Genomic DNA, 72,089 nt, shown 5'->3' on the forward strand with positions numbered 1-72,089 from the left:
AAGGACAAGCAATATTTGAAAACAACCTATGGAGATTGAATTTCCAGACAGAGACGTTCTTACTATCTCTACCAAACAATGGACCCTATACTATGATGGATCCTATACTCAACATGGCTCAGGTGCTGGCATTCTGTTCATCACTCCTGAAGGGGACACCATACCAAGATCATATCGGCTTATGTTTCCATGCACAAATAACATTGCTGAATAGGAGGCACTGGTTATAGGCATCAAAATGGTCGTAGAATGGAAAATCACAGAATTAAAAGTCTATGGAGATTCACAACTAGTCATCAATCAAATCAACAATGACTATCAGATAAAGGACGACAAGCTGCTACCATACAAGCGAATGGTGGATGATTTTAAGCAAGATTTTGTACACATCACCTTTGAGAAAATACCAAGGTTGGATAATAGAGCAGCTGATGCAATGTCTACTATCGCTTCACTACTACAAATTCTAGAGCAACAGAATCATTACGAGTTTCTGGTAGAGCAATTGTTCTCCCTAGCCTATGACCATTCTGATTCCCATGTTATCTATGCCTTGACCGGTTCGGACTCTCCATTATATGGACCAATATATGACTCTCTTAAGAGAAATATCCTACCCTTTGACCTATCCCAAAACCAAAAATGTAACTTTATCTGACAAGCTGCCCGTTATACTCTTACTGCTGTTACTTTGTACCGTCGAGGTCTAGATGGTACTCTTCTTCGTTTCCTCGATCGTAATGAATCTGACTCTGCTTTACAAGAGCTTCATGAAGGTATCTATGGCACAAGTTCAAGTGGTCCTACTCTTGCTAAAAAGCTTCTAAGAATGGGATATTACTGGCCAACAATGGAAAAGGACTCTTATCACTTTGCAAAGAAATGTCCTAAATGACAAATCCATGGCAATCTTATACATGCACCAACATAGGAACTGCAACCATTCACAACATCCTGGCCCTTTTTCCAGTGGGGACTAGACTTGGTCGGCAAAATTCATCCTTCATCTTCAAATGGACACAAGTTCATTATAACTGCAACAAAATACTTTACCAAGTGGATTGAAGCGATCCCCATGACCATAGTACTTTTATCCTTAATTATCTGATCTGCAGATATGGCATTCCAAGCTCCATCATCATAGATAATGGATGACCTTTCAAGAACCAAGATGTGCAAGAACTATGTGAACAATTCAAAACCCAACATTGTTTTTCTACACCTTACTACCCATAGGGAAATGGTTAAGCAGAAGCATCCAACAAGACAATATTGAAAATCCTAAAGAAAATAGTGAATGATGTTGGCAAAGATTGGCATGTACAACTCAATCTAGCACTTTGGGCATACAGAACTAGCATCTGTATAGCAACGGGATCTACACCATATTCATTAGTATATGGATCCGAAGCAATTTTACCCCTAGAGGTAGAAATTCCATATCTCAGAGTCTCTTTAAAAGGCCTAATTCTAGATGAAGAGTATCGAGTTAACCAACTGCAAGAGCTCGAGCTTCTAGATGAAAGACGTCAACGTGCCTACACTCATCTCAAAGCATATCAGCAATGTATGTGCAGAAGCTACAACCACAAGGTCATTCCCAGAATTTTTAAAATTGGTGACCTAGTACTCAAGGAAAATCCTAGGAATCAGCAGGATTGGGAAAAGAAAGGGAAATTTGAACCTAATTGGTTAGGTCCCTATGTCATCATATCAGCCTATGGATCAGGCACCTATTAGCTAACAACTTCATCGGGAGATGTGCTCGACAAACCAACTAACAACATCCATCTGAAGAAATACTACACTTGAGTAATCTAATGTGCGAAAAAGTCAAAAAATTAAAAAATCGGGAAAAGGCAAATAAAAAGGTACAATAAAAGCAACTGGTGAAAACCTGGCAAATAGGTGCTATTGTGAGAGGACAACTCCTCTATCTATATCCATACCATTATATCCACAGTAAAGCACTATCGGCCATCGCCCGACATTTTTATCATAATATCCATCCAGGACATACTTAGCGTAGTTACTATCCTAGTTTATCATCATATCCTTTCATCGCATCTCACCATGGCTTGGTAATCCTTGTACATATCCGCATTAAGAGGAACACCCAGCTAGGGGCAGTTTTAATCAGAACTTGCATCACGCTCAAGCTGTCAAAAACTTGTCACAAACTTAGAACATCATATCCAGCAAACAAAACTCAGCAATCACAAACACCACACATTGATCACTTAACGAGATTCACAAAATATGATGGATGATTTTCTGAAGTATCAAATGTTGCATCTTGCATAAAGTTTTGACTATTCTTGCACTTAAACTTTTTGAACTATTGGATCTTCTACATTCTCTCAACAATGCATCAAGCTAGAGAAAGTCGTGGGGACCCCAATATTTTTTTAGTTTTCTGTCTGTGAGGCAATCATTTGTACTGTGTAAATACTTGTCTCGAGACGTGATTCACAGCAAATCACTGAAGACATGATTCCACTTTACACATATAAATGGTTTAATCTTGTCTGTTTATACACAATCCGCACTCAGGTTGTTCTGGTTCAATTATACCTTATTACCTTGATACTTGTGCTATCTTGCAAATGTTAGCATTTGGCATTATAACAGACAATGGGAGATTGTTGGCTTTTCAATAAGGATATTGAGAAGGTTGTTGATGATTATGAATATAACTGATTAAGGATGTTTACTGTCTTGATATTATTATTTTGTCAGTGATGTCAAGAAATTGATTTTCTAATTCAGTATGATGTTGCCATATCTTGAGAAGTATGATTTAAAGAGTATAAAGATGTCGGTAAAAGACACAGAAAGAATATGATGAATAAGGGGATGAATAAGGTATTCAATGGGCAACTATTACCGAGTCAGACAATGATGAGATCATGATGTTTAGATTGTTTTAACATCATACATATGTTGTAAATTGTAAGGTTAATACTATACTATGTTACCGAGCAAAGAACCTAGTCGGTAAACCCTAAGGTTATCGCTATCGGTTAATGAAGGTAGAATTTCTATCAAGTGAAGTATAGTATTCACCGAGTTATTACCGAGTTGTAACCGAGCTATAATAGAATACATTAAATGGTTACATGCGTTATTTAATGAAGGAAGCTGATGAGCTGGAACTGATTAGATGATTGGTATGTTGTGCATGAAGTTTGTTAATGAATCTATGGCAAAGGAAAATCGGCATGAAGATCTACAGCTCAGATTGAACCGCAATACCCTAGCACAAGTTCCAAGAAATGTATGCAAGTTCCAAGGTGGGGTAAAATGTTTTCAAATTGAAGGATACATTGAACATGGTCAAAGTTTGAAGATCTGATGGCTATGATTGATCATGGGAAATGTGATCAAGGAGATTAAGCGGTTGGCTAATTGTTTATAAATAGGGAACTATTGATAAACAATGCATGTGGGCAAATGTATGCACATGGATGCTACATAGTGATTACGGAGCACAGAAGCTTGAAGACCTGTTTGAATAACAGAGTATAGAAACCCAGCAGATGGACAAGATTAGTTCTATGTCTAGATTGTATTGAGAAAATAAGAATCTGCTTTAGCATTTTAGATGTGAAGTTGCAGATAGATTTTTATTACTGTTATTTTGTGAAGTGACAGAAAATCTCTTAACCGAGTGGACTTAATAGTCTTATTTGTAAAACCCTCTAGCAAGGTGACATTCTGATTGAGTGTTTGAAATCCTTTAACAAGGTCACTCCTAACAAGGTGAAGATCCTAACAGATCTGAGGGAAATCCCTTAACCGGGTCACATCTAGCAATGTGGTTTGTAATCTTTAATAGGATTTGCTTTTAACCGAGCATACTCTAGAAGAGTATATTTCTTAGTGGGTCCGAAATCCCACAGTGGTTTTTCCCTATTTGGGTTTCCACGTTTAAATTTGGTATTATGAGGTTTATGATGTTTATATTTTTTTGAGTTTGCATGTTTAGCAGTTTTGGTTATATTACTGAAGTATATGTTACCGAGGTTGAATCAGATGTTTTTATGGAAGATTAAGTTTGTATGATTCACCCCCCCCCCCCCTCTCATCTTGTTGGCTATTGGATTTGTATTTACATTAAGTATCAAAACTATCAATTGGTATCAGAGCTTTGGACTCCGGAAGAAAAGTTTAAAGGTACTTGAGGCAAAGATCTAAAGATTTATAAGAGGGATGCACCAAAGCTGAACAAGTCAAGTTTCTCTCCATGGCAGAAAAGGATGAAGCTGCACCTATCAGGAGTTGGAGAATATGTTGTATATTATCTGGAGAATGATTTCATCACACCGAGCACCTATCCATTGACAATGGAAGAGATAAAGGCAAAGCAAGAACATATCCAAGCAATGATTGAAATAACATCTGCATTGATCGACTCAGAGTTTAATGATCTAGAAGGCTGCAATGATGCAAAGGCTATGTGGGATAAGCTCATATTAGTATATGGAGGAGATGAACATGTTCAAAGAGAAAAAGTAGATAGTCTAAGAGGACAACTTGAATCTATGAGGATGAATGAAGGTGAGAACATAACTCAGTACAATACAAGACTAAAGGAGATTGTCAATCAAATCAAAGGAGCAAGTGGAACTATTGAAGAAAATGATATAACAAGTAAGTTGTTAAGAACCCTTCTACCGGCTTATGCAATCTGAGTCTCTGCAATCAATGAATTGAGGTCTGTACCTAATATGCCAGTTTCTTTAGATGCTACTATTGGTAAGCTACATGCATTTGAGTTAAGTAACTTTGATAACAGTGGATCTTCGGTAAATAAAGTTGAATCTGCATTTAGTTCTTTTCATCTTGATGAATCTAATGATTACAATGAAAGAAAGTACAAGTACTCTGAGGGAGATCATAGTGGAGCAAGTGAAAGATTTTGTAAGAACATGGAAGAAGTACACAAACTGTATGAGGAAATCAGAAAGCAGGAAGAGTTTGAAGCACTATTAGCTAGAAGGTTATTGAGAGGCAAAGGTAAGTATAAAGGAAAATTACCTCTGAAATGTTTCAATTGTGATAAGATAGGACATATGGCTTCTAACTGTCCTGACAAAGATTCTACTGAAAAGAGAGATTACCGAGATGACAGACAGAAAGACAATCATTACAGAGGACACCGAGACTTCAAAAGAAGAGATAGAAAGACATGTTTAATAGCTGATGAGGAATCCAATGATGATAAATCAGATGAAACTGATATAGAGGAAGTATTTTATGTGGCTATCAAAGATGGTTCAGATGAAGAAAGGTATGAAGAAAAAGCCCTAATATCTCACATAAACACTAATGATTCTTGGATCATAGATAGTGGATGCTCACATCATATGACAGGTGATAAACTCAAGTTTGTTATGTTAGAAGATTATGATGGAGGCTATGTTAGATTCAATAATGATGCACCATGTCCAGTGAAAGGTAAAGGATCTATAACACTTCTTGACAATGCAAGATGCAATGATGTTTATTGGTTTGAAGGTTTGAAATACAATTTGTTGAGTGTAGCACAACTAAACAATACAGGTTACTGAATAGAATTTCAGAAAGGAATTGTCAAAGTTCATGACAAGAATGGAAAGTTAGCTACTACTGGGACACAAACAAAAGGTAACACATTTCACCTTGACTCAACTTGGAACAAGTGTCTGTATGCAAAGATAGATGATACCTAGTTATGGCATAAAAGGTTTTGTCATGTAAATTTTGATAATCTGATCAAAATAAGTAAGAAGCACCGAGTAAGAGGTCTACCGAGTCTTGAAAACCCTGAGAATGCTATGTGCCGAGGATGCCAGATGGGTAAGATGACAAGATCAATCTTTACAAGTAAGTCTTACACTTCTAAGGGAATTTTAGATCTTGTGCACACTGATCTTTGTGGTCCTATGAAAGTTCAAAGTTATTATGGTGATAAATATTTCATATTATTTGTGGATGACTATTCAAGGACGATGTCAGTTATGTTTTTAAAAGAAAAATCAGAAGCTTTTCAAATATTTAAATGGTACAAGGCAAGAGTTGAAAATGAAACAAGAAGACAACTGAAATGTCTTAGATCAAATAGAGGAGGAGAGTTCACATCTGATGAGTTCAACTTATTCTGCAATGATCATGGTATTAAAAGACAAGTCTTTGCACCGAAAACTCCACAGTAGAATGGAATAGTTGAGAGAAGAAACAGATCTATTGTGGATTGTGCTAGAACCCTGATGATTGAAAATAAAGTTCCACAAACATTTTGGAGAGAAGCAATAAGCACAACAGTTTACACCTTGAACCGAGTACAACTGAAGAAAGGTACTTTGAAGACACCATATGAAATCTGGTATAATAAGAAACCTAATGTAAGTTATTTTAAAATATTTGGAAGTAGATGCTATGTACAAAAAGATGATAGAAATGGCAAGTTTGATCAGAAAAGTGAAGAAGGAACATTTCTAGGTTATTCTTCTAGAAGCAAAGCATTTAAATGTCCGATCAAATCATCTAACAAAATAGTAGAAAGTGCAAATGTGAAAATTGATGAATTTGCAGAAAGAAATGATGAAGGAAATTCCAAAGAACCAGAAGATTATGATGAATTTGTCTATGTTCAACCGACAAGTTTTACCGATAAAATTGTTGAAGAAAATGAAGAGAATATCCAGTTACCGAGTGATGAAGAAGATCATACAGAACCTACTGAGCCTGTATTAGCCAAGTATGTCAGAAGACATCATGCACCAAGTTAGATTATAGGAGATAAGGATGATCCAGTGATGACAAGGAACAAATTGAGACAGAACACATGTCTGATATCTAAATTTGAACCGAGAATAGTGAAAGAGGCATTTAACAGTGAAGATTGGATAAATGCTATGACATAAGAGATTGATCAAATCAAGAAGAATGACACATGGACACTAATCCCAAGACCAAAGGACAAAAATGTAATCGGTACAAAGTGGATTTTCAGAAACAAGCTAAATGAAAAAGGTGAGGTCATTCGAAATAAAGCAAGACTAGTTTGCAAAGGTTATGCTCAAGAAGAAGGAATTGATTATGGTGAAACTTTTGCACCTGTGGCTAGACTTGAAGGAGTAAGAACATTGTTGGCATATGCTGCTTTAAAAAACTTCAAGGTATATCAAATGGATGTCAAATCTGCATTTCTGAATGGAATATTAGAAGAAGAAGTTTTTATTAAACAACCTGAAGGATTTGTTGAAGACAATAATAAAGATCAGGTATGTAAATTGAATAAAGCATTATATGGTCTGAAACAAGCACCTAGAGCATGTTATGAAAGATTGCACTCTTATTTGATTAATATTGGTTTTATAAGGACAAGTGAGAATAGCAATATGTACATGAAGAATGATGAAAATGGAATACTGATCTCAGCCATATTTGTTGATGATATTATATTTTGTGGAAATGACTCTCTATGTAAGAACTTTGGAAATGAAATGAGCAAAGAATTTGAGATGTCATTAATCGGTGAGATAAAGTATTTTATAGGTTTACAGATACTACAAATGAAAAATGAGATTTTCATTACTCAATCCAAGTACATAAAGGAAATCTTGAAGAAATTTGGAATGGAGGATTCAAAACCAGTAAGTACTCCTATGACTACCAACTGTAAACTATCAAAGAATGATGAATCTACATCTGTTGATGAGACACTTTACTGATCCATGATTGGAAAGCTACAATATGTTGTTCACAGTAGACTAGACATAGCACATGCAGTAGGTATAGTTGCAAGATTCTCTGCAGATCCTAAGGAAACACACATGACAACAATCAAAAGAATTTTTAGATACTTGAAAGGCACAGAGGATTATGGCTTAGTATATCAGAAAGGAAATGATTTTGATTTAAAAGTTTATACTGATGCTGATTGGGCAGGCAACATTGATGACAAAAAAAGCACAAGTGGAGGAGATTTCTTCTTAGGAGAAATACTAGTGAGTTGGCTTAGCAAGAAACAAGGATGTGTTTCACAGTCAACAGCAGAAGTTGAATATGTTGTTGCAGCATTGAATTGTACCAACATAGCATGGATCAAACAACTGTTGGAAGGTATAAATGAGAAATTTACCAAGCCAATAACTATATTATGTGATAATACCAGTGCCATTAACATTTCAAAGAATCCTGTTATGCACTCTAAGACAAAGCACATCTCTATCAAATATCATTATCTTAGAGAAGAAGCTCAAGAGAAGAAAGTGGTGTTGGAGTATGCTAGCACAAAGGAACAAATAGCAGATATCTTTACCAAGCCACTACCAAGGGACACTTTTGAATATCTCAGAAGTAAGTTAGGGGTCCTACCCCTATCTTCTACTCACTGACCGAGTTCAGTGAAAGCATCAATTCAATGACTCTATCGAATATCTTTTTAGAGTTGATGTTGATTTACACACTTTAGGATGTTTTCTTAAGGTGTACAGGAAATAATGCAGGATACAATACAGGGAAGAGGGATTGAAGACAAAATGCTCTGACTGAGACTCAGTTGATACACAACAATAGGAAATCACTTCATACAGGAAGAAATTATGTTTTAGTTCTTTACTTTTTGGCATTGTTGTCAAAGGGGGAGAAGACTAATATAAGGGGGAGAAGACTGATTGAAAAGACTGAAACTGATGATTAAAAAAAGGAGGGAGAAGACTGAAGAAAATAGGAGAAGTCTAATGTATGGGGGAGAAGTCTGTTGATAGCAAGAGAGCATTTCAGCATTTCAGAATCACAGCAATCCGAATCTTTTTAAGGTCAAATCAATTGGTTTTGCCATCAATGCCAAAGGGGGAGATTGCTAGCATTTGGCATTATAACAGACAATGGGAGATTGTTGGCATTTCAATAAGGATATTGAGAAGGTTGTTGATGATTATGGATATAACTGATTAAGGATGTTTACTTTCTTGATATTATTATTTTGTCATTGATGTCAAGAAATTGATTTTTTAATTCAGTATGATGTTGCCATATCTTGAGAAGTATGATTTAAAGAGTATAAAGATGTCGGTAAAAGACACAAAAAGAATATGATGAATAAGGGGATGAATAAGGTATTCAATGGGCAACTATTACCGAGTCAGACAATGATGAGATCATGATGTTTAGATTGTTTTAACATCATAAATATGTTGTAAATTGTAAGGTTAATACTATACTATGTTACTGAGCAAAGAACCTAGTCGGTAAACCCTAAGGTTATCGCTATCGATTAAAGAAGGCAGAATGTCTACCGAGTGAAGTTTAGTATTCACCGAGTTATTACCGAGTTGTAACCAAGTTGTAACAGAATACATTAAATGGTTACATGCGTTATTTAATGAAGGAAGTTGATGAGCTGGAACTGATTAGATGATTGGTATGCCATGCATGAAGTTTGTTAATAAATCTATGGCAAAGGAAAATCGACATGAAGATCTACAGCTCAGATTGAACCACAATACCCTAACACAAGTTCCAAGAAATGTATGCAAGTTCCAAGGTGGGGTAAAATGTTTTCAGATCGAAGGATACATTGAACCTGGTCAAAGTTTGAAGATCTGATGGCTATGATTGATCATGGGAAATGTGATCAAGGAGATTAAGCGGTTAGCTAATTGTTTATAAATAGGGAACTATTGATAAACAATGCATGCGAGCAAATGTATTCACAGGGATGCTACATAGTGATTACGGAGCACAGAAGCTTGAAGACCTATTTGAATAACAGAGTATAGAAGCCCATCAGATGGACAAGATTAGTTCTATGTCTAGATTGTATTGATCAAATAAGAATCTGCTTTAGCATTTTAGATGTGAAGTTGTAGATAGATTTTTATTATTGTTATTTTGTGAAGTGATAGAAAATCTCTTAATCGAGTGGACTTAATAGTCTTATTTGTAAAACCCTCTAGCAAGGTGACATTCTCATTGAGTGTTTGAAATCCTTTAACAAGGTCACTTCTAACAAGGTGAAGATCCTAACAGATTTGAGGGAAATCCCTTAACCGGGTCACATCTAGCAATGTGGTTTGTAATCTTTAACAAGATTTGCTTTTAACCGAGCATACTCTAGAAGAATATATTTCTTAGTGGGTCCGAAATCCCACAGTGGCTTTTCCCTATTTGGGTTTCCACGTTAAATCTGGTATTATGAGGTTTATGATGTTTATATGCTTTTGAGTTTGCATGTTTAGCAGTTTTGGTTATATTACTGAAGTATATGTTACCGAGGTTGAATCTGATGTTTTTATGGAAGATTAAGTTTGTATGATTCATCCCCCCCTCTCATCTTGTTGGCTATTGGATCTGTACTTACATTAAGTATCAGAACTATCAGCAAAATCAAAAATCATGTAAGTTTTTCTCATGTCATTATGGTTCAATTATGCCATTATGCTTGTACAAATTTTCAACATATCCCAAAACAAATCAATGCTCAATGATGATAACTATCAAGAAAGCAAACAACATGTGGCTATACAGGGATGACGAATGCAGAATGAGGATGCTCAAATCAATTAGTTGCATATCATTTTACAATTAGTTGCATATCATTTTACAATTAGTTGCATATCAAATCAATTAGTTGCATATCATTTTACAAGTAGTTGCATATCATTTTACAATTATTTGCATATCAAATTAATTAGTTGCATATCATTATCACACATCTCATTTTCAAGCTACATCTCATAGCATATCATTATCATACATCTCATTTTCAAGATACATCTCACAGCATATCATTATCATACATCTCATTTTCAAGATACATCTCACAACATCATGCATTATCACATCATATTCATCACATATCACATCACATACATCCATCTAAGCATTGTATCATCATAAAATAATCACAAGCATATAGAAAGCATCATCCATAACACATCACATGAGGATCAAAGAAAATGGTGTCATATCTATATCTCAAAGAATGATCAATGTACAAAATATGTCATGTTTGTGCCAATACAACAAAATGATCAAAATACAATAGAGACAACATCTCTCGGGTATGACTATCTCCTGAGGGAGACGGTCTCGCTGTAGATGTCCCAGCACCTAGATCTCCAGGTGGATCATGTCTAGGAGGCCCTATCACGCCTCTGCTCTCTATCCTCGACCCAGTCTCTCGAGATCGACTAGATCTTGACGCTGTAAAACTCTACACTCAACACTCCTTGGGAACCACATCCTCATAATGGCGTCGGTAATACTTCACCTCCTTGGCTCTCAAAGCTAGCTCTCTCAAGGTGTCTCTCATCAGGCCATGTGTTGCAACTCTTTGCAAAATCACTGCGAGCTCCTCTGCTCGACCCTGATGCTCTATCTCAGTATCACGTTCTGTGGTCAACTGAGTAATCCGACGCTGATGCGCCAACAACTATGTCTGCAACTACTGCATGGATAACTCCAGAGATCTAATCTACCCATCCTCCAGATGCGTCGGAATCTGCATCTGCAGGGGTACCCATGTCCCTCTGCCTGCTCTCGGTGCTGGTGGAGGTAGCACATCTGACCTCCTCCTCTGGGCCGGTCGTCTGACGTCATCATACCCTCCCACTGCCACTATCACCTCCCCAACCCTCTCCTCACCCCTAGCTCAAATAGCCAAACCTCTTCTCCCTCTATCCATCGCAACCCACCGCACTGCTCTCTCCACCCCTATCCCTCTATCACCACCATCTCTACCCCTATCTCCTCTCCTCCCCCGATCTAATCTCCCCCTATCCCCTCACTGACCTCAGCCTCCTCCTCCACCATCTCTGCCATCGTCTCCTCCTCCATCACCACCTCCCTCATCTACCTCCTCACCCACCTCTCCCCGTCTCCCTAGCCTCTCAGGTTGATCATCCTCATCATCATCGAAAGCAGGAATCATCTCCACTGGATCCGATATCCTGGCCACTGCACGCGCTACAAAAAGTCCTACAAACTCATCAGTCATCCCTACATCCACTATCTCAAGGGCATAATCCCAAATCTGGTCATCTAAATGAAAGAACTCCTCCACGATTGCCGCACTATCAATCGTAGGTCCCCAATCCGGAATGTCCTGTCTCCGTCGAGCATATAGGCATGCTCCTTGTGGAATCCCCTGCTGTCAACCATACTGCCGCAACACCCGGCTATGTAGAAACCTCTCAATAACAAAGGGCGTCCACCCTATCAGATACCTGGACATGTAAACATAAGGCATCTCCATCCCATCCTCTGCCCATACCTCATAACCTGTATATGGTCGCCAGACGACCGTATCAATATCATCCAACACTCTCCTCTAGTGCTCTAGCTTGCCCAACTTACGCTGGACAATTATCCCTCGATATCTATATGCGTACACACACCCAACAGGCCTATCTCTATCTACCAATGGCCTCGCTGCGGGAATATGCTCCCATGCCCATACCTGTAGCAGTGTCACTCTAGCTGATAAACTGCTATAGCCCAGGTATACTACCTAATGCAAATCCCTGTATAAGTGGGCCAGCATAGCCGACCTCCATGCAAAGCGGCGACCCTGCGTCACCATGTCCTTCAGAACTAACCCCCATCCCACTGCTAGTCCCTTCGACCTACGGTCGGGACATAAGAAACCACCTATAAAACCTACTAGCACTGATGATAGGGGAGTGTAATCCAAATCTAGGAACTCTTGCCAGGGGATCTCATATCCGCAAACTGTGTCATCCTACAGAATCCGACACAGTGCCTCTTTACCTGCCTCTGTACCACCCTCCTCAGTTTGCTCATAGGGTAATATCGCCCCTACCATAGGAATCCGCAGAATCTGGTAGCAATCCTCAGGCGGGACTGTGATCTCGCCTATCGCCAAATGAAAGGTGTTCGTATCACTGTGCCACCTCTCAGCTAATGTTGTCAATAAACCCCGATTCACGATAAACCGAGGCATCTCTAACAATGAGGACATACCACACCTCTCAATAATATCTCTGTCCGCCTATGTCAATCGTGGTATTAATGACCACGGTCTCGAAAATCGCTCTCGCGATTGAACCACTCCAATGTGCTCTTGTCATGCAGCAAAACAAGTCCAATATCAGTTTCCTCATCAAAACATAGATATCAAAATCAAATTCATATCAAAACTTGAAACTCTGAAAATCTAATCAAGTTCCACATCATATCAATCCATTTTCATATCAACTCATTATCAGCTTGTAACACAACTCAAGTTTCACAATCATATCAGCTTATAACACAAATCAAGTTTCACATTCATTGCAGCTTGTAAAACAACTCAAGTTTCGCATCCATATCAACTTGTAACACAACTCAAGTTCCACAATCATTGCAGCTTGTAAAACAACTCAATTTCAACATATATATCAACTTGAAACAATTCCTATCAAATCAAGTTCATATCCACCATCCCTATCAAAAACCACATCATATCAAATCAGCATCAAATCAATATTAACTTGAAACATTGCAAATCAAATCAAGTTATATCAAAGCTCCTATTGGATAAACTTATCAAAACAAAGACAACAGACACGCAGACTGACAATTTGCACCCATCACGACAGAACTGGCATCAACCTACAAACTTTCTTCATCAAAAAATCCCCCTTTACCAAAAATTTTCCCCATGCGCTAAACAAACTTGTCTACTCCCTAAACTGCTTACTATGTGCTACCCTATCCTCTCAAAGTGCTAAAACTACCCTATGCGCTAGCCAGCACCTACGCGCTATCCTATCCTATTTCTGTGCCACCTAACCTACCCCAAGTGCTAAAACTACCCTATGCGCTATCCTACTTGGCTCTTGCGCTATAACCCTTCCCCACTACGCTAGGGTATAACTACGCGCTACCTAAGCCTACCAATGCGACACCCTAGAAACCCTATGCGCTAGGTATCTCCTACGCGCTACACATTTTTCCCTCTACGCTACCCTATCATCCCAGTGCGCTAAACTTATCTTAAGTGCTACCCTAATTTACCGCTGTGCTACCCTAAAATTTTCGGATGCCACCTATTTTATTAAAACCTATGCGCTACGAAACTTATTGTATGCGCTGCGCTTTGACCCTGACGCGCTAAACTAGCAAATCTGCGTGACAAAATTGAAAACATGATAAAAAATGACAAAATAAAAAATCCAAAAGGGGTCAAAAAGGTTGACTTACTGGTGGTCCATATGCGACAGGCCTCCGATACCTCCGAACGCACTCAAATCGATGAAAAGCATAAGGAACCGACATGTTGACTTCTCTCCAAAAATCACTTTCTCCAAGGTCAACAAGCACAAATGAGACAAAAGAGATCACTTTTTCCCTTTATATAGGGTAAATCAAAATTAGGGTTACATGGAGGGATGTGTAAATTGCTCGCGGTGTCTCCTACAACCCTACCAAATGTCAATATCGGGAGATGAATCAAATTACCGCATTCAACATAGACAAAATTTTACAATGCAATGAAATTTATCAAATTTATCTAAATCAAATCAAATTTTCAAAATTTTTGATTCAACTCCAGAGGGGGCATTATCAAAATCATTTATTAAATCTGGGGCACGACATGAAAATCTCAAATCGACATAAAAATTGATCATAACTAAATCATGACGACACATAATTTTCTTTGAATCAAAATGAGCACACACACCACTTCAAAGATGGGCAAAATGTAGATGTATAAAAATTACCGTATTCCTAAATGAATATTTAATGTTCATTTAATTCCCATTCCTCTATTTAGTTAAATTTAATTTAACTAAATCGCCCACATTCTTCTATTCAATTAAATAAATTATTCAATTTATTTAGTTAAATTCACTAAAGCCCTTTGCATCATTTAATTAAATAAATCATTTTATTTAATTAAATCTCTTCTTCTTACTTTTAATTAAATTTATATTTAATTAATAGTTTATCCCAAATTGAATAAATCTAATTTATTCAATTTCCCAAATTGCAACCAAATTAAAATAAAGCAATGTATTTTAATTAATTCTATTTTCCCTCACCCACTTGCATTTTCCTACATCTCCCACTTGCATCCTAAACCCTATTCCTAATTTCTTCTAGAATCCATCTAATCCTAATCAATTAACCCAAACCCATTCATTATCCCCTTTCCCTAAAATTGAGGAGGTCACTTCTCAAATTTGGAGTAAAGTCTTCAAAAGGCATTAAAGCCTTTATCCATTCAACAAGCTAACTTGTTGAATACCCCCAAATTTGGAAGGACTCTTACAAATTTGTCCCCAAAGTCTTCAAACCATTAATGGTTAACTAACCCTTAGTGGCATGGTTAGAGACTTTTTGACTAACTTAACCTCCATCTAACCCAAGGGTCTCATCAAGCATTCATTGCTTTGACCATGGTTATCCCTTTAACCTTTGCACAAGAGTTTACCCCTTGGATAAAAGCTTTATCCATTGGATAACCCTAACCTAACCTTAACCCTTACCTCCTAAGGTAACCATAAGGTCTTCTCAAGCATTTAATGCTTCTTTCATCTCCTCTCAACCAGTTTTATGTTGAAAATTGTCACCATTTCATTGGTGAAAATTGTAAACATGGATTGATAACTTTCAATCCCGACCCTTGATTAACTCCTTCAATCTTGACCATCCATTGCCCTATTTTCACTATAAATAGAGCTCTCATTCCTCCATTTTAAGGATCCATACAAGCTTTTAGTGTCTCATTTATGCTCAAATTTATCAATACATCTAGCTTCTCTTTGTAATAGGAATTAATCTAATAAGCATTTTAGACTATTTCCTTTATCATTAGCTTAAATCATTAACTAGTATATCATGTTTGGATAGTATTGCTACTAATCTTGTCATCTTATAATCTAGTTTATTGCATTTGTAGGATCATGCATGGATAGGATGCATTTCATAATTTAAATCAATCATAAGCATCCCTTGTTCTTGCATTCGTCATCCCTAAGCCACTTTGCTCAGTGATTCGAGAGCAAAGGCATTGGCTTGAGGGACCTTGTGAGATAGAGAACCATGGAACCAACCTTGGGAAGTTGAGTCATTCCTCATGACTCCATAACTTGCACCAAGAAGTCCCGTGGGTGTGTGAACAAGCCTCTTTGGGACCGCGTTTTTGCATTTTGAGTTTCATCGCCCCGCTTTCCCCGCACACACATACCGCTTCACTTTTTTACATATACTGGTTCACTACATCATATCAATTTTTTTGCTAGTTGCTTACTTCAATATACCAGTTCACTCTGCAACATATTGACATCAATGACAACATACAATATCATCATGTCATCAAACTCTACACATTTGCCAACAATCTCCCCCTTTGGCATTGATGGCAATATACAACGATATCTCATACCACTTCACATCTTCTCCCCCAATACTGCAGATATCTTCTCCGCTTCACATCTTCTCCTCCTTTGACAACAATGCCAAAGTGGAGGCATAGACATCTATCTTCCACTATGCTGCTCCCCCTAAGGAGTAGCATCCTTCAACACACCATTCCTGAAAAAGATATATCAATGTAAGACTTGATTGATGTGGAGCACACAACTTTAGTTTACCTCTTGAAGGGGCAACACCCCTAATTCACCTCTTAGATAGGTAAATGTAGCCTTCGGTAGAGGCTTGGTGAATATGTCTGCTAACTACTCCTTACTGGAAACGTGCTCCAATACAACCTCTTTGTTATGAACCTTTTCTCTCAAGAAATGATATTTGAGCTCAAAGTGCTTGGTTCTAGAATGTAAAACCGGATTCTTGGAGATGTTAATTTCACTTGTATTGTCACAGATATACTTACCGGTTTAGATATAGGAACTTTGAAGCCTTTTAATACATGCTTCATCCAAATTGTCTGAGTGCAATTCATAAAAGCTGCAACATACTCTGCTTCTGCTGTAGACTGAGAGATACAACTCTGCTTTTTACTCATCCATGAGACTAGTCTACCATCAAGAAAGAATGCACCACCGGTTGTGCTCTTCTGGTCGTCCACATTACCAGCCCAATCAACATCTGTAAATACTTTCAAGTTGAAATCATTATTGTATGGATACCACAATCCATAGTCAATAGTTCCCTTCAGATATCTCAGAATCCGCTTGACTGCTACCAAGTGGGAATCTCTTGGGGTTTTCTGGAACCATGCAGTAATGCCCACTGCATGTGCAATGTCTGGTCTTCTATGTACTACATAGTGCAACTTACCAATCATTGATTGGTATTCCTTCTCATTTACCAATGCTGAGTCATCCTCTTTTGATAATTTACAACTAGTCACCATTGGTGTACTAACCAGTTTGATGTCTTCCATGCCAAAGGTCTTCAATACTTCTTTGACATACTTGGACTGAGTGATAAAGATTTCATCTTTCATTTGTTGAATCTGTAGTCCAATGAAGAACTTAATCTCCCCTATGAGTGACATCTCAAATTTCTTCTTCATCTCATTTGCAAAGTCATGACTCATCTTGTCATCTCCACCAAAGATTATGTCATCAACAAATACTTCATAGATCAGAATCTGATCTCCTTCTGATTTCAAGTAGATATTGCTATCTTCACTTGTTCTTTCAAATCCAATTTTCACAAGATGGGAGTGCAGGCATTCATACCATGCTCTAGGTGCCTGCTTTAGTTTATACAAGGCTTTATGTAGCCTACACACCATGTCACTATCTTTTGACAGGGAAAACCCATCTGGTTGCTCTATATACACCTCCTCTTCAAGTATTCCATTCAGGAATGCAGATTTTACATCCATTTGATATACTTTGAATCCCTTAAAAGCTGCATATGCAAGAAGCATATGAACTCCTTCCAATCTAGCAACAGGAGCAAAGGTTTCTCCATAGTCTTCTCCTTCTTCTTGGGCATATCTTTTACACACCAGTCTAGCTTTGTTTCTAACCACTGAGCCATCTTCATTCAGCTTATTTCTGAAAACCCATTTGGTGCCAATGACATTTTTATGCTCCGGTCTGGGTACGAAAGACCAAGTACCATTCTTTTCTATATGGTCAAGTTCCTCTTCCATTGCCTAGATCCAGCCTTCATCTTTATGTGCCTCTTTAAATGATTTAGGCTCAAATTCAGAGATCATACAAGAGTTTTCTCTAACCTTTCTTCTTGTAATAATTCCTGCATCCTTATCTCCTATGATCTGCTTTGGATCATGATTCAACTTAACATATCTAGGGATGATCTTGACAGATTCCTCTTGCTTTTATTCTTCATCCCCGTCTTCATCAGCATCTACCGGTAAAGGAGCACAATTACTGATACTGGGCTGTTTTGCAACCGGCTCCCAGAAGGTTACTACCGATTCATCTCCTACTTTCTCACTGTCGGTTTCCTTAGGTTTCTCAGAGGTTTCATCAACTCTAACATTGATGCTTTCAACAATTCTCTGAGTCCCACTGTTAAAACATTTGAGAGCTTTACTCTTGGTGGAATACCCTAGGAATATTCCCTCATCACATTTAACATCAAACTTGCTCTGATGTTCACTCCTCTTGATATAACATTTGCTACCAAACACTCTGAAGTAGCTCACCACTGGTGTCTTACCGGTCCAATACTCATAAGGTGTTTTATCCTTGCCCTTTTTGACGAGTACCTAGTTCATTGTGTAGACTGTAGTGGTCACCGCTTCTCTCCAAAAGGTGTGAGCAACTTTTCCTTGGATCAACATAGTTCTAGCTGCTTCAACCATAGTCTGGTTGTTCCTCTCTACTAGGCCATTCTGCTATGGAGTCCGGGGGGCAGACAGTTGCCTCTTGATGCCAGTTTCTTCACAGTATTTGTTGAATTCACCGGAAGTGAATTCTCCTCCTTGATCAATTCTAAGGCATATGATTCTCTTACCACTTTCTCTTTCTACCAGTGCTCTGAAGGCTTTGAATTTTCCAAAGGCTTCAGACTTGTCCTTCAAGAATGTGACCCACATCATTCTTGAGCAATCATCAGTAAGAATCATAAAATACCTATCTCCCTGTACACTCCTAGTTTTCATAGGACCACACAAATCAGTATGCACAAGATCAAGTAAATTGTCTGCAGTGAAAGATTTACCTTTGAAGGTTGAGGAAGACCTTTTCCCCAATTGACACTCTCTACACAAAGGATTTTCCGGTTTGCTCAGCACAGGCAATCCTCTAACTGCCTTGATCTTACTGGCTTTCACAATGTTGTCAAAATTTGCATGGCAGAGTCTCCTATGCCATATCCAACTAACATCAAACTTAGCCATAAGACATGTATTGATATTTGCATTCAGCTGAAATAGGTTACCTTTGATCTGCATACCAGTGGCCATCAGTTCACCATTCTTTCTTTTGATTTTACACACTTCATTTTTGAATTCCAGAGTGAGTCCATTATCATTCAGCTGAGCAACACTCAAAAGGTTGTGTCTGAGACCTTCTACCCAGTACACATTATCAACACTTCTTTTTCCATTCAGAGAGATGGACCCTCTGCCTTTTACCATACATGGTGCTTCATTACCAAAACGAACCACACGACCATCATACTCTTCCAGAGATAGAAACTTACTCCGGTCACCAATCATATGGTGAGAACAACCACTGTCAATAATCCACTCATTGGAATTATCAAAGCGGGAGACAAGAGCCTTCTTGTCTGACACATCTTCCTTAACTGCTACAAACACAATGTCTTCACTTTCTTCATCTTCTGATTCCTCATCAGTGACACCTTCATCAATTGCTACAAAAAAATTTCTCTGGTTTCCTCCTTTGAACTTCTTGAACTTTTCCGGCTTGTCCTTATTATCACAATTAGGATAGTTTACAACAATGTGTCCTATCCTATTGCAAGAAAAGCATTTCAAAGGGAGCTTACCTCTGTATTTACCGGTTCCCTTAAGAAGTCTCTTGGTAAGAAGAGCTTCAAATTCCATTAGGATCTCCTCATCGTCCATTTATCTACTTTGTCTTGGTTCACCATTGGTACTAGCTTCTTTTCCCTTTCTAGATGGTGCAACAGATGCTCTAAAGGTTGATTCAATCTTTTGAATACTGCCATCATGATTATTTAGCTCATATGCGGTCAACTTTGCAATGATGTAGTCCAGGGATACCTTTGTCTTGTCTACAGACCTCAACTCCTGAATAGCAGCAACCCTTATTGCATAGACTGGTAATAAGGATCTCAAAACTTTTCTAACAACAATGGAATCTTCTATTTTACCACCTGCACTCTTGATATCTCCTACAATCATTTTGATTCTTATTCCATATTGTTGAATGGTCTCTCCTTCAACCATCTGCATGTCTTCAAACTTTCCCCTAAGGCTTTCTTCCTTAGCTTGTTTTACATGCTCATCATCATCATAGATATTCTCAAGCGCATCCCATACTTCTTTGGGATTCTCTTTATCCTGAACATCAATAAACTCAATGTCAGATAAACTGCTAATTAGGGCTTCCATGACTTGCCCATTCTCTTGAATCTTTTTCTTTTGATCATCAGTGAGAGTACCGGTAGGGATTACATAAGCATTCTCAACATAGCTCCAGTGTTGAGCACCCATGCTTCTGATGTATATCTTCATTCTGTCCTTCCATATTTTAAAGTTATCTTTGTTGAACTTTTGACCTTCCCTATTCATCATTAGACAAGGATCTTTCCCTCAAGCGGTTAAGCTTACAACATAGAGGACCTGGAGGACGCTCGGATACCAATTGATGAAACAATGATGAATAGTTAGTACCAAACCGGTACTGAGAGGGGGGGGGGGTGGATCAGTACAGACAAAATCACTTTTCTTTGAACCGGTTTGACTGAAAACACTATACTTTACCGGCAAGCAATATCACCGGTCTAAACCAGATTACTACTGGTTAAACACAATGAGAATGTGAAAGACATAAATCGGTAACACTTAGCTTTCCACACAATCTAACATCTTATTTCCACTTCACCCTTACGCATATACAAGTACTCTACCATCAGAATTATAATAACTTGCTAGTTCAACATGATTTACCACTTGACATAAAATAACAAAGCATCACATGAAAAGGCATCACACATGACACACATATTTTTCATGTGGAAACCCAACTGGGAAAAACCACGGTGGGGATGAATACCCACAAGTTGTTCTTTGAACCCTTTTGAAGTCCGCTCTGTTAGGAGCCTAGTCCGGTTAAAGACTATTAAAATAGGTTTTGTTAGGAACCAATCCTGCTAGGGATCACCCGGTTAAGAGATGGCTAGAATACCTGGTTAAGGGTTAAACCCTGTTAAAGGTTACCTTGTTAGAGGATTTTAAGAACTCAATGATTCTGAGTCACCCTGTTAAAGGATTTACAGCAAGCCAGTTAAAGCTACCCTGTTAAGGGATTTTCCAACTGTTGAAGTGGTTATCAACAGGTATTACAATGATCTAGTAACAACACTCAATGCCAATGGAGATCCACTTTAGTTCCTTCCTTCTGTAGTCACACTCTACAGGTATCTATTCTCTTATCTGGTCTGGCAAGAATCGCGTATCTCGGCACTTAGATACACACATAACATTTGCCAACAACCTCAACATGAAAAACAACATCGACCTTATAGGAAGTAGATAGGTCGGTAGCATAAACCCTAAACCCTAAACATTTTAGGTTAAGCAATTCAGTCGGTTCAATCCTAACCGCTGAGCACATTGCATTGAATACAATGGTCTTGAACAGATCTCAAGACATTCTCCAATGTTCGTTCTTCACCACTTCTTGAAGGCTGATAACCCACCACGCGTTCTCCACCGTTTACAAAAACTTCGCACATTCCCGAGGTAGATATGATCAATCTCCTTCATGCAAGATCCTTCATGCACACAAGGTTGACATGGCAACACAATCTATTCTTCATTATAATGCTAATGCATCACACGATGTCATCGGTTGAATCGCACAAGAATGGAACACTTCAACTGGAAACCCTGAAGCTGAGACTATCAACCAATAATCATACCATATGAAACCTTGATACAAAACATTCCATATACCGATTCACATTCCAACATACCGGTTCACTTGGACAAACATACCGCTTCACTTTTTTACATATACTGGTTCACTACATCATACTGGTTCTCTTGCCGGTTGCTTACTTCAATATACCAGTTCACTCTGCAGCATATTGACATCAATGACAACATACAATATCATCATGTCATCAAACTCTGCACATATGTCAACATCTCCTAGTCCCCAATCAGAGCCAATATTACCCCTATATTTTTGTTCATGCTTAAAGCCCCGTAATCAACTAAAAACCATATATTGCTAATGTTTTAATGTTGAAAGTGTTGGTCACCTTTGTTCAAACTTTCAAGGACCCTCATGGACATCCCCTACCTGCTAGTCACAAAGAAATCATTATTTTTCAAATTTTGTGAAAGATGACACAAAATCCTTTTGTAGAGATAATTTGAACCTTTTTTTTTCTCCAAAATGATCAGTTTCTATGGCCAAAATCCATGTCGGCTGGGAGATTTTAAAGCTTTTATTTTTGGGTTACCCATATGCTCAAATAATTAAATCCCAAGTCTTATGTGTCCTATGCAAAAATGATTTCTGGGTTATGCTCTACTTGGCTTATTTATTCTACAATTAAAATTTCACAAGAAAAAAAGCTCTTACTAAAAAGTTGTGCAGGTTTTTCTATGGAGGCCCAAAGAAATAATGTCATGCCTTAGGTTTAACATTGAACCATTGAACCAATTTCAGAGGTTCAAGGTTCGCGTTCAAGGTTCAAGTTCAAAGTTCAAAGTTCAAGATTGATCATGCATGAGAATGTCAAGGAAAATGATTGAAGGAGTCAAAGATGGGGCAGGATGTATTTTATCTTCTTTGAAAATTTCAGGGAACTATGTTTTAGGTGGCATGTGTTTTGAATGGAGAAGGATAGAGGTTTGTTGAAGGGGAATACATGACTATCCCAGAAAAAAATGGCTTTATATGGGATCAATATCTCAAAATGTAACCGTTGGAGTTTTCTCATTTTTGGATATGTTGTTGAGGCATGTTTCCCAGGATTCCACCAGAGTGATTGGCAAAATATTATCGAGTTCAAAAGTTATTGATCTCTAAGTACGGGTTTATAAAAAACTTTGAGAAAAATATTATTATGAGAAGCTCACGGTGGGGACTCTTTTGAAATGGAGCCCAGATAATAATTTATCCCGGAGATATAAAAACAAATGTCCACCTGTCAACACATAATTAGATGTGTTTAATTTAAATTTTCTACAAATATTTCCTAGAAAGGAATGGAGGATAAAAGATTTTAAGCTAAAAAAAAGAAGAGTTATCAGGAAGAAGATAAAAGATAAAAGATAACAGAAAAGATTAATTAATAATCTATTCAAGATTCAGTTATGAAAAAAAGAGGAAGATTATTTAAGGAAAGTTTCTCCAGAAAAGAAGGGAGGGGGGGAGTTTCTACTTTTCTATCTCCAGCAGTCCATTGGCTACAAAAAGAAAGATTATTTTCAGATTTCATTGTAATAGGGATAGGGGGAAAGAATTGATTTTTAATTCTGCATAGCTTGATTTTGGGTGCAGGGATAGAGTGATCAGTTGGTCACCTTTATTTATGTATTTGGAGTAAGGAGAAATATATTTTCAGATCTGTTGGTATGGACATTTATTCTTCTAATTGAGATTGATCTGTTGATCACTTCAGTCATATTCCTTGTATTGTTTTGTTCTATCTTGTCAAGTATATGTGTGTATTGCAAAATCTGTAGGTTTTGTACATTCATATATGTAGAATGAAATGTTAAATTTCCCTTTGTTCCTGTAAATGTGGGAAGATCAAATAGATGGTCAGTGTGTTATTTCTTTGTTTCTTTCTCTGTTATTTAAATATTGAATCGCATTCATGCCATGTTGATGGATGAGTGTTAACATGCCTTCATGTCTTCTGGTTAAAAACATATTCAACATTTTAATTCATTGTAAATCTTTTAAAGAGGGAGCTTTACCTTTCAATTCAGAGGAAGATTATCAATTCAATGATAATCTATCCAACTGTTAGTTCTCTTTGTCCTTTATCCTGGGCATTTGGAGTTAGTATGTGTATTTATTTTTGAGGGACAAATTTGCTCACTAGCATTGTGTCAATAGATGCAAGGACCCAATTGTAACATCTTTGATTCATCCTTGTTTGTTGGTGCTAAATTTGTAAAATAGATGATGATCAAGAAATTAGTCTATGAAATAAAAATATACACTAAAAATACAAATGATCATAGATTAAAATAATATTCTAGAGTTAGATTTCAACAAGAGAAATATAAATCCTCCAAAAGATAAAATAGATGTTAGGAGTGCCCAAAAGTTATCAAATGCATGAAATGAAAAATACAAGCTAGGAGAGTAAGTATATATAGAAAATATGAGGAGGAAGTGGCAAATGCAACTAATTGAAAATAAAATACATAGATTTTTGATAAAAAATGGAGTTACTAGCAAAAGAAATTAAAGGTCAAAACCTTAACATAATTGAAACATAGAAAAACTTACATGGTTAGAAAGATAATAGAAAGATCAACATTACTATGTTTTTTTTAACTTAAAATTGAAACATGTGTAAACCTAATGGAGAGAACGCTCAAGATTTTGTCATTTTTTTACAATCTGAAAAAAACACGTCTTTAGGCATTGAAATTTTAGTCCAACCCTTTGGTTTGGATGCCCAAGGAAAATCCAACCCTAAGGTTCAAAAGAGCCCAAGGTAGACAATAACATGAGCATGCTATAATGCACACTCATGTTATAACACATTTACATTATAATGTTCTCGTATTATTATTTACCTTGGGCATTCCCATAATGTGAGAACATTAGAACACTAGTACATTTTTTGGAAAGAAAAATGATCTCTCTCTCACATTTTCTATGTCCCACTCTCTACCCAGTCCCCCCTCTCTCTCTTTATCGAGCTCTTTAGATATTTATCTCTATTTAAATCTATCTCCTTACCTCTCTCTCCCTCCCTCCTCCCCTCTCCATTTCTCTCTATCCTACCTCTCTCTTCTCCTCTTTACCTCTCCATCCTCCTCTCTCTCCTTCCCTCTACTTCCTCTATATTCTCTCACCCTCTCACTCTACCTACCTTTATCACTACCACTCTACCTCTCTCTCTTTCCATCCCTTCCTCCTCTCCCTCGTCTACCTTTCCCTTCATCTCTTATTCCCTCTCTACTACTCTTTTTCTCAACTCTCTCTATCTCCCTATCCCTTTAGACATCTCTCTCTCTCTCTCTCTCTCTCTCTCTCTCTCTCTCTCTCTCTCTCTCTCTCTCTCTCTCTCTGTCTCTCTCTCTCTCTCTCTCTCTCTCTCTCTAGTATCTATTCATCTATCCCTCCCACCCTACCTCTCTCCAGCTCTCCCTCCCCCTCCCTCCCTTCCTCCCTATCTACTTGTATCTCTCCCCTCTCCCTTCGTCCCTCCCAACCTACTTCTCTCTCCATCCCTTTGTCCCTCATTTCTCACTACTCATTATCTCATGTCTCCCTCTCTCTCTACCCACCTCTCCCTCCTACCTCCTCTCTCTATCTCTTTTTTACCTTATTGAAATTGTTTAAACAAGTCATAATGTGAGTGCATTATGGCTAAGTAGAGGCCAAACCTAGGCTTGCTAACTACCAAGCCATAACCCAAGCTTGTGTTATATACTTTATGGAACCAAAATGTGGGGTGACAACTTTTTGGTCCGCCCATCTTTTTGTAGCTACCCTCTAAGTATAATTTATATTATTTTATGGTGTTTACCACCAAAGGGCCATATCTTTATGACATTGGTTGCTATTTTATTTTATTTATTAAAATCTTCCATACTTTTCCATATAATTTTTAATTATTATGATAACATATACCTCACATGTTCCTAAGATAAATTTTTAATGATAATTGAATGGTCTTCCATGACTACCAAACTCACACCATATGATCTTTTTCATGATGATTATCTTTATTTCTAACATGTTATCATAATATATAATGCTCCCTTGTGTTTGGGATGCTTCCTATGATTAACATGATTATCTTTAGCATTTGGATCACATGTATTACTAATTCCAATATTTTTCTATGCCCAAGATTGAGCAGTCAATTCAAGAGAACAAGTAGTTAAGGAATTTTTAAAATTTATATCACTTTCCTTTTTTATGATTGTATGTGCATTTTCTTTCTCCTCAATTGTTTGTGTTTACTTTAACATGCATCCTACCAGTAGTTTACATGCATACTCATTCTTTTTCCCCTTATATTTTAGGTTAACTTTGATTAGAGTAGCTTTCATGTAATAACAAACATATAAATGACATGTTTTCAATTAAGAGTAGCCACATAACCTAAGCCTTATATGTTCTTATCTATACTTGTTTTTGAGGATTGTTCCTAACCTTTACTTTATCCCTTTTCTATCCCGAGTTAGATTTATAGTTGCATAAGTAATTTCAATCACTTCCATACTTGTGAAAATGCCCCTTTACTTTTAAATTCAAATTCTTATCTAGGGTTGACTTCACCCTTCCTTGTGACCATTATGTGTTGAGTCCAAGCATGGAAATGTTTCATTTTGCCTTTGGTGGTTTATTTAGATTCCAATAACCTTACTTCATTATATCCATTTTGATCTGATTATCATGGCATATCTAGATCCCTTACATTTTCTAGAGGTATTGTTTACTACTTGTATGCATTATTGAGAGAATTTATCAAGGAATCTCCATTTTACAAGCATCTAGAGAATCTTGCATGTTTGAGAGTGATAACCTCAATAATTTATCTAGTTGTTAAAATTAGTATCTTTATATAGTTCGACACATGGGAAACAATTATCCCTTCCACAAGCAAAGCCATTGCACATTAGGACCAATTTTAATGCTAGAAAAAGTTGAGAACATCAAGATGAGTTGAAAGAAACATTTTGAAAGTCTCTTGGGATTCAAAGTACACATTCTTGAGTAAGATTGAATTCCATAATTACATATCAAATCTATAATTACAAAAATGATAAAAAACCAATAAACAAAAAAATCATTATTATAATTTAAAAATTGTTTGATCTTTAACTAATATTTCTAAACTATTTACAAATCATATTCTATCTTCTATCATAATCTTATTAATTTTTTAATTTTTAAAATATTTATTCCTTATAAATTTATTACCTTTTGAAAATGTCCCTTTTTAATCTATAATAAATTTTGAATATTAATATTATTTATTCACCTCCAATTTCTAAAAGAAACATTTTACTATCCCTTTCAATTTTAAAAGGTTTGTTTCCTTCTCAAATATAAAATACCAATAGTACAAAAATATAAAATTATATAACATGGAAAAAGTCACATTTGTTAATTGTCTAGGTTGAAACCAAAAAGCATAAAAAGACTAAATTAAAGTTAAAAATATATATATAAAAAGACTTCACTTAAAAATGAGAACACATTTCAAAGAGACAAAACAACTACAAAACTAACACATGCATAAAGATATTCAGATAATGAAAACAACCCAAGTGCTTGAACCAGTTTGGTTGAATGTTTTTAGATATTCACAACTTTAAAAATAAAACTGAAAAGCCTGCATTAAACCTAATCATTTGGGCCCAGTGATTGCATGCTTAAAGAATCTTCCTAACCGTCACACACCACTAATAAATCTTAGCTTAAACAATAGATCCTTTGGCCCACCAAAAGTGTGAACTTGGTTAGCCACAATAATTAAAGAATCCTCTTTTACATTGTCCATCCTATGATTTGATCATTATTCACCCATTGCTACCGTAGAGAGACCCAACAAAACAAAATCATTATCTTTTAGGAAAAACATGTAATGTGGATTTTTGATTAAAATTTGATTTTGATTTGGTTCATATACATGCAAGCATACATATTGTTCTATATGAATTCAAGCATATATTATTACAAAAATAGGTATCCACTTTCTGGAACGCATCAATTTATAAGTTACATTCATACACTGGGTTCATTCAATAGCGCGTTGTTTAGTGGTAGTGTTGTTGTTGTGACCACCAAGGTTCAAACTCCCATTGGACGATTGTGATTGCAGTCTTGTGCCTTCGTTGATCCAATGTTCTTGTAGGTTTGAGCCTTAGCATTGTTAATTAGGGATGAGTTCCCCCATTTGTGGCCGCACTAGTTCATAACTTTAGGTCAAAAGCGTCTCATGCGTTTGAACCTTAGCATTGTTAATTAGGGATGAGTTCCCCCATTTGTGGCCTCACCAATTCATAACTTTGGGTCAAAAGCGTCTCACGGGTTCGAACCTTAGCATTGCTAATTGGGGATGAGTTCCCTTGTTTGTGGCCTCATTGGTTCATAACTCCAGGCCAAAAGCGTCTCATGGGTTTGAGCCTCAACATTGGCGTCTCACAGGTTTGAACCTTAGCACTGTTAATTGGGGATGACTTCCCTAGTTTGAGACCTCATTGGTTCATAAGAGTCAAAAGCGTCTCATGGGTTTGAGCCTCAGCATTGGCATCTCGCAGGTTAGAACCTTAACAATGTTAATTGGGGATGAGTTCCCCCCTTTGTGACCTCATTGGCTCATAACTCCAGGTCAAAAGTGTCTCTTCGGTTTGAGCCTCAACATTGTTAATTTGGGATGAGTTCCCCCATTTCTATTAATTGGGGATGAGTTCCCCTATTTGTGATCTCATGATTCATAACTCCAGGTAAAAAGTGTCTCATGGGTTTGAACCTTAGCATTGTTAATTGGGGATGAGTTCTTCCATTTCTGACCTCATTGGTTCATAACTCTGGGTCAAAAGCATCTTGGGGGTTTGAGCCTTAACATTGTTAATTTGGGATGAGCTTCCCCATTTCTAACCTCACCATTTCATAGCTCTGGGTCAAAAGTGTCTAGTGGGTTTGGACCTTAGCATTGATAATTGGGGATGAGTTCCCTTGTTTGCGAACTCATTGGTTCATAACTCCAAATCAAAAACATCTTGAGGGTTTGAGCCTCAACATTGTTAATTTGGTATGAGCTCCCCTATTTCTGACCTCACGAATTCATAATTACAGGTCAAAAGCATCTCATAGGTTTGAGCCTCAACATTGTTAATTGGGGATGAGTTCCCCCATTTGTGACCTCACCAGTTCATAACTTCGAGTCAAAAGCATCTCACGGATTTTAGCCTCGACATTGTTAATTGGGGATGAGTTCCACTATTTGTAACCTCGCCAGTTCAAAACTCTGGGTCAAAAGCATCTCGTTGGTTTGAACCTGAGCATTGTTAATCAAGGATGAATTCTCCCGTTTATGATCTCGCCTGTAATTTCATGTGGTACAAATCACTGGTTAGTTAAAATGTTTACCCGACACTTATGCATTGATACATCCTAAGAACTGGATAACTGTTTCCCACATTCTAAACACACATTTGACTGTATTTATGAATCAATTAAAATTGAGAATATAACATGACTAGTAGTTGTAGTAGTAAATATCTTTGTTAGTCTTGCCTACAGTTACTCTTGGACCTACAATCACAGTCGTTTAAGAATCTCCATTCCATCAATTCAGTGTATATCCCCACAATCTTCACCAGTTTCCGTCCATGTGGAAGAATTTTGAACAAAGAAGGCACCAAAGTCACGGTCAAGAAAGAACCACAAAGCGATCTTTTCTGGGTCTGCGAATCTTATTGCTTAGCACTGACGTGAGTGTTTTTGTTTACCAGATTATACTAACAAAATTAAACATTTACGTGTTGACTTGTGATATTTATAAGTCTTGCCGTCTGCTGCACTGCTGATTGCACTTCACAGGCAGGTTCCTCCACGCTGACTTAGATGGGTTGTATATTGACCCATGAAAGCTCACATTTTGTATGTTTTCTGGTGTGGGAAGGAGCCCGGATGGTGCTGATGAGAAGGAAATTTAGGGCATAGTCATTTTGACTATGACTTCTAATTACAATTTGGATCATAATTCAATACTCGAGTTCATAATTCAATGCTCAAATTTATGAATTACCTACTTCTAGACATTTTGGAGAGCCTGTTCCAAGTTTGAGGATAGGGGAATGGTGGCATTTTAATATACAGCTGTACTTTTGAAAGGGCAGGGCCTTAATGTTCATGAGCTTGAAAGATTGACTTTTGATGAACAAGATGAGAGGAGGAGAAATAGTGCATTGAGTTGAAAATTCTTCTGATTTTGGTCAGCGTGATTTGGAAGTTCGGAGCTATTGCAGCTTGCTGTAAAGAAAGGGGTCGGAAAATGTGTGATGGGTATCAGACTGGATCTATTATAAATCAGAGGCAGAATTGGGTTTTGAGTATTGTGCAAGACTTCTTGTCTTTATGGGGTTTCTTGGGATGAAGGGATTTAGTATGTAGTTTGTTTAATGGTTTTAAAGGGGGTGTGAGAGGCAGAGGAGACTGATATACTGAGGGAGTTTTCATTAGGCTGCAAGAGAATGCTCTGCTGGTTGTTGGTATGCCATTCATATCTCTAGTTGCAACGCAAATTGTCTATGAAAATTTGAGGGGAAATCTTGATTGGTAAGGAGGAGGATTCTATTGAGGTGAGTAGACTGTAACTCTATAACTGTGACTTGTTTGAATTGAAGTAGGCAAAGAGGAATGGCCTTGAAGTGCAGTTTGCTTCCACTTTCTGTAATTTTCTTCCATGTTTTTCTAGTGAGTTCTCTTCATGCTTTTAAGATTGTGCATGAAGATGGGTCTTTTAGAGGCCTTGATCATGATGTTCAAGTTCTTCTTGAATTGAAGAGAACACTGGCTGTGGACTCGTCACTCTGGGACACATCAGAGTCTCCATGTGAATGGTTTGGTGTGGACTGTGATGAGATCATTACAAATGATGGTGTGGGGATGGAGACAAGGGTGGTGGGTCTGGAATTGGATTCGAGACAGTTGAAAGGAAGCTTATCTCCTGCAATTGGAAGCCTGTCTGAGCTGAAAAAGCTTTCTTTTGCTAACAATTTGCTGGTTGGAAAGATCCCAAAAGAGATTGCTTCTTGTCTGAAGTTGGAAGTTGTGGACCTGAGTGGAAACAAGCTTTCTGGACCAATTTCTTCTGAATTCTGCAATCTCAGGAGCCTCAAGGTATTGCGTCTATCTGAAAACACTCTCTCTGGCGAGATTTCATTCCTTAGTTTGAGAACTAGAAATAGTCCTAATGGCTTATCAGAAGGCCCTTTTCCATTTCTTGAGTATCTCAATTTGGCCAACAATCATCTCACAGGTATGATTCCTTATGATATAGCCAGGATTTCGACCTTAGAATCTATTTTTCTCAGTGGTAACATGCTTGTAGGACCCATTCCTCATAGTTTGGGTTATTTACCTTCTTTAGAGGTCCTAGACCTCCACAACAATTTTCTCCATGGAAAGATCCCGAAAACATTAGCCAACAATTCCAGCAAATTGCGTTCTTTAGATGTATCAGGAAATTTCCTAGTGGGGAGAATTTCTCCCTCCTTTGGAAAGCTAGGAACTCTGAGGTATCTAAATGTTTCCAACAACAATTTGGAAGGTCCCATTCCATGGGGAGCTTGGTTCAAGTATGGAGCTGATCCAAGTGCTTTCTCTGGTAATATCAGGCTCTGTGGCCGGCCACTGAAAGCTTGCCCAAAAACAGCAGCCTCTGATTTGTCTTCTTCAACATCATCATCATCATCTTCTTCACAGCTCTCGGAACAGGATCAACGAGAAAAACAGCAATCAGAAAGCATTCTTTCAAGTCTTTTAAAGAGGTTGTTGCCTGAAACTTCACTCTCTCCAAAAACTAGGTTTGTGTTAGAAAATCCGACGGCCTTAGCTTCAGCTTCATCTGCACCTGCACCTGCACCTGCAAGGCATAACAACCCAGGTAATCGTACAATGGCCCCGACACCAACAGTAGTAAAGCCTAAGAAGAAGAAGAAGCAGTCAGCTAAAAAGTGGGCTTTGGGTATGGCCTTAGGCCTAGTAACAGGAGCGATCTCTGCAATCATGTGTTCATTTCTGTATAGAATGCTCTTGTACTATATCCGTGGAAGACCCAAGCATCAGGGTGCTACGATTTACAGTTCTCTTATTAAAAAAGCTGAGGATTTAGCCTTCTTGGAGACAGAAGAAGGTCTCAGATCAGCAGAGCTCATAGGAAAAGGGGGTTCAGGTGAAGTTTACAGGACGCACCTTCAAGATGGCAGGGAAATTGCCATCAAGAAAATTGCTCAACCATCTCCGAATCCCACAGACGTATCAGATGAAGACACTAAGCTTCTGGACAGAAGAAGACGGCAAATTCGTGCAGAATTGGAGACTTTAGGTCATATCAGGCACAGAAACCTCGTTACTCTTCTAGCCTATATTGCAAGGCCCGATTGCCATCTATTGATCTATGAGTATATGAAAAATGGTAGTCTCCATCAAGCCTTATCAAAGGTTGCAGAAGGCACACTAGAGTTAACATGGCCTGTTCGTCACAAGATTGCGATGGGAATTGCTGCAGGTCTCCAGTACTTGCACTTCCACAGCACACCGAAGATCATTCACCGTGATCTAAAGCCTGGAAACATCCTCCTCGACGAGGACTTTGAGGCTCATGTTGCAGATTTTGGCCTTGCCAAGGCACTCCCTGAAGCAGCCACACATGCCACTAGCTCAAATGTAGCAGGAACAGTTGGATACATTGCTCCTGAATATCATCAGACCTTAAAGTTCACAGACAAATGTGATGTATATAGTTTTGGGGTTGTCCTTGCTGTTTTGGTTACAGGCAAAAATCCCTATGATGATTTCTTCCAAACAATCCCACAGGCGAGTATTCCAAAGTGGTTAAGGAATGTGGTGGCATCGGAATCAGCATCTGGTGCCATAGATCCACAGATCAGAGGCCAGGGGTACGATGATGAGATCTTCCTTGTCATGAAGGTTGCTTGCTTTTGCACTGATGATGATCCCAACAAGCGGCCTAATAGCAGAGAGGTCCTCACTATGCTTTCACAGATCAGTGCATAAGCATCTTCATCACGGTCAAAGACTCTGCTTTGGTCTTTTGGTCAAGGACCTATACCTACCAGTATGAAGTTGTGATTTGCAATCCAGATCACCATATCAGTATAATTGTCATGATCACACTCCTGTGACTCATACGTTTAGCTTATGTTATTGTTGTTGAACCCCAATATCCTATGTCTTCTAGCTTTTTAAGTGCCTGCTATGGCAGGGATACTCTTGTTTAATTATGCATACCTATGGATGCTTTGTCAAGTCCAGTATCTTTTCTTGTGCTATAAAGCAAGGCATGAGTAAGTTTATTACCACTGCTTTTGTATTGTCCTTAAATACACAGGTCTTATGTATGCATCTTTCTCTAAATAGTAAAATATACAGCTCTCATATACATGTTTTTCTCTGTGGATACAGATCTCATGTATACTGTTGCATTTGTTTCTGTGAAGATAAAAAATTTGAGTCACAAGATAGGCAGTACGAAATGAGTGTAAGTTCTTCAGAGAAATCCTATTGATTACAGCAGCAGAAACCAGAGAAAAGAACAGAACTTTCTTTAACTTAAATCTTTTATGCTAGTAAGCATCTAACTCCTCCCATGGAGAACATCTTGTTATCAGTTTTGTTATGTTGAGTTCCATTTTTACCAATTCTTGATGTCTTTACACACTAACAGGTCTATAGCTATCAGTAACTGTGTAGCTGCTTGTAGGAATGAATGTTATGGAAATTGGATATCTTTTATGGTAGAAAGTTTTGGATACCTTCTTGAATTCAAGAATAATCTTCCATGGTAGAAATGAATGAAATTCATGATGAATAATTTTTTATGGTAGAAATGAATGGAATTCAAGATTGAAAAATCTTTTATAGTAGAAATCTAAGTCACAAAGTTCGAATTCGACAGCCATGAAATTCGGATGAAATTCGACAAGGGAAAAATTCGAAAAAAAATTGGATAAAATTCGCCTTCTATAATTTTGTTTATTTTTAAATATATGTATACTTTTAATAAATAATCATAATAGCGACCCTTGTTGGAGAAAATCTGAGGGCGACCCAGCAGTTGCAGACACCCATGACCCAATAGATACAAAGCATATACAAAGAATACCCACGACCAGCTGAGTTGTGTTTAGAGGCGGATAGCAGTTCTTTATGGAGGAAATTTGATTAAATTCGATTTTTTTTATAGAAGTTTGAAATTCGATTAAATTCGAACCTCATTCATGAAAATCGCCGTATCCTGTGACTTAGGTAGAAACGAATGGAATTCAAGATGAAAAATCTTCAATGGTAGAAAGTTTTGTACATAACTAGGTCTGAGTAAAACAATGGAGTTTTGCAAGCCCTGTAACTGGTTCATGAAGATTATTAAGAAATCTCTATTTTTCAGGCCTCAGTATGTATATATAGGCCAGAGAAATACCGAAAAGTTGGAAGTAGTTTGAGATGAAGCCAGCTCCTTCAATTAAATACCCCCTCAATCAGATCTATATTAATATGTGCTGGGACAGTAAATGAAATAGGAAGCTAGAATGTCGATAATAGAGATTCTACTTTATGGCATGATTCTAATTAAACATCTGAGGATCTGTTCTGCAAATCAAGACTATTTGGGACTAGGCTGTGCCTGCGGTTTAATCTGGGGACACTTTGTCTCTGTGGTTCTGTCCCCCAAAAATATTCTTTAGTTTTGTTGACCTTTTGTACTTTTACGAGGAATGATGAATGAGGTGTTGGGAAGGGACTGGGCTAATCTCCAGACAAAACAGTATTCTGTACAGTTTCTAAAATCTTCAAAACTCAAGGATTTTCATGAAATTTTCAGTAGCTAAATATTCATAATCTGCATCCTTATTGCTGTAAACCCACAAAAAATCTGACGAAAAAACACTGTGATTTGCAAATCTGGGAGTTTTTTTTACAGTGCCATTTGTGTGGAGATGAGCTGGAAATGCTGATTTGAACTCAGTGTCATTTAGGTGCTTACAATATGATTATGTCATTATATCAAGTGTTCTTTGATGATTGAGAAGCACCTTTGGAATTGTTTGTATGTGATAGGAAGTATGAAACTTTCTTAATGGTGAGTTAAATTTTTTTATGTTTCATGGTGATTGAAGTTATCTAAGATAAGATATGGAAATTCATGAAATTACTTTATAATGAGCTCTAAATTGATTTATTTTAATCAAAACTTTATATGATGATAAATGTTTTAGAGATTATCCTTATATTCAAAATCTTTGACCTTTAATTTGAGATATTTAGTGCAAGCTAATAGATAATTTGAAAGGGTTGGTTTTAAAAAATAGGAAAAACTTTATGAATTGGGATAATAGGTTGATAGATGGAATTCTATCTATGAGAGAATTCTACATGCATGGTCTAGTTTGTTGGAGTTGATAGTGAACCCCACAACTCTTAGAAATCATATTCACTAAAAGGCTTATCGCATGTGAAGAGAAAAAACTTGATTGTGCTATGCAACTTTAAGAAAAATGAGTTGATCTATAAAAAGCATGATATATATGTATGTATTGATTGATTGAATAAAACTTAATGATTACAAATGAATGCTTATAAAAGTGTAAAGATAAAACTCTAGGTGAGGATTAGATTAGATCATGACAAGTGTCATCATCCTATTCTATGAGACGACTTATAAATAGTTCAATCTAAATATAGAAAAGCACTCATAAGTTTAGCTTAAGTGTAATAAAGTAATAAGGGATCTAAGAAACTAATGACTGATTAATTGATTGTAGGAGTTGATTGGTGACACCTCAACACCTCGAAGAACCTTGCAAGACCAAAATAACTTCCACAAGAGAGATAGAATAACAAGATATCTTGCTTGATTATAAATGCAAGAATTGATATGAAAATATACATGAGAGGCCTTGCTTATACAAGCAAGATGAGAGAGACGATTAGATAAGATTGTGACACGTGTCTTAATCCTATACAAGGAGACAACTAAAGTGATAAATATTGAATAAGTAGTTGTCAAAATATAAGATAAGATCATGTGACAACTAATCAATCTTCGAGGACACCTAGGACCTAAGTAGATTTAAGTTGAATATGAATAAGTCTCCTACTAAGAATTAGTGAAAACACTAGGTATAAGACCTTATTCATACCAACATTAATTACTAAGGTGATTATCTAGTTACTCCATGACCCCCCTTAAGATTAATTTAGGGAGAAGCTAAAAACCTAATGGTGAATGCAATGGTGGATGCATAGATGGGTCCCAACTACAAGGATTGAAGTGCTACCCATGTACAAACAATTGCAATGTCTCACAATAAGAAGAAAAAACAAAATTTTGTAAGAAAAAAACTCCTCTCTAAAAGAGAGAGAAAATAAATAATTGCACTTGTGAAAAAGGAGAGGAGAACTCAATGTGAGCCCCAATGACTATTTCTATCACATGAGTACAATAGAAGACTCCTCACAGGAGAGAGAAAATGAGGATATTAACCCCCCCATAAAGAAGTACCTCATGTGCCAATGATGAAATACCGAGGACAAAGCATGATCCACTACAAGCTGCAAACAACATTTCTCCCTTAAGAAGAAACAAATCCATTGGTGATTGGAGAAGTCATTCCCATGAATTGGATGATTAGGGATTTCAAATCTAAATGATGTGTGCCTCTAAAAACTGGACAAATTTCTACTTGTTAGAATGAGATGTTATCAATCTTGAAACCTATAAAGATTGATGTAGATTATACTCCAAAGACTATGAAGATGGTGGGATAATAGTGATGAAGTAGCTACCATAAAAAGAGGAGATGCATTTTCTCAAGATAATCCTTCAAATCTACAATTTGAGACTCCACAAAAAGAATGGCATAACTGCAAGATTCAAATCCTAAGTAGTTGTGTTTAGAAGAAGATGGAAATCTTATTACATTGAATCAATAGGGGCCATGGATGTGGAAATGCCAAGATGATAAAATATAGCAAAAGATGGAGATTAAGTTTCAATGTGAGGAGTAGGAACATAGAGGCAAGCCTTTGGACTATGAAAACATGTACGGTCTATGATATACTCAAGCTTCTCTAAAGTATCACCATCAAAGGGTATGAAACCTACATTTGCAAGGGGAATAAAACAATTTATATTGAGATCCTTTGGGAATGGAAAGATATGAGGATCTCCATGGATCTATCAAAGCCTAGTCTAAATCTGTGGGGACAATCGACGTCCAATACATCACACGTAGTTATAGGATCAAAACTAGAACAAATAACTCCTACAACATGATCACTAATGATACCTCAATTTGATCTACCCCTTGTCAAGGTAGGAAATCAAAGAGAAAAGAAAAGAACATTAGAGCAACCACAAAACCTAAGTTCTAAGCTAAAATTTGCTCAACCAATGAAGACAAATGAATTGAAATGCAACAAAGTGAAATCAAACCAAACTAATGATGCATCCAAATTTCCAATGTCCTCCTTATTTCTTCAAAATGATCTCAGATTTTGTTTCCACAAAGGCCAATTAAAAGATTGAAATGATATGATAGCGACAAGAAAAAATCTAAAGATTATGGTTCGATTGAAATGAAATGAAATATTGATTAATATAGAAGATTTGGATTTTGATCAATGGCTAGGATTGATTTAAATTTTGGGAGATCAATGGTGAGGATTGAATGATAGTCAAAGTTGTCATTTGGAAGTGGAGGAAAGGAGGACTGAGGGATAAGTTAAGTGAAAATAAATAAAGCAAGTATTTATTTCAACAAAAGCTACCATTCAAAAGTGGAGCACAAAATTGGCAAGAGTTATGAGTGGAAAGGTGGAAAAGTTAAGTGGAAGGAGAAATTAGCAACTTACAATGCATTCCTTGTCTTCCAGTGCATTTGTAAATGTTATTGTCCCTGCAAAAATTGTAAGGGCTTAAAGACTTGAAGATTTTTAATCACAACAGCTGAGAAACATTTTAGGCAACATGGTCACATTGAAGGGGGGCATGATTATCGTCCATTGGTAAGTTGTTCATTATATGTGTTTATATTGATTGCACTTGTAAATGTTTATATCGTTTTAATAATTTATATACATAAAAAAACACTTGTTAATAAGATCATGATAATGGTTTATTTATGATGATCATTTTTATATTGGTGGGGCGCCCTAGGGCACATGATATGGACTACCATGACCCAGAGAATGTGGTTTCCCAAGTGGAGGAACATGGAGGTGTGAATATCGAAGCTAAAGATAATGATCCTATGGAAGAAGATGACCATGTGCTAGAAAACACAGTTGAAGCTAATGGTAAACACATTGATACATGACAAATTTAGTACTGGCGCAACTGATCATGATGATCAAGATGACTTTGATGTTGTTCATGATTTACCTGTACTCGAGAAGGCAAACAAGACCCTTTATGAAGGCTCCCAAACAACTCTTCTCTCTGATGTATTATTGTTGGTGAACTTGAAGGTTATGAATGGTTTATCCAACATAACAATCTCACATGTGTTAAGGTATGTCATATATGTCATCTTTTTCATCTATTTTTGTTGTTATTTCACCACTAGTAAATAAAAGGTTAAATGTGTACCATTAATATTCTTTATATTAACAAATTATTTTTTTTGTTCTAGATTGATAGGTGTTTTTTTGTTACCACCATCAAATATTCTACCTCGCTCATATCGAGAATTATCTGCCATTATGAAAGATATTGGAATAGAGTATCAAGCAATAGATGCATGTCCCAATGATCATATTATATATCATAAACAACATGAATTTGCAATAGAATGCCCTGAATGTCATATTAGTAGATATCGAACATATCAACTAACAAAAAAGGTGCCTTGCAAGGTTCTTCGTTATATTCCCATTATTCCACATTTGCAACAATTATTTAGGTGCAAAAGCTTGGCGCAATTTATGGACTACCATGCACGCAATAGAAGTCGAGATGACATTCTTCGAATGCCTGTGGATGGTTCTTCATTTACGGACATAGAGGAAAAATGGCCACACTTTAAAGAAGAACCTCGTAATCTTAGGCTTTCATTGGTAGCGAACAATATCATTCCATTTGGAGAGCTAAGATCTATTTACTTGATGTGGTCTTTTTTTGTTATCAACAATAACATTCCTCCATGGATGTCAATAAAGAGGGAACACATAATGTTGGAAATGATTGTTCCGGGTATTTTTTTCATTTAATAGTCATGTACATTAAATTATATATATTGCAGTAAAATGTTTATAATAATTATGTAATGTTTTTGTTCATTCAACTAGGTAAGTACAAAGTTAAAGATATGAATGTATATATCGAGCCTCTTATCGACGAGTTGCTGGAGTTATGGAATGGTGTCACTATGTATGACGTCTATAGACCAATAAGACAAAGACAATTTCAATTGCATGCAATGTTTGTATGGACAATTCATGATGCCCCAAGGCTAACACATTTTTGTGCATTTTTGTGGTATGTTATAATGTTCAACTTGCACACTTAAATAATGTTTAATTTTTTAAAGTATAAATCATGGATTTTTTTTAAAAATCCATTCAATACATATAATTATTAAAATTAACATATTTAATCCAATTATACATGATCTTGTAGGTCTTCAAACAAAGGGAAATTTTGCATGTCCAGTTTGTGGTCCAAAGATGAAATCCCGTCATTCAAGAAGTTTAGGAAAGCAGGTGTTTGATGAGTATAGGCACTTCCTCCACAAAAATCATAAGTATCGAACTACTGAAAACCATATTTTCAATGGGAAAGAAGAGACTACATGAAAACCACGAAGAATGACACCTCGCCTATGGAAGTTGGAATATAATAGAATTAATCGTCAAGGTAATGTCATTCAATCTAATTTTTTATCTATCATATATGATATGTTTGGAATTTATATTTATATATTGTGTTTTGTTTACTCATTCTGTAATTGACGATGATTGTCGTTGTTAAATTTTTAAATTATGCTTCATGAAGGTCATCAAGGCATTAATTACCACCTTCCAAAGGGACTATAAAGTTATCCCAGACAATTTAGTAGGTTGCTTTACTATGAGAAGCTACAAATTGTGCATCTGTTTGATACTATGCATGTTAGAAAGAATGTAACAGAGACGTTATGGAAAATATTGGATGGAAGGCGTGACAAAGAAAAAATTGTCAAAATATGTAGTGGCATTCAGGAATCCAATCATGCAATGAAAAATGTCATTCAATTAAATAGCGATGGAGACCAAATTAATATAAGTGCCCTTCCTTGGTTATTAATGGAGCAACAAAGCAATGCTATAAAAGAGGTCATACAAAAAATTTGTTTTCCCACAGGATTTGTTGCAAACATAAACAATCTCATAACAAAGAAAAGTGAATTTGGGCAATGCGTGATTGACATACCTTCATTAAGGTAATTCATGCTCTTGTATATTTTCTATATATTTGTATACTGCATGTACTTTTCATTGTATTATGTTTAGTACTAGTTTTGGAAAAACAATGAAAACATCATTTTATAATTGTTGCAGTACGTTCTACATCTATCTCTCCCGGACCACTTCGACAATAATGTCAAGCAAGTTATATATGATCTCGGAAAATATATGAGGGAAGTAGTGTTGTTTGTTCAATTTGTTGTATAAATATTATATTTGCCATTTGTTTTACTTGTTATGTAATATACTGTATATTATTTTGTTAATTTTCGTTAATATATTTGTGTCTTGAATCACTTGTAGATGGTTACCATCTAAAGAAATCCATAAAGAAGATATAAAATATTGGAAGACAAAAATTCCTCGTCTAATGTGTGAAATGCAAAAGTGTCTACCTTCGACATTTTTCAATGCACAAGAACACAACCTCATACACCAAGTTGAGGGGATTGAATTGTGTGGACCTGTACACATAAGGTCAATGTGAATGGTTGAGAGGCACTTGAAATTTTTGAAGGCTCTGGTTTGACAAAGAGCACATCTTGAGGGTTCTATGGTGGAGGGATATATGGTATACCAGACTATGGTGTACATTACTGAATATCTACCTAAGTTTGTAGCAAAGATCCATGTAGATCGCATTTGGGATCCCAACTCCATTAACAAATTCGAAGGGGAGTACCTGATGGGGAAAGGTAGATTGGGAAAGTGAGAGGTAATTATTGGATTTTCATGGACATTAATCTAAATACATTTTACATTTGGTTTTTATAGTTAATTAATTCTTAATCTTCAATATACATCAGTTGTAAATTTCTTGTTATTTTTTCTACAGTTGCTCAAGAGTGGGATGCACTACATTTGTATGTCGCAAACAATCTTGATTGGATAACGGTGTGGATTGAACAATGTCAACAATCTGGTCGCGCATTAACATGGGAAGGTGTGGCTTCATTGGTTAAAGAAGTTCATTGTAATGGAGATTCCAATGTTACACCAAGGGAAATTGATTTGGCATATGGTTTAAGAGATAAACAAGTACATATAAATATATTAATCACCCATATTATTTATTTATTTTTTAATTGTAATGATGTATGTGTGTGTGTGTTGTTTTCTTCATACATTCGACCAAGAATAAATATGTTTATCAACAGGCGATGCAATAATTTTTACATGTTTGACATATTGCAGGTGAAACACCATAAGGCTATGTGGTGCAATGGTCATAAATTTCGCATTAAAAAGTTGGATGACATGAAGAATACTTGTGATTTTGGGATAAATGTAGTATTTTAGGTGACTAATGTTTCATCTAGAAGTGACATACATCCTCAAGTCTCAGAAAATCGATACTATGGGATTTTGGATGATATACTTGAGTGTGACTTTGGGTCCTTCAAACTATTTCTTTTCGTTGTCCAATGGTACAGAATACGGTTGAATGAAAATGATCCTGACAGAACTGTTATTGAACATGATAATGGATTTACAATGATCAATACAAGGTCATTTTAGCGAGTTGGAAATGAGCCCTGTGTTCTTCCAAGCTAATGTGAGCAGGTATTTTATTCAAAGGTTCCACATAAACCGGGTTGGTGATTTGTTGTTAGACATGATCCTAGAGGAAGACCGGTAATGTATAATGTCATGGAAGAGGAAGATACAGAAGAACTAGAAGATTATGTACATGATGATCAAGATCAACAGTTAGTTGATGATGTGCTTGACGAAGATGTCAAAGAAGAGGAACAAGATCATGATGATGTAGGAGTTAATATTCATGAAGATGATGATGATGATATCAATGATGATGATGATGATATCAATAATGATGATGATGATGATGATGATGATGATGATGATGATGATGATGATGATGATGATGATGATGATGATGATGATGATGATGATGATGATGATGATGATGATGACCAATCCTTACAATGTCTATTCTGGATCGGAAGATACAGACAAAGAGTTGGATGAAGAAGAAGATCAATGACATGATTTAAATGTATGCGGTATGTGATTAGTATATTACCTATTTGATATTGATTTCTTGATATTTTTTGGTGAAATATAAATGTTGTGATTATGTGGGAGGACTTGTACTTTGTGATTATCTTTACATGTCAAGTCATTTATACTTTTACATTACAAATATTTGCATCATGTTGTGTTCCTTATTGAGATATTTATGAAAAATTTAATGGATGAATCCTTTTAATGGTTTGTTATGCAATAACACAATGATTCCTATTATGATCATTTCAATCCTTAGTAAAAATGGGGGAACATTATGCTCTAATCAATATCTTAGTGTGTAGAGATTGATATTTTAGATATTGAAGTAAGGGATACCCCGTACGCCTAGCAAAGCCTAAAGTGCAAAGGAGAACAAGCCACTATCTCATTTTCATTGACAATTAATTTGAGAGTCTAAAATATCCAGTAACAATACCTAATACCCCAAAATCCTGTAACAATACCTAATACCCCTAGCATGTCAATCATCACCAAGCTTTTGTATTTGGGATAAGTGAAAGGTTGAAGCTACATAAGTTTTCTTTAACTCAATACAAGACCTCATATACTATAACTAAAATATTTTAAGATAATCTCTGATAGACCTAAGAAAGATCAACAGAATAACCCTCATTAAGTAACATTCTATGTATATATCGGGATAACTAACCCAATCTAATAAGTCAGTATTGAACATGGCTATTGACATAGTTATACCGAATGCAAATGATGAGATGCCTATTAGAATAGTCACTAAAGGCGAAATAGTAATATTTTGTAATCTCAATAGAGTATAGCTATCCCGACACACATCTAGGGGTAGGTTGTAACGATGCAAGCCCTATTGGAATAACATATAAGATCGGGGTAGGTGAAAAAGGCTACCAGACAGTGTAAACTTATAGTGAATTCAAGGACAAAACTTCTATCGGTATAACTTGTGAAGATGGGATAACACCTTTTTGTTTTGCCGATGATGAAAGTAATGTCAATAAGCATTATTTAGGAGGAGTTTGGGATAACTTACAAACTCAAGATAACACATCAATAGTGTTTCGATCGATGAAATTATCCCGATGATTTACAAATAGAGTACTATCGGGAGAACTATCCCGATTTAAGAATCATAAACTAAGAAACCAATAGCGATAAAAGGAGAACAAATGAGGAGACCCTTATCGAAATGACTTATGAGTTGGGAAAACAATCATTGGATATGCCGATAATAGAAGTAATGCTGATGGACGTCATAATGATTGCTTATCGGTATAACTTAGGCTGAAATGACACGAAAAGGAAACAGTTATTGATATCTCCATATTTATCCGCAACGATTAATTTGTCAGAAAGGTGCCAAAATTAGAGGCAGTGATAGGGAGAGTTAAGCTGATGACATACGTCATCAGATAATTCAAATTTTGAAAACATGGCTCATTGATTTATAGATTGAAACATTTATTTCTACACAAACAAAATTCTCTAAGAAACACATCCAAGATATTTTTGCACTAGAAATGCAGACGCATTAAGAAGACACTAAAGTAGGCCGAAAATACAGAAGAAGAAAGCAAGTAAGTGATCTGATCGATTTCTCTGTGATTGTTTCAAGTAATACATTCAATTGCTTGTAAAATGGAAAATCCTAGTGGTTCTGCAAAAAGGCAAAGAGGGGAGACAAGTAAGGGTAAGGGGAAGAAATAGAAAACGAAGGAAACAAGTCCAAACACCAGGGAAAAAGAAAGGAAATTGAATCAAGATCTGCTAGATCAATTGTCGGGTTCCACCCCCAAACCTAAGAGGTCTACAGAGTGGAAATTAGAAGATAACTATGCTAATGTGGGAGATGTGTACACAACTATTAGAGGCTATGAGCTATTCTTGTTTCATTACCATAGGCGTGAGAAGCCTAAGCCAATTTGCAATCCATGGAAGTTGAGCCTAATAAAACTTGTTGTTCCCAATTTCTATGTCAATATGGATCTTCTAAAGCTGCTGCCACAAAACTTTGATCCAAAAAAGAGGGTAATATGTGACCGAGATGGAAATCCTTGTTTCTTCATATCACGGGAGGCAATTTCGTAAGTTTTTTATTTGCCCAGGGTTTATGATCATCCCATTATCCTTGGGGATTTAATTGAATAGTATCGCAGATTAGATACCACTTACACTAGATGGAGATTGCTCTTTCACTTGCTTAATCCTAAGGCACCATTAGAGATAGGGGAGGGCCTGACATTTCATGTAAATTTATTTAAAGACTATTTTAAGTATACATACTACTCATTTGGTCAGGTTCTAGGGTTGAACACTCCAGATTTTATGAGAATAGAATCCATGATCATTGCAGTAGACATTTAGTCCCTAAAGGCCAAAGAATTTGATTTTGCTACGTTTGTAGCTAAGTAACTTGGGGCAGGACTTGCTGCTATCCAAAGGGACTCTTACAAAATTCACTTTTCACATTATTCTTGACTCATGCATACGGTGTTGTTTTATAGACAAGGATTGGGGCTCTGGCCTGAGGAAATGAGGGTAAGAAAATATGGCGGTGATAACCAACATCTGCCAATTCAACTATGAACCTCAATCTGGGATTGTAGATTTGTTAGGTCTAGTTGTATTCATTTTGAGGAATTTTTTGTTAATTGAACTCTATACAAATTTTTTGGTCACCCTTGTAATTTTGCACTCTCAGAAGATGTGAAGAGAATTTTAAGGCCTACAAATTTTGGAGGGCCTGATACTATCAGAGACAACTGGGGAGATTGGTATTGTTTCTCCGATGTAACCATGATTAGGATTTATATCTTTGAAGGGGCCCCATTATTATTTCCAAAAATGGTTCTTGACATGATAGCATATTTGGAGATCATGAGGTAGATGGGAGAATCAAATCACATGCATATAGCTTCCCATGACAAACAATCTTTTATACCTGGGACCTGTGTGTTGGATAATTCATTGTGAATGGTGATGAGTCTAAACAATGGCTCTACTTTTATAAATTTTTGATATAATACTCCTACTTAGGTCTTATGATTAGATGACATTTGAATTATAATGTTTTCCTAAGATGATACCTTTCAAGTGTTTTTGAAACTGGTTTAACCTATACCTAAGGGTGTCATATAGTGGTTTTAAATGATCTGTCTATGCAAATATCTAAAGTTAATTATAAATATGGTTTATGATATATCATGATAGCATTAGTGTATACACATGTTGTTGTGTGTTTTAACATCTTGATGCAGGGTCAGCAAAGGTGAGGAAAAGACAGATGGTGGTTCAAAAGATCAAGTGTGTAACCGTAATGCAGACCCAGTCAAGGAAATGCAGTTATGATTAGGATTACTAGACCAGTTCTTTAGTAAATTGATTAATGAAAATATTTATAACTGCTCTTAGTGGATCTTAGATCTAGGAGGTGGTCATGCTATATTTTCTCAGCTGCAGGACAGATGTTGTTTTGTTGTCCTGTGCTGACTTCTTCTTCTTCTTTTGTTAAATAAATTATGTTCACCTATTCCATAGGGATGTGGGCAGTTAGTTAGAATTTTGTTATAAGCTTTCCTATAAATAAAAGGGATCTCTCTCCTCTCTGGGATAACAGGAAAAATATAGTATTTTGTAATACACAGTTTTCGGGTGTTATGTATGTATTTTCCAGTAAGGATGAAATAAAGAGATCAAGTAATTTTGGATGATTAGATAAGTGTAATATGAAGTTCTAGAAATACTCACTCAAGGGGGCCCACTTAGTGAGTAATCCTTGGTATGTTTTAAACTAGTTTTCATACTTCTGTTATAGTTATTTCCTGCAGTTGTTTGTTCCTGCAGCCACAAGAAACAATTCCTGCAGCCACGACAGCAAAGTAGTCCCTGCTGCTCACTAGAACTTTATCTTTTAACAGTAATTGTTTAAGGCAATTTCCAGTTGTAGGATTAAGTATTAGTTTATTAGAGATTCTGTGTGTTTACTTTAAGAAGAATTCCTTTCTTGCAGTTATATAAAATGGTTGCAATATGAACTTGGTGCACATACAGTGTTGGCCCATTTCAAGTTTACGTCCCTGGTAAATAACTAAATGAGCCTTTGCCACATGAAAAGTCAGCTAATTAAGGATATTCAATCTCTAAATTGTGTTTTATCACTTAGTTGCCATTCCAGTTGCAGGGACCAACATTTTTGGCGTCGTTGTCAGGGATGGTGCCAAGCTAAGAATCTGTTGTAAACCATTAGCTTTAAGTTTTTTTGAATTAGCTTTGTGAATTTCTTTCATTAATCTACATGCATAGAAGGAGAAGGGATGCATTAGGAAGATTTATTCCCTCGCATTCTACTCAAGATATAAGATCAGATCAAGCACCTGAAATAAACCCTTTTGCAGAAACCTATGTGCTAATTGGTAGTGTCTTTAATTTGTCAAAAGGAGATCTAGACTTCCTGAATGAACCCCTTGAATAAAACATTTTACCTTTAGTCATTTATCAGGTACCAATGGCAGCAAATCCTCCACCTCCACCTGTAAATCCAACATTTGAGTTTCTCATTCCTGACTTGCATGATAATGCAAATTTAAAGAACATACTAGCCTCTTCACTTCCAAAATTTCATGGGTTGGTAACAGAGGATCCAAACACCTTTTTGTTTGAATTTGATATCCTGTGCAGAAGTTATGATTATACCTCTGATGCTCATAAACTAAAGTTATTCCCTACTACTTTGAAATAAGTTGCTTTGAGATGGTTTATGAGTTTAGGAAGAAATGTAATTGTGTATGGTGAAAATGGATAACAATAAACAACAATATTGAAAGGCTAAAATGAATCCAACCACTAAACCCTAGCCTAACAATGAACAAAGATCCACCATAGCATATGAAGATAACCTAAGACAATGCAAATAACTCAAAATCACAAAGATTATACCATCACATGTCCACTAGGGTTTTGATCTCCATTCTTCCTATCTCCATTGATCTTGCTTGATATATTTGCTCTCAGATTTTTATATGCACAAGAGCTCAACAAAGAACGGAATGTGGTTGTAAGGGGAATTGTAGTGTAGCCAAGTCGCATGAAAGATCATTAGCATGTGTCATTAGGGTTTGATAATGAAGAAAGCATCTTCTTAAATAGAAGACACAATATGAAATGGAGGGTTAAGATTGAGAGGTGTAAAAAGAGAGGTCGGCTAGGATTAGAGGGTAGGTAAAAGAAATACCAAAATAATGAAAGAGGTAGGTAGTGTATGAATTAAGAGATGAATGACATGTGTCATGTGTAGAAAAAGATAATGAATTAATTAAATAAATAAAGATTTATTTAATTAATAGAAGAAGTAGGACAATTAAATAAATAAAATATTTATTTAATTTAGGAAAGGGATAATTTAAATAAATAAATGTATTTATTTAAATGAAAAATAAGGCTAGAAGAGGATAAATGAATTAATTAGATAAATAAAAATTTATTTAATTAATAGAAGAATTAGGCTTAGATAATTAAATAAATAAAATATTTATTTAATTAGACATGACAATTTTGGGTGTCTACATTTTGCCCCTCTTTGAGACAATGCGGCTTGTCGCGTTGTTTCAAAGAAGATAAGATGAACTGATACAGAGTTGCCCCAGTATGGGAATAATATGCCCCCTCGAGAGATTGGATGAAAATGTCTGAAAATATTGCAGACAATCTCTTGATAAGAAAGACGGGATAGAATGGGTTGAGCGAATAAAGTGACAAAGTCACAGGAAGAAGAATACTGACTCGGGAAATGAAGGCGAGGGCTAGGGTAGGCTATAAGATAGACCACGGGCAAAAGACATCCTCATTGTCATCCACACATCCACGAGAGCAAAGTGCAGAGCGAAAATAGAGCAGCAGCAGTCAGCAGCGATGGCTTTCGTTCATAGATTTGATCGCGTTCGCCGATTCCAGAGGCCAGCAGAGGCAGGAGAGAGCAGCCCAGGTGGTGAGGGGTCGGGGTGGATTGCCCCTACAGGTACCAGCAGCATAGGGTCCTAGAGGACAGGGACCTAGACAGGTGTAGGGACGGGAGCAGGTGCAGAGACAGGTACCTATTCAGGCACCTAGACAGGTACAGGGAGAGGCACAGGTACAGGCACCTGCAGAGGAGGAGCCACAGGCAGAGGCTGAGGGTGGAGATCCTGAGGAGGATGAGCTGCTAGAGCTGAGAGAGATCTGCCAGGGCCAGGCAGACGAGATTGCGGATTTGGAGCGGGAGAGGGATCGCCTCAGGATCAGGCTCAAGGACACAGAGCGAGAGAGAGACCAGGCCATCCAGCGATATACTAAGGCCGAGACAGCTCTGAGGGCAGGGAGGCGGGCAGCAGAGGATGCAGGGGCAGGCTACGCATATGTGTTGCGAGCCAGAGAGGAGATCGCCTACTGGAGGGATCTGTACTATGGTGTTGTGCCAGCGGATTAGCGGGCGAGGAGCTTCCATAGATCGTCGCGCACAGCGACAGCTACGGGAGGGAGTCGTAGGAGGCAGGCATCCAGCGGTGGGGTCATGGGTCCTCCACCACCACCAGACAGGCAGGGGGATCCTGGAGCGGGACCATCTAGAGCTCAGACTCCGTCGAGGCCAGGCGGCTCCGAGGGAGGGAGTTCATCATAGCCATAGAGGGCTCCCCTTTGTATCAGTATATCTATCATTTTTGTATTGTAGACACCTGCGAGTGATTTTGTAGCCATATGATTCTTTTGACATCATTGTATCATGACACATTTTGATTATATATGAGATGATCCATTTTTGCGGCAGCTATATGCATGTGTACCTTATGTGATGAGATGTTCTTATGTGATGCATGTTTTATGATATGGATGCTTATATGATGCAATGCAATATATTTTTGTTCTTTTATGTTGTATATGTGATGCATGATGCAAATGTGAATGTATGTAATGCAAATAAATATGATAATGCAAATGATTATTTACATAATGAAAATGTGAGATGTGCTAACATGTGTTGTATGCAGAATGTGATGCAATTGTGATATCTATATGTATGCATGAAATGCTTATATGTGGTGATGTAGGTGTAACTATATGAAATGCAAATGTTTTTGGTGTGTCATTATACTCAGTCATGTGATAGCAGGCTACGCAGACTCGAGAAGGACGATGGAAGTCAATCAAGAAAGGGGGATGGAAGACAGAAGATATGAACGTGAAAGAGCTTCTTGTGCATTATCATCATTGAGCTTTATTATGGCAGAATAGGTTATGACAATCGAGGCATTTGTTCGGCCCAGAAAGTCATTGTACCCGTTTGCATGGAGATAAGACAGTCACAAACAAGGAATGCCCCAGTTCATACTAGACTCACAGTGTCCTCATATCCTTGGACAAGTCATAGCATTACTAAAAGACAATCCACAGACAGCAAATGCAAATAGGTGACGATACCCCATCCTCGCCTTTCTAGTCAAAGACATCCTGGAGATAGAATCTCTAGTCAAAGACATCCCGGAAAAGCTAAAAGACATGTCACCAAAAAGATAAAATCAAAAGAAAACCAAGACTCGACACCAACATCCACTGTAGTCCTCAAGTTTAGTGTCTCTTGTCACTTGTATAAGTCGAATTTTGATTGTGGTCACAATGTTCACTTTCACAAAAAGGATAGATAGCACTGAACCATATGTTGTCTGAGTCTGTTGAAAGATTTGATTTTGTTGAAGCTCATTGTTGCTGCTGTGTCTCATTTGAAACTGACTGAATCCATGAAACTGATACTTTATTGTGGAGAAGATGGAACTTTATTGCGGACTGGCGATGCAGATGTTGCTTTATTGCGGATTGTGCGCAGATAGACTTGAAGGAAGCTGGAAGAAACTGTACTCCTCGAAACATGTGATGTTCTCAGTTCCACACCCATCACTAGACGTAGGAATTGGTCGTAGTCACAGATAGGATCTGATTTATTATGGATGGAAAGGGATGTGAAAAGGGGGGGTTATGGATGGCTAACCAATCTTAGGTAGATCAATAACAAGCCATGATGGGAATGGGTAAGTTTATTGTGAACGAATAGGTTGTGAGTGTGTGCAAAGTGAAAGATGAAAGAGAATCCTGAAGGAGAGAGGAGCAAAGTCTCTACGCATGGCGCTGGTGACCCAGTTTTCACCATGGTACTTACCCAGGGCGCCACCGAAGTGGTTTTCACCATTGGACGAAATTATTTCTCTTTACTTTTTTTTTTTGTTGTCACAAGGCGCCTGTTTGCCAGGTTTTCACCAAGTAATGATTTTTTTGTTTTATAATTTTTTTTTTGTATTTTTGAATTAGTATATTCCGAAGAGCTATGTGTAGAACCTGCGAAGGTGCATGCTATTGGTAGGATCCTCCAAGGGTTCACCTTCTGTAGTTGAGAGCTGATATGCCCCAGATCCATATACCGCTGTGATGATGTAAGGACCAAGCCAGTTTGGTTCGAACTTGCCCTTCTTATCTCTGTCTTGCTGATTCTTGGGGTTCTCTCTGAGGACTAAGTCACCTACCTCAAATGTGCGAGGCTTAACTTTGTGATTGTAACTGCGACTCATTCATTGTTGGTAAGCCTTGAGATGATTAAAAGCAGTGTGCCTTCGTTCCTCCAGCAGTTCTAGTTCTTGTAAGCGAGAGACCCTGTAGTCTTCATCGTTGATTATGTTTCTTAAAGAGACCCGTAAAGAAGGTAACTCGAACTCAATAGGCAAGATGGCTTCAGTGCCGTAGACAAGTGAGTAGGGTGTAGTTCCTGTAGGTGTGCGGACACTTGTACGATAGGCCCAAAGTGCAGGATTGAGTTGGATATGCCAGTTACGGCCAGCGTCGTCGACTGTCTTTTTAAGGATTTTGAGAATTTTTTTATTAGACGCCTCAGCTTGGCCATTACCTTGGGGGTAATATGGTGTGGAGAAACGATGGGCAATATGGAAGTGCTCACAGAGTTCATGAACATCCTGATTTTTGAAAGGATGCCCATTATCAGTAATAATGGAAGTAGGAATCCCGTATCGGCAAATGATGTAGTTCAGGATGAAGGTAGCGATTTGTTTCCTAGTAACTTGTGTGAGAGGCACGGCTTCAATCCACTTTGTAAAATACTCTGTGGCTGTGATAATGAATTTATGTCCATTGGAAGAAGGAGGGTGAATCTTGCCTATGAGATCGAGTCCCCACTGACAAAAGGGCCAAGGAGATGCAAGTGGTTGTAGTTCCTGTGTTGGTGCATGTATGAGGTCTCCATGAATTTGACACTGCTTACACTTCTTGACAAACTGATATGCATCTTTTTCCATAGTAGGCCAGTAGTATCCAGTCTTGATGAGTTTCTTGGCCAAGGTAGGACCACTAGTATGCGGACCACATATCCCTTCATGCACTTCTCGTAACGCAATCTGAGCTTCGTCACTCTCTAAACATCTAAGAAGGGTGCCATCTAGACCTCGTCGGTATAGGATGTTAGCTAAAATGACGTATCGAGAGGATTGGCGAATGAAAGTACGGCGTTGATTGTTCAATAGATCGGGAGGTAAGATATTGTCGCGAAGGTATGTGAATATGGAACCATATAACTGGGATTCAGGACCAACAACACATATCATTTCTGTAGGAGTGATCTCATATGAGGGAACCAACAAGTTGTCTACCAGGAATTCATAGCAGGTCTCATTTTGCGGTAGATCAATGAGCGAAGCAATTGTAGCCATGGCATCAGCAGCGCGATTCTGTTCTCTTGGTATCTGCTCAAACTCTATCTTTGCAAAGTGTTGTTTCAGCTCATCTACCAGTTGTTTGTAAGGCATTAGCTTTTCATCTTTTGTTTGATAATCATCAGTTGCTTGACAGATGACAAGTTGAGAATCCCCAAAAACACGAAGTTCTTGGATCTTCCATTGAACTGCAATTCTTAACCCAGTTGTTAATGCCTCGTATTCCGCTATATTGTTAGTGCATGGAAATGATAAGCGGTATGACTTTGGTATAGAATCGCCTTGGGGAGTTATAAAGAGTATACCCGCTCCTGCCCCATGCTGTGTATATGAGCCGTCAAAATATAATTGCCATGGCTTTGTAGGTGATATTGTTAGAATGGACTCATCTGGAAATTCTGACTGTAGAGGAGTATCATCTATCATGGGAGCATCTGCCAATTGGTCTGCAATGGCTTGTCCTTTTATAGTTTTTCTGTCCACGTATTCAATGTCAAATTCACTCAAAATCATTACCCACTTGGCCAGCCGCCCAGTAAGTGTAGCTTTGTTGAGAAGATATTTTAGTGGATCAATTCTGGCAATCAACTTAGTCTTGTGAGTGAGCATATAATGTCGTAATTTTTGTGAAGCAAAGACCACAGCGAGACATGCACGTTCGATTGGAGTGTATTTTAGCTCATATCCCACCAATGTGCGACTGATATAGTAGACTGCTTTTTCCTTGCCGTCAGGTATTTGTTGTGCTAGGAGTGCCCCCAGTGCTGTCGGAGTAGCCGATATGTAAAGTAGCAATGGTTGATCTGGAATTGGTGGCATCAAAACTGGCGGGTTCAAAAGATAGTCTTTGAGCGCCTGAAAAGTCTGTTGACAGTTCTCATCCCATTTGAACTTGATGTTTTTGTGTAGCAGGTGCTGGAAAGGATTACACTTATCTGCAAGTTGTGCTATGAATCTTCGTATGGACTGGAGTCTCCCTTGTAAAGATCAAAGTTGACTGATATTCTTGGGTGGCGGCATGTCCAAGATAGCCTTTACTTTCGCTGGATCAGCTTCTATTCCTCTTTTAGACACAATGAATCCTAGGAGCTTCCCGGAGGTTACTCCAAAGACACATTTCTTTGGATTTAGTCTTACCTTGTACTTTTCCAGCCGATCAAAGACAACTGAAAGTATGCCCAAGTGTGTGTCTCTGTTTATTGATTTTCCCAAAAGATCGTCAACATAATCTTCCACGGTTATGTGCATGAGATCATGAAAAATAGTGGTCATCACTCTTTGATAAGTGGCGCCTGCATTTTTCAGCCCAAAGGGCATGACATTCCAACAGAAAGTTCCCCATGGACAAGTGAATGATGTTTTATGTTGATCTTCAGGTGCAATCCTGATCTGATTATATCCAAAAAATCCATCCATTAAAGATAACATTTCATGGTCTGCTGTGAGATCAACGATCAAGTCAATGTTTGGTAATGGGAAATCGTCCTTTGGACAAGCCTTGTTGATATCTCTGAAGTCTGTACATATTCAGATGCTGCGATCCGGTTTGCTGACAGGTACTAAATTGGAAATCCATTCGGGATAATCAATTGGGCGTATGAATCCGACATCCAGTAATTTCTCCAGCTCTGCCTTGACTAGCAATGCCACTTGTGGATGCATTTTCCTTAATTTCTGCTTTACTGGTTTTGCCCCCGGTTTGACTGTTAAATGATGCATCACTAAATCCGGGTCTAGCCCAGGCATATCAGCGTATGACCATGCAAAGTTGACTTGTCGTCCCTTAAAGAAGCTCATGAATTTTGCTCTCTCGGCCTCTGTCAATGATTGAGCCAAAAATATGTTGTGTGGAACCTCTGCTGTACCAATGTTTGTCTTTATAGTCTCCTCTACCAACATGGATGATTTTTCCTCGTATGATGCTGGGAGAATGTCGAGCCTTCCATCTTCGGGTGCCTCAGAGAGGTTTTCACCCTCAGATACGTCCTTTCTTTTTACTTTTTTGGAGTCAGATAGCGCCACAGTGTGGTTTTCGCCATAAGACCCTTGTTTTGTTTTTATTTTCACATTTTTGCGACTAGAAGGCCCGACACCCTCACCAAAGTATGCTATGTTGTTGAGCTCTATGGCGTATCCTGCTTTGTGGTCTCCAGGGGGAAGATCATCTCGAATGCCAAGGTAGTCGATAATAGCTTCGTCATTTTGAAATGTATCAAATTGTGCTGGTCCTTCATGATCCCAGTCAATGAGTTGAGGATGAACAAGGGGAAGGTCATTAGTGTTTTCCGAATTTGCTGGACGAAGAGTGAAGATGTGGTTATATTCAGGTATGTCAAGGTAATCGTCGAGGTCATCGATGGCACTCTCCTCATCAGTTTTGATCGTGAGTGAATCCAAATTGTCATCACTAGTAGAGCCTTCTGGGACAGGTGTCCTCATCCTATGTGATTTTGACCTAGGACCTTGAAACGAAGCTTGTGCGGGATCCTTATGGGTTGGTTCTTGACCAACTCTGAACTTTTTGTAAAATTCCTCCTCCTCTGTGGGTTCATCTAGCTCTCTGAATGTCTCGGTGAGCTCATAGTCACTGGAGGATTTGTCTGAACCCCATTCCCACTCATTGGAGTCTGTGGAATAGTAATCCTCTTGTTGAACTTCAGCAACTTTGATTCGCCATACCTCTTTTGTTCTTTTATTATGTAGTCTGGGATTCAGAAAACCAAGCCCCTTGGAGCGTTCCCTTCTTGTAGTTAGCTCAGGTTGTAAGGGCTCCATGACACCTTCTTTGCGTAGTCCGAGAGGGCTTTTTCCATCATACCCGAATCTTTGCAAAATTTTGAAGCCTTTGCCATAGTTCTCACAGGGTATAATAATCTGATCATGTGTGTCCTCTTCAACGTCCTTATAGAGCATTTTATATAAATTTTCTTCTTCTAGTTCACCCCATTTTTGAAAGATGGTAGGATCCCATTTGAGCATCATGATGGAGATTTGCTTGTTAGGATGTGGCCTCCCATATTCCTTGGGAGAGGTCATGACTTGTCGTAAAAACATTGTCTGATTCAGAGTGTATTCTCCCATGCCTTTTTCTTGAAACTTGGCTCTAAGTTCACCTTGTTTGGATGTCGAGGGCTTTAATGACTCAGGATCAATATATGCTGAAGAAGGAGTAGCCTCACGATTACTGGGAATGATAGTCTCAGTATGTGATCTCAAGTTATTACAATATATGAATGGATTTGGATCACCATTGACCGTTACCTCGACTCCATTGTGAGGGAACTTTATGCATTGATGGTATGTTGATGGGACTGCCCTCATTTCATGAATCCATGGATGTCCTAGCAATATGTTATACGTGAGATCTAGATCTAGGACTTGACAAACCACATCCTTTGTGACTGGCCCTATTCTTAGTGGTAAGGTGACCGTGCCCTTGGACGAGCGCTCTTCATCATCATAAGCCTTAATGGTGATTTGGTTTGTAGCATTCACAGCTTTGTCAGAATATCCCAATTGTCTGATGGTGCTCAATGTACAAATATTAAGACCTGCTCCTCCATCTATCAGGACTCGCTTTATTCGATGTTTATGTATGAAGGCTTCAACATGTAGAGGTGCATTATGTGGCTGACTTATGGAGGCGTCATCGGCTTCTGTGAATGTGAGGGAGTGTGGAACGGATAGGTATCCCACCATGGCTTGAAACTGGTCCACGTTCAGATCAGTAGGGACGGCAGTATCTCTCAAGATTTTGTCAAGGATAGCTTTATGTGCAGGGGATATACGTAGAAGCTCCAGAATGGAGATGGGCACGGGTGTTTTCCCTAATTGTTCTACAAGGTCGTACTCAGGCTTAATTGATAAAGGATTGGTATTCTTAGTGGAGGTACCTGGCAATGTAATCTTACCTCGACGGGTTGTAACATGACATTCAGAGGTAGATTCAGAGGAAGATCCCACACCTTTTAGGACAATTTTGGGTCTCTGAGAAGGATTCTCAGGATTTTTGTTCTTGATAGTAATAGTAGAGATATGATTGTCCATTGAGATGTGATTGATAGTAGAATCATAATTGTAAGGTGCTCTAGTGTAATTGGCTTGATCATCTGTGACTTTGCCTTTTCCTTTGTCATGTTTTGGGAATGGTTCCTTAAACACCTCATGCTCTTGATTAGATGAATGTCCCTCAATCTCAATGTCGCCTCTATCAATGAGATCTTGCACAATGTTTTTCAATCGATGGCAATTACCTGTCTTGTGACCCTTACTCTTATGAAATTCGCAATACTCATCATCATTCCACCAATTTGGTTTGACCTTTGGTTCATATGGAGGAAAATTTGGAACTGTGATCACTTTGTTTGCCACAAGCTTTTTGAATACTGATTCAAGTGGTTCTCCCAATGGAGTGTACTTCCTTCGTGGTCTAGAAGTTGTTTGATTGTTCACTTGATTGTTGGTAGAACTCGATCCAGAAAAGATAAACTTTGGTCTCACTGTATTGGCATCAACAACACCATCATTGACTGTGTTCTTATTTTTATTCCAAAATCTTGGCTTGTCTTTTCCTTTAAAGTCATCTTTGTTTTCTTTGAATAGCTTGATAACTCCTTGTTCAATTAAGACTCTTTCTGTTGCTAGGCCCTTTTCAATAACATCTTTGAATGTAGACAAACAAGCTTTCCTGAGATCATATCCAATAGCCTTGTTAACATTTTGTGTGAACATTTCTACCATTTGTTTTTGCGGGATTTCACAAGAGCATCTGCTAGCTAAGTTTCTCCATCTTTGTAAAAATGCTGCGAAAGATTCTCCTTCTTTTTGTTTCGTATTGCACAAGGTAGTAACCGAGACATCTATTTCAATGTTGTAAGAGAAATGCTGAATGAATGCCTCTGCTAAGTTGCCCCATGACTTAATACCAGGAGGTAATTGAGAAAACCATTCCATAGCTTGATCTCCTAAGCTCTGTGGGAACAACCTCATCAAGTATGTTTCTTCTGCCGCTACCTCAATGCAAGCTGTGAAGAATTGTCTTATGTGTGCCTTGGGGTCTCCTCTCCCTCTATATTTGTCAAATTTTGGTGTCACAAAGTGTGGAGGAAATGGAGGCATTGGAATGCTCTTATCGAAGGGATAAGGACATATATCTCTCATAGTGTATGTTGGTTTTGATGTACTCATGTCCTCCATTTTCTTTTGTAAATCTCTTATTTGTTGCTCCAAATTATTTTTGGGAGGAGATTGATTTCTTGTAGCATACCCCATGTTTGAAACGCCCATTTGAGGAGGAGCTTGTTGCATGTATGGATGATACTTATCGTAGACATGTCCATATGGAGGTCTATATTGTTGCGACATATATGGAGCATTTGGCATAACTTATTGTTGGGGAACCCCATATCTGTTTTGTGTGTATAAACCATATTCAATAGGCCTTTCATTTTCCATTGTGTTGCCCCCAATTTTGACATGAGGTCTCCTTGTGTCAAAATTTTGAGGATGTCCTTGAGTATCCACTTGTTTTGGTTGATCCATACCTTGAGCGTGTGTTTGAGCATAAGGCCTCCATGATGGTCTTTGAGTATAAGTATCATATGTTTGAGCTTGTGTATGTGAGATTGCTGGCTTTTGAAGCAAAGCTGATGGTGACTCCGGCATCATATTATTCGGTCCTCTATTTCCTCCACTATTTGGTCTACTTTGATCCATGTTGGGTTGAATTTGTTGTGAGGGTCGACTTTCCATAAGTTGAGATAAGTCAAAATCATGTGGTATTTTAGCTCCACTATGTGCCATCATGTTTAGAAAGTATTGTCGATCTCTCCTCATTATCTCTTCAACCAATCTATTGAAATGAGGATTCATTATGGATTCTTCTATGTCTGCTGATAGTATTGAAGAGTTATCAACATTGTCATTGTGCGTAGCATTGTTGTTTATAGTGTTTGCGCTTTCCACATTTGGATTATGTCTATAAACATTCATGTCTGGTAATGTAGTGTGCTCAGGATTGTAGAATAGATCATTGTCATACTCATAAGAACTCATGTTTACGGATTCTTGAGCTTCTTTAGCTATTCTCCTAGATTTTTGAAGGTGGGTTTCAACCATGAACTAGGTGTTCGACCAATATGTGAGAGACTAGATGAAAAATGACAAGAGTATGGAAGACCAAGAGTTGTATGGAGTGTAAATGAATCTTGAGGTGTACTTGCAATGTCCAAAGTGTAAGACCAAGTATGTAAGTAGTAGAGTAGGTGTGACTTCCAAAGAGAGGATCGTTTCTCTTGATGAGGTAAGCTGACCTTGACTCTAAGTAAGACCAAATGAGACCCAAAGGTAAGAAACCTTGATGAGGGACCACTTAGCAAAGTGTAGTAGTATGTAGTGTGTTGAAAGAGTATAGTGAGGACAAGCAAGTGACCTTTTTGACTCAAGTTTAGACAAGTATGAATGTAAAATGAGGTATGAAGCAATGATGGACTGTGTGAAACCTTAGAACAGGCTGAATGCTAGATGAAACCTGAAGAGACAACCTAAGAAGCTCAAGTATGCCGAAACTGATTTTCTTTGTTTGCTTGACTGTTAAAGTTTTCAAATCCTGACACAGACGCCTCTGTATACTTCACAGACGCGATTCCAAGACACAGACGCCTCTCTGTTTGACACAGACGCTGATAAAAACACAGACGCTATTCTGTACTTCACAGACGCGCTTATCTGACGCAGACGCGGTTTGAACAGACACAAACGCGTTTCTGTAACCTTAGTGCAATTTTTCCTATCTGTAAAGTTGTTTTGTTGTGACCAAATCCGACTGTTTGACTGTTTTTCGTGACAAGAGGACACAATGTTGATGAGGACTCAATGTTTAGACTCCAAAAGTGTGTTGTTTGATGTAAAAAGTTTTTGCATACACTTGAAGACACAAAAGACACAATGTTTTGCTGTTTTCTCTTGAATGTTTGAGTGTTTAGCATAAGACAAGCACAAATCTTAGGGCTGGCCAAGACAATAGTTGTTGATCCCACATAGGGTTTTACCCCCGAGGCTACGCTATTCAGAGCGGATACTTAGATGCTTGACCTCACTGGCTCCACCCTCAGCACTCACTTCTCGGGTTAGCCAAGCATCAGTCCCCATGAAAACTCCCCATGGCGAACTTTGTATCTCTACTAAGAACCGTATGTGTGTGGGCCGCTACCAGAGGTCCGACCTCCTACCTCAACAACTAGAAGGATTTTGGGCTTCTAAAACAAAAAGGTGCTAGTAAGGGCATCCGCTCGTGTGGCCATACATGTGGCACTTTTAGCTCTGTAAATACAGAAGGCTCCCAGCCGGTAGGGGTTACGCCCTACAAATGATCAAATAAATTTGATCAAACGGGTTTATGGGGAGACATAGTGTCGGTATGAACTAATCAGCACACGTTATTCATAGTTTTCACCATGAATACATTTGATTATAGTGGTTTGGATGAGGTGGGTTTTCCTCACTACCACTTGGGTCGTTCTCTTCTCACTAGTAGTCCTAATGACCACACGGGAAGACAGGCCCTCTAAAGATTAAACAAAAAGAGCCTATTGCTCAAGACACAAAAGACAATGATTCAATTTTAGTGCACCAATTGAAGTGTTTGCTAAGCTATGAAAAACAAGGCACACAATCAAAATTACAAAACCCTAACTAAGGCCCTGCAATAAAATTGTTAGTAGTTTGGGTTGTTTCAAATGATAACCCCTTCCTGCAAGCACACAAGTTAGGTAAATTTTAGAAAACCCAAAAAGACTTTGTGACAAGGGGCCTTCAACAAAAATGTATTTGCCTCCAAAGCAAGCTGCACAAACCAGGTTAGCTAGATCTGCAAGGGTTAGCCGAAAATAAACCAGATCTGAAACCCTAAGTACAAAATCCGAAAACCCAAATCTCAGAAAAATTGAAATTGCAAAACAGAAAGCATAGATGCCTCTATACCAAACACAGACGCGTCTGTATGACACAGACGCGGTTCTGTTATGCACAGACGCGCTCAGAGATCACAGACGCTGTTAAATGACGCAGACGCGGTCTGATGCAGCGCAGACGCGGTTAGGAATCACAGACGCACCTTTCGGAAACCTGCAAAATAAAAACTGGCAGAAACACAGACGCGATTCCCGATATTGCAGACGCTTCTGAAACACAAAAACGCGATCCGAACACTTGTAGACGCGAAAAAAATCTAAATGTCGTCGAAAAATTGTCCGATCTGCAACAAAAATGTTAAATGCAAAGGGACAAGAGTCCCACCGGGCGTGCCAATATGTGTATGGTGAAAATGGATAACAATAAACAACAATATTGAAAGGCTAAAATGAATCCAACCACTAAACCCTAGCCTAACAATGAACAAAGATCCACCATAACATATGAAGATAACCTAAGACAATGCAAATAACTCAAAATCACAAAGATTATACCATCACATGTCCACTAGGGTTTTGATCTCCATTCTTCCTATCTCCATTGATCTTGCTTGATATATTTGCTCTCAGATTTTTATATGCACAAGAGCTCAACAAAGAACGGAATGTGGTTGTAAGGGGAATTGTAGTGTAGCCAAGTTGCATGAAAGATCATTAGCATGTGTCATTAGGGTTTGATAATGAAGAAAGCATCTTCTTAAATAGAAGACACAATATGAAATGGAGGGTTAAGATTGAGAGGTGTAAAAAGAGAGGTCGGCTAGGATTAGAGGGTAGGTAAAAGAAATACCAAAATAATGAAAGAGGTAGGTAGTGTATGAATTAAGAGATGAATGACATGTGTCATGTGTAGAAAAAGATAATGAATTAATTAAATAAATAAAGATTTATTTAATTAATAGAAGAAGTAGGACAATTAAATAAATAAAATATTTATTTAATTTAGGAAAGGGATAATTTAAATAAATAAATGTATTTATTTAAATGAAAAATAAGGCTAGAAGAGGATAAATGAATTAATTAAATAAATAAAAATTTATTTAATTAATAGAAGAATTAGGCTTAGATAATTAAATAAATAAAATATTTATTTAATTAGACATGACAATTTTGGGTGTCTACAGTAATCACTACCTGGGATGTAATGAAGAAAAAATTCTTGGATAAATATAAAGATTATTGTAGAGGAATGGATCAACATGGTGATGATATCTTCAGAATGACACAAAAAGAAGATGAAAGCCTAAAAGACTATTTGGAAAGGTTTTTATTTAGTGTTAGAAAATCTAAACATAGTAACTTAAGTGAAGACTCTATGAAGTTGATATTTCTAAGGGGCATCAATGATGACTGTGTTGACTCCTTAGATCTAATGGGAGGAGGAGACATTACTCAAGTTCAATGGGACGACATTAGACAACTGTCAAAAATACTCACGAGCTACAACAAAAAGGGGAAGACACTATAGGCCTAGTTCCTCAATTGCCAAATAATCTTCAACAGTCTCAAGAATGGAAATAACTCATCTATTGAAGGATTTTAAAGAAGATATAATTAATAATATGGCTATCCAATTGGATACACTGCAGGCAAAGAAGAAGCATGAGGAGGCAAAGGCTATGCTTGCTGAATTCTGTCCTCACTGTCGGCAAAAGAAGAAGGATTGTACATGCAAAATGTTAGCTAAAATTGACAGCCAGTAGAGTTCCCCGGATTTCAAGCCTATTTATGGAGACGATGAACAACTTTTTTATGTTGCAAAACGAAGGCCTTGACCTCCAAGACAAGGTATGCCATAGGATCCATTGTTATTTTCTAATCCTTATATGAACTTCAATGCACAAAAAAATCAGTGGCAACCACCATATTCCCAAAATTTTGGAAATTATACTCCTCAGTCTTGGAATAACTCTCAGAATCCTTGGCCTAATTATCAGAATTCCTCATCTCAATGGCAGCAACCATGAGGGAATTGGTCTCCCCCTCAAGGTAATTGGCAGCAGTCACCACAATGGAGGGGAGGAAAACAATGGGTAAACTAGTCACCAGGTTTCCTGCAGCCACAACAACAGTCCTAGTAACCAGCTTTAATGCCACCAACTCCAATTGCCAACTCAGCCTAATCCAAATCCAAATAATAAACCACAACAACAACAACAAGTTTTTTCAACTGATCCTAATAACTATCCTGCATATTCTCTATTTATAAGTGATATTCATTTGAGATCAGGGACAACATTGCCTACTCCATCTCCTCTAGTCATAACAGAGTTACCAGCAGAGGAGACTACTCAGGAAAGCATGCCTAATAAATCTGGAAATCTTGAGCAAGTTCAGCAGTCAGAAACCCCAAATATACCTATAAAAACTCCCCCATTTCCTCAAAGGTTACAATTAAAAGTATCTAGGCAGTAGGATGATATAGCCTTTGATCTTATTGATCAGCTAAAATATATATGTGTTAAAATTCCACTATTCCATATTATTAAAGATATTCCCATATATGGAAAAGCCAGTAAAGAAGCTTGTTTGAAGAAACCTGGGAGGAAGAAAAAGGACCCAACAATAGTTCATGTAGTAGGACATTTGGCTGATATTATGTTGGGAAAAATAATAGTCCCTAAATATTCTGATCCAGGTAGCCCTATTGTCAAGATAGTTATTAATGGAACTCAAATAAAAAATTCCTTGATAGACCTGGAAGCAACAATAAATGTGATAACGAAGGATGTCATGCAACAAATCAGCATTACTAATCTTAGATCAACTCCAACAGTCCCGCAGCTTGTTGATAGCTCAATTGTTCGGCCTGAAGGAATGGTTGAAGATATTGTTGTCACATTAGATTCTTGGGAATATCCTGCTGATTTTATAATCCTCTCTCCCAAGGCAACATTAGGGGGATATCCAATTATTTTGGGAAGACCTTGGTTGGCAACAACTGATGCATATATAGGTTGTAGGTCTAGAGATATGACAAATTCAGATGGTATTACTACTAAAACACTTGCACTCTATTCTCCAAAACAACCTCAACTTGACCAAGAATGAGTAGTGTGGCCAGACATAGGAGAAGAAGCAGAGGAAATTAACTCTGTTTAAAAACTAATGATGTTATCAAGGGATCCATTCATAGCCCTTCAAGAGGATGATACAGTACTTTCTAACATCATAAGGAATCATTATGGAACAGCTCTGCAGTCAGTGGGTATACCAGTAAGTCCTCTGCATACCCTTCTTCCATTTGAAGGCTTATTAAATTCTCCTGTGGCCACATATATGTTTCACGTATTGTTACCACAGGAGATTCAAACCTCTTGTCTGGTTGAAATATCTAATGCATAATCAATAATTCCAATAGAAGTTGCTGTAGGGAAAAATCTGAATATCAATGGTCAATTGCCATCAGATTAAAGATTGTCATTGATAGAACTACTCAAAGCCCAACAACAAGATTTTGCATGGGATTATCAAGACATGAAAGGATTAAATCCTACATTGTGTACTCGTAGAATTTATATCAAAGAGGATTGTAAACTAATTAGACAGCCTTGGAGAAGGATTAATCCTTCTTTAAGGGAAATAGTTAAAGAGGAACTGCAAAAATTGCTTCATGCAGGATTCATCTACCCTATTTCAGATAGTCAATGGGTTTCTCCTCTGGTTATAGTTCCCAAGAAAGAGGAAAATGGAGAGTTTGTGTGGACTATAGGGAGCTCAACATCGCTACTAAAAAGGATCATTTCTCACTGCCATTTATAGACCAAGTGTTAGACTCTCTAGCAGGTAAGCAATACTTTTCATTTTTGGATGGATTTCGTGGTTAGAACCATATCAGAATAGCTCCAAAAGATCAGGAGAAGACCACCTTTACCTACCCTTGGGGCACATATGCCTATTCAGTCCTTCCTTTTGGTTTATGTAATGCTCCTGCAACCTTTCAAAGGGCAATTCTCAATATATTTTCAGATACATCCCATGATTGTATGGAAATTTACATGGATGACTTTACTACATATGGAACTACATTTAAGGAGGCATTCCAAAATCTGACAAAAGTATTGCAGCGATGTGAAGATCACAATCTATCCCTCAATAGTGAAAAATATTTTATGATGATGCAGGAAGGAATAGTGTTGGGGCATTGAATCTCTCAAACAGGTATTCAAGTAGATCCAGCTAAAATTGAGGTAATACTTAATCTTCCTGCCCCTGTTAAACAAAAGGATGTGAGAAGTTTTCTAGGCCATGTAGGGTACTTTGGAAGATTTATCAAAAGCTTTAGTCAAATAGCAGGGCCATTGTATTCTTTATTAACAAAGGATGCTGAGTTTGAATGGACAGTTCAATGTGGAGATGCATTTTCTAAACTAAAAGAAGCCTTAACTCAAGCCCTTTTACTTAAAGGACCTAATTGGTCAGTTCCTTTTCACATTCATACTAATGCATCTAATTTTGCAATAGGAGTAGTTTTGGGGTAGAAGCAAGGAATTTTATAAAATGCAATTTATTACATTAGTAAAAATTTGCAAGGACCATAACTAAATTATACTGTTACTGAAAAAAGATGTTAGATGCCATCTATGCCCTTAATAAATTCAGGCACTATATAATAGGATATCAAATATTTGTGCATACTGATCATGCAGCCATCAGGTACCTCATGAACAAAAGCTCCATTACAGGTAGATTAGCAAGATGGTTGTTACTAATGCAAGAATTTGATATTACTATCATTGATAAACCTGGAAAATCAAATGTGGTGGCAGATTTTCTGTCAAGGATTCAAACACCAGACAACAGTGAAGTCATTAATGATGCATTTCCAGATGAGCATCTATTTTCTATTATTTCTAATAATCCATGGTATGCTGACATAGCCAACTACCTTGTAGCTAACAAGACACCCCCACATTTCTCACCCAAATAAAAGAGACTGTTGGTAGAGAAAAGTTTTAACTTCTCTTGGATTTCAGATTGCTTATTTTACACAGGTCCAGATCAGGTTATGAGGTGCTGTGTAAGGGAAGATGAGACATATGACATACTTCATGCTTGTCATGATGAACCTTGTGGAGGTCATTTTGCAGCCAAAATAACAACTTTTAAGATATTAACTACAGGGTACTATTGGCCAACCTTGCACAAGGATGCAACACAATACACCAGGAAATGTGACAGGTGTCAAAGAATGGGGAGACCAACTCGGTCTGATGAAATGCCTCTACACCCACAGGTGGTTGTTAAGCCATTTGACAAATGGGGATTAGAATTTGTTGGACCAATCGATCCACCATCCAATGGTCGCTCTTATATTCTTGTTTGTATTGATTATGTTACTAAATGGGTAGAGGTCAAAGCCTTCAAGCATGCCCGAGATAATAAAGTGGCCGAGTTCTTATATGAAGAAAATTTCACTTGGTATCGAGTTCCTAGAGAAATAGTAACAGATCAAGGGGCACAGTTTACTTCTACTCTGATCACAACCCTAGTTAATGAATACAATGTCAGGCACAAGAAATCCACTCCTTATCATCCACGGGCTAATGGACAAGCAAAGGTTACTAACAGGTCGCTTGAATCAATATTAACAAAAACAATAGCCCTTAATAGAAAAGATTGGTGTAGCAGACTCTTTGAGGTTGTATGAGCTTATAGAACCACCTGGAAAACTACAACAGGGTTTACACCATTTCAAATGGTGTATGGAACAAAAGCAATGATGCCTATTGAGTTAGAACATAAAAATTTGAGAACGGTTATTTCCTTAGATATGACACTTTCTGGAGCACAAGAAGAAAGGATCCTGCAACTTAATGCTTTGGATGAAATACGGAAATCTGTCCTACAACATATTGAATCTGTTCAGAATCAACGCATGAAATGACATGATCGCTATGTCAGGGATAAATCATTCAAGAAGGGTGATTGGGCTCTTCTCTACAATTCCAGGTACAAAGATAACTTAGGCAAATTGTAGACTAGATGGTTAGGCCCTTATGAGATAGTTGAGACATTTCCCAATGGTGTTGTTAGATTATCTACCATAGATCATATTAAGTTTAAATTATTAGTTAACGGTCATCAGCTACGCCTATACTGTAAACCTCTGAGCAAAGATGACTTCCTGCGGCAGTTTTCCACTGCCCAACATGCTGAGATTCCTGCAACCACTGATGATGGCTTGGCCGTCACCACTCCATCTTAATATCCATCTCGCATTATCATAATAAATGCTTCCGCATCTCGAGGAAGCACTTTTCTGCATAATAAATATCTCCTTCCGTATTCACTCATTTCTTTCCTTTCACTTCACCCATTATCACATCAATTTCCATGCATGACGGTGTCATATCTTCAAGTTGCAGTCATTCTTGTGTAATATCAGGTACGCTCGTGTGTTATTATTTTTGCTTCATATGTTTAATTAAACCATATTACTTTTCATTATGATATTTTGATACGGTCATTTATATTAATCCTCCTCTGCATGTGTGGACACCTGTCAAGCCTTAGGTTGGGGGGGCAAGTACACTAATAATTATTCTACCAGATAATTGTGATGTCCTCTCGAATTGCGGTATATTTTTTTAAAAAAATTCTAGTTTGAGGTAATATCTTATGTTCTGTTTTGTCTATCTATTTGGAGTTATTTTTAAGATTATAGCTAGATTCTGACCAAGGAAAGGCACATTGAGTACATTAGAGTGCAGAACTTAGTGCAGTGTCTGAACAGATTTATGCCATTATAAACCATTATCACTGCGATGGGTGGTCTGCCTGTTCGACATGAGCCGATAGTCCACAAAGTTCTCCTTCAGGACTAGGATTGTGAACCAGTATTCAGGAATAGTGGATGGCTGGATTATTTCTGAAAGTTGACAAAGTTTAATGAAGAAATTGCGAGGGAATTTACCTGCACATTGTCAAATGCAGAAGCTCAGGTAAAAGGTTTAAGAGTAGTGGCTACAAAGGAAAGGATAGCAGAGGTAACTGGGCTACCAATAGATGGGGAGAAGTACTCAGAGTCCAAGGATGCATGCAGTGCAAGGGTAGAATTTACATGTCCAGAATACCCTCCATTGGTAGTAGATAGGCAAGGAGCTAGGCGAGAATCCCTTCCGCCTGAATGGAGAGCAGTGGCATTGTATGTCTTAAAATATTTAACTTGCGAAGGAAGGTTTTCATGTCTACATTCTCATCACTTCAAGCTCCTAAGTCATCTGTGCCACGGAAGAAGGATGAACGTTCCAAGATTATTGTACAACCTTCTTTCTATAATTGCAACAAAGACCCAGAAAGGTAGGCCTCACTCTATTTCTCACCATTGTCTAATTAATCTTTTAGTTGAAAAATCCTTGAGAGATGTTTCTCCGATGCTCTAGAATGAATTTGTTGAAACCAAAATGTTTAGAGTAGAGCACATAGTTAGAGAGGAACCACTTCCATCACAGGAACAAGAAAAACTTGTAGAACCTAGTTCCCCTCTTGAGCCCTCATCCTCGTTAAAATCCTCAGAACAAAATCTTCCTACAGCAGAGGAACCCTTACAAAAAGAAGTTGAAATAGGTGTTCCTCCTCAAGGTTTAAGAAAAACTAGGGCTGCTACATGGAAGGAAAAGGGCAAAGAAAAACAAGTTGATATAAAGCAAGAGGACACGGAAAGTAAAAATGTGAATGTACCCCTTCCCGCGGCCAAGAAGAGAAGAATTGTAAAACCAGTTCCTACAAAAATTTTTAATGTAGTTGAGGAGGTGGCTACATGAAGTAGTCCTGCAGCCAGAAAAGGGAAAGTTCAAAGAAGTAGTGGTAGGATCCGTAAAAAGTATAAAAACCAGGACCAATCAACTAATCCAAAAATTACCATCTTGATCGACTACCCAGAATGAGATCAATACAGTCCGCTTCAACATGATATTCCTCCTTCTCCATCTAATGAACCTCAAATGGAACATGAAGAGGAGGAAGAACTACAAAATATGGGGGAAGAGTAGGAACTATAGCTTCAGAAAGAAGTAGATTTTGAGAGACTAAAAAGTTTAGCATTTGTTGTAGAGAAGGTTATTGAATCAGGGAATAAAATAGAAATGAAGAAACCCAAGGTGCCTGCTCATAGACCACCTACCTCTCTTACTAGTCATGCAGTGGGACTTTCTCTTTATGAGGATTGGGAACTGGAGAAAGTAAAAATGCAGATGATAATCGACTGACAGAAGAAGCTTATTGAGCAGAAGGGCGAGGAAATAGCCCAGCTTAAAGCTAAGGTGGAAACAATAGCCACCATGGTTCCACAACTGATGAAATGTTAAGCTCCTCCTCGTGTCTACTCTCTATATTTAAAAGAATAGCACATCAGTTTCCAAATGATGAGGATTGTTAGGGATTTAAGTCCTTCATTGCAAACACCAAAATAATTTTATAGTGCTTTTCAGACATCTCCTACGGCAATCAAAAACTTACTCTGTGAATTGTATGTCCATAACTATGTTGTCCCTGATGATGTCAATTGGAACCCTCTCCTTTACATTGGAGATATTCAGTTGAGGGCTCTTATGTCATGGATGCAGAATGAAATGTTAAGGGGAGAGTAGTTTCAGGTGTATCATAGGGAAGAACTTGAGCTTTCATTACCCTTAAGGGCTGAATCAAGAAAACCCAGGCGATTTTATTTTGATTGGCAAAAGATTGTTTATGAACCAAACTATGCAAAGGAAATCCTACCCCTTAGGGAAGTGTATAAAGAATATGAACAGAAGGCTCAAAGGGAAGGACATGAAATAAAAGAACATATAGTCCAATGCTAGGATAGCCTAACAGATGAATTAAAGTAATCTGAGCCACACTCTGTGCAAAATTACTATGAAGCATTAAACAGAGCACCCAAGTACATGCACTTGGGAAGGACAAAGGGACGACATTGGCTTCCTCTCAGTTTTCAGCCTCCAATCCTCCTATGGCCACTGATGAGATGCAGAGACAGTGACCCACCATACAGTGAAGAAGCAGAACGTACCAGGTGGAAGAGATTGGAGAAAATGGAAGGATTCTACTGGAGCTTAAAGAATGGTGGTTATGGGCAGGTTACCCCGGGCAATTTCTAAATTAATGCCAAAATCTGAAATTTTGATATTGCTGGAGGATCAACAAGAAGTTAGGTTAGGGGGAGATGATGAGTCTAAAAAATGGCTCTACGTTTATAATTTTTTGATATAATACTCCTACTTAGGTCTTATGATTAGATGACATTTGGATTATAATGTTTTCCTAAGATGATACCTTTCAAGTGTTTTTGAAACTAGTTTAACTATACCTAAGGGTGTCATATAGTGGTTTAAATGATCTATCTATGCAGATATCTAAAGTTAATTATAAATATGGTTTATGATATATCATGATAGTATTAGTATATACACATGTTGTTGTGCGTTTTAACATCTTGGTGCAGGATCAACAAAGGTGAGGAAAAGATAGACGGCGGTTCAAAAGATCATCAAGTGTGTAACCGCAATGCAGACCTCGTCAAGGAAATGTAGTTATGATTAGGATTACTGGACCGATTCTTCAGCAGATTGATTAATGAAAACATTTATAACTTCTCTTAGTGGATCTTAGATCTAGGAGGTGGTCATGCTATATTTTCTCAGCTGCAGGACAGATGTTGTTCCATTGTTCTGTGCTGAGTTCTTCTTCTTCTTCTTTTGTTCAATAAATTCTATTCACCTATTCCGTAGGGATGTGGGCAGTTAGTTAGAATTTTTTTATAAGCTTTCCTATAAATAAAAGGGATCTCTCTCCTCTTTGGGATAATAGAGAAAAGGATAGTATTTTGTAATACACAGTTTTTGGTGTTATGTATGTATTTTCCATTAAGGATGAAATAAAGAGATCAAGTAATGTTGGATGATTAGATAAGTGTAATATGAAGTTCTGGAAATACTCACTCAAGGGGGCCCACTTGGTGAGTAATCCTTGGTATGTTTTAAACTAGTTTTCATACTTCTATTATAGTTATTTTCTGCAATTGTCTGTTCTTGCAGCCATAGGAAACAGTTCCTGTGTCTGTTCTTGTAGCCACGATAGCAAAGTAGTCCCTGTTGCTCGCCAAAACTTTATCTTTCAACAGTAATTGTTTAAGGAAATTTCTAGTTGTAGGATTAAGTATTAGTTTATTAGAGATTTCGTGTGTTTACTTTAAGAAGAATTCCTTTCCCGCAGTTATATAAAATGGTTGCAATATGAACTTGATGCGCATATAGTACTGGCCCATTTCAAGTTTATGTCCCTGGTTGATAACTAAATGAGCCTTTTCCACAGGAAAAGTCGGCTAATTAAGGATATTCAATCTCTGAATTGTGTTTTATCACTTAGTTGCCATTCCAGTTGCGAGGACCAACAAATGGAAGAGAAGGAAAAAAGCTCACATGGAACAAATTATTCCATTATAATATGAAGTTGGGTGCTCGTAGAAAGAACTTTGATCTAGAAGGATATATTCATTTAGTAAAAAAGAAGCAGAAACTTGGTGATTATGAGCACATCCCATATTTAAGGGATGATTTAATAAGGAATATGGATGAGACAGAGGTCGAACTGGCCATTGACAATCCTAACAGAGAGATTGAACAAAAAGCTAGATAAAATTAAACTGTTGAAATGTCGTCCTTAAATGAAGAAGAGTCATCAAAAGAGCTTTCATTTGAACAATTCTCTACGATACTAATTGAAGAGCATGTGTCACTTGTTAGGGATCCTGATGAAGGAATACTGATGTAAGATGACCCGAGGCAATTGGCCTGCAATGATTTTGTATCTGATTGTAATTTTATAAGGACTCCTGAATTTATGTCTTTCTTGTATAGAATGAAAGGTAAAGCAATTAGAGAGGGTGTTGGAGAGGTAAACACCTCAAATGAACAACAATTGTCAGCCACCCTAGAGAATGAAGTAGCACAAGAAATGAGCCTAATGAATCCTGGCGGAGGAAGGAAGCTACTTCAAGATGCAAGTGTGTTAATCTTTCTAGGATGGGATCTGAATTCATCTCTAGTATTTGATAGTTTTCTACATGACATTGATGCTAAACATAAATTGTCTCCTGAGGGTGTGACCCAAGTATACATGGGATCACTGCACAACCCTAACAAATATTCTATGTTAATATGGTCACTATACCCTCCAAATAAGAAGCTCGTGGTCATTGATACAAAAAAGGCCTTTGGACACATCATGACCCTAAATGTTAGTGAAATAGGCCCCATGATGACAGCTGATTTAGGGGTGAATATTGCTAAATTGAACAACGAACAAATTCATTTTTTGGTAAAAGAAGGCCAATCTAGTAAACCTGAAATAGTCAAGTTAAATAAATAAATTGATTAGTAGAAAGAAATGTTAAAACAGAAACAACCACAAAGATTACTGATACAGGGTGAAATCTCACAGCACCGGACCAAGGCCAGCAAATTGAAAGAAGAAAATTATTAGCTGCAGTTGCAATTAAGAAAAAAAAGAGTGTAACCATGTTAGTGTTGATACAAAAGAGATTCACTAATATGATGACATGGATGAATAAGTATTGGGACATATACAATAAGAATCAAATTATCATTGAAGAACATGAGCGATTGGATAAACGAGTGCAAGAAAGGTTCCAAGAATTGTAAAGTGGAGATGAAACACATCTGGATGTGGTGCAGATCTGTGAAAAACTAATGAAGGCTCATTAAAGGTATTTGGAAGAGTTAAGAGCAGAGGGACAAAATTTCCTCAGTGATAGCACAAATAACATCTTGTCCTTGCTCAACAAAGATGGAGGACATAAAGAAAAAATGGGTTGGATCTGCAAGTTC

The 72,089-nt window shown here is 37.6% G+C and overlaps 1 protein-coding gene across 1 annotated transcript; it reads left to right on the forward strand.

The window, feature by feature from the left end:
* Positions 1-29,814: 29,814 nt before the first annotated feature.
* On the forward strand, positions 29,815-33,444 carry LOC131062518 (leucine-rich repeat receptor-like serine/threonine/tyrosine-protein kinase SOBIR1). The gene has a single exon (XM_057996194.2). It carries the CDS (start codon positions 30,678-30,680, stop codon positions 33,057-33,059), a length of 2,382 nt encoding a protein of 793 aa, XP_057852177.2. The 5' UTR covers positions 29,815-30,677; the 3' UTR covers positions 33,060-33,444.
* Positions 33,445-72,089: the final 38,645 nt, after the last annotated feature.

The sequence above is a fragment of the Cryptomeria japonica genome, chromosome 1 (assembly GCF_030272615.1).
Source record: "Cryptomeria japonica chromosome 1, Sugi_1.0, whole genome shotgun sequence".
In the NCBI taxonomy this organism is placed as follows: Eukaryota; Viridiplantae; Streptophyta; class Pinopsida; order Cupressales; family Cupressaceae; genus Cryptomeria; species Cryptomeria japonica.

Excerpts from the sequence above, each read along its gene's own strand:
- LOC131062518 (XM_057996194.2), top strand. The coding sequence starts at position 30,678 with ATGGCCTTGAAGTGCAGTTTGCTTCCACTTTCTGTAATTTTCTTCCAT.